The sequence below is a fragment of the Cricetulus griseus genome (genome assembly GCF_003668045.3).
Source record: "Cricetulus griseus strain 17A/GY chromosome 1 unlocalized genomic scaffold, alternate assembly CriGri-PICRH-1.0 chr1_1, whole genome shotgun sequence".
In the NCBI taxonomy this organism is placed as follows: Eukaryota; Metazoa; Chordata; class Mammalia; order Rodentia; family Cricetidae; genus Cricetulus; species Cricetulus griseus.
In genome coordinates this window covers 206,811,686-206,883,150 of record NW_023276807.1, presented here as the reverse complement: position 1 = coordinate 206,883,150, position 71,465 = coordinate 206,811,686, and the positions used below count along the sequence as shown (strand labels likewise).

Below are 71,465 nucleotides of genomic sequence, written 5' to 3'. Positions count from 1 at the left end.
TGGGTGAAGAGGCTGCTTCACATGCAAGTGGATGAAGAGACCACTACACAGGGATGTGTGATAATGGATGAAAAGTCTACATATACAGACTAATGCGTGTGTGTGTGTGTGTGTGTGTGTGTGTGTGTGTGTGTGTATCTGTGTGTGTGTGTGTGTGCGTGCACATGCACACACAGATGAAGAGACACTGCACACATATGTAAAGAAAAGGATGGTTTTCCTTCAGGCAGTCAGACATTTCTTCTAAATACAAGTAGGATTGTTGAAAAAAAAATCAGACTTACATGGTAAAACCTTCCAGGATTGGTGTTTGCGCTTTCTGTGGTTATTCCTACACACACAGACATGAGAGAGAAAGAGAGGGAGGAGGGAGGGAGGGAGGGAGGGAGGGAGGGAGGGGGGAGAGAGAGATTGAGAACTACAAACACTCTGAGATGGAAGGAATCTTGAGGTCTTTTATTTCAGCTCCTTTATTTCGTATCAAATGTCCAGAATCTGGGGTGATGTACCTGCTAACACAGAATGAGACACGAGACTCGCTGATCAGAACGCTGCAAAGCACTCCATGACCACTTTAAACCTAAGGCAGAGATCTCCAGAGTGTGCAGACTCAGAATGGTCTGATGGAGGTGCCTATGAGGAGGGAGGATTGGGCAGGGTGAGTTCCCATGGGCTAGCCCAGTGGAGTGTGTGTGTTTGGGGGAGTGCTGCAAGAGCTCCTTCTGGCCAGCAGAGGGCAGGAGCAGGCTACGCAGTCTGGCTGGCAGAGGGCCTGGCAAAGAGATGGATGCCCTCATTTCCTCCCACAGCACAGAAAACAGAGCTTACACATGGATGCTCTTCCTACTGGAAGCTTCTCTCCTAGACTCTCTCTAGACCAAGACGCTTGAAACTCTCAGTGGACTGCCCAGCCTTCCCAGCCTGTTAGGGTAAGCAGTGAAGGGGGCGCTGCTGGCGTCTCAAATGAGACCTCATTCCAATGCGGTTGTCCTAATACATTCAGCAGCCTTCCCTCTTGATGACACTGCCTGGGGAACAGGACTGCTTGTAACAAATTGTAGTGGAAAGCAGTTAGGAAAAGTCCTGGTGCCCAGGGGGACAGTCATTTAGAGGCTCATGTTGGTCTTGGGGGACCCTCCCATCCTGGCTCTTCCCTAACCTACAGGGCTTTTATTCTCAGTCTCATCCCTAAGAACACGCTCTTCACTTTCATGCTGATGCCTGGAATTCCAGCGCTCTGCAGCCGTGGTTCTGCTCAGTGGACACCACTCCCTTTGTTGGCTTATGCAGTCTGAGGCTGTAGATGCCACCAACTTTCCCACTTCTCCCTGAGTTTAACTTCACTAAACCAAAATTTAAAGGAGGGTCTGAAGAGATGACTCAGTGTTTAAGAGCACTGGCTGTTTTTGCAGAAGACCCAGGTTTGGTTACCAGCCTCCCTATAGCAGCTCACAGCCATCTGTATCTTCAGATTCATGGGATCCAATGTTCTTCCTGGCCTCTGTGAACACAAGGCACACACATGGTGTATATGCACCCATTCAGGCAAACATCTACACACATAAAAATTTCGTAAATCTGCACCGTAATCCCACTCTACTGATTGCCTGGATCCGTGTCTTAGTTAGGTTTGCACAGTGAGTTCTTATTTGGGACCCACACTTCCAGTCTCTGGTGATATGTTGTTTGTACAAATAAAGCCTGTCTGGGAGTCAGAGAATGGAGCTTGCCATTAGCTAACCATAGAGGTCTGGAGGTCTGGAGGTCTGGACAGACAGACAGGAAGTGAGGTAGCTGGGCAGAAACAGGAAATAAGCAGGGGCAAACAGGAAATCGCTCTCTTGTCTGCTGAGACACTAAGAAGGTAATTGGTGCCATGGCTTGCTCCTTCTCTCTGATCTCTCAGCATTTCCCTCTACATCTGACTCTGGCTTTTTATTATCTAGACCAATCAAGAACTCCATTTACACCAGTCATGTTGCCTAATAGTCACATTAGCACAACAGCTGTAGTGGTCTTAGGTCTTTTCAGTCTCTGATGTAGTACACTTCTTCAGTGTACTCCTTCTTAAACTCCCTAAACAAGTTCTCATGAATTCCTATCATTTACACAATTAATTCTGTGTGATGGAGGGCCTGGGAGACCTGTCTTCACAAAACATACACAGATCCCTCTTTGTGTTTAGTAATTTCTGGCTCCTGTCATACTCTGCAGGAAGCTTGACTTCTGAATTTCTTGGTGTTTGAATTCTGCTGGTAATCAAGATAATTTATGATATCTTGAGAGCTCCATCATTAAGTGTTAAATTTGCCATCCTTGATGGTAACTCTAATTATGACCTACAAGGACTGTTAAAGCAAATTTATAACTACACCAGACCTGAAAGATTTCTGTGCAGACAAAACTTGTTTATTATTAGGCCTTAAAAATAGCATTATCTAATCAAAACTCCAAACATACAGAATAAAGAAAGAATATTAAGAGCAGTAAAGGAAAAAGGCCAACTAACATAAAAAAGGCAAACCTATCAGAATTACACCTGACTTCTCCATGGGAACTCTGAAAGCCAGAAGGTCCTGGATAGATATTCTACTGAAGGATCAAAAATTAATAAAAGTTTAAAAATTTAGGGAACCTCTAATGATAAAGGAAAATTTAACTCCTTAAATCAGGAGTGCCATGACTGGAGCCTGATCCCCTGCTCTCAGAGAAGCAGAGGTGACTATCCATCACTCCTGTTAGCCTCCCTTTGCTAATTGCTGGTTGTAAAGGTGCCTTGCTGGTTGTAAAGATTCCCCAGTCTGGGGGATAACTGACAGACTCTGTGACTCTGTAACCCTGCAAGCCCATGCCCTGTCTTATCTCAGTCAAATGTATCTCCCTTAAAATGTGTAGTTTCTGACTTTGTACTTTGTATGACCTTAAGTAACCATGGAAACTCTGTAATTTGTGGCCTTCAACTGAAGGAGCCCAGCCTAAGATGTTTTCTTTGCAGATAAGTAAGAATCTAAACTTATGACCTTAACAGGAAAGGGTGGTTAGGATTGAGCAATTCCACCCTGATAAATGGTTCCCAGAGATAGAGATGTACCACTTGAAATGAGCCAATCAGAACTGTTACCCTTGCTTACCCCAGACCCCATCTATTTGCAGTTTTTGCCTTTAAGAAGCCCCTAGCCACCAGCTCAGAGTCCAGCTCCTCTGCTCCTTTGTGAGTAACAAGTTGGGCCCCAGCTCTGGTTACTGAATAATATAGCCTCTTGCTGTTTGCACCAAGTTCTCAACTCCGCCTGGTGACTGGGGGGTCGCCGCTCCCAAGTGTTCATCCCCGGTCCCACCCCATGGTGGTCTTTTACTACCAACACTAAGAAACTATGGATGCCAGCCCAGACTACTATACCCAGCAAAGCTTTCAATCAGTATAGATGGAGAAAACAAGATATTCAAGATATTCCGTGACAAAACTAGATTTAAACAATATATATCCACTAATTCAGTCCCAGTCCCACAGAAAGTTCTGGAAGGAAAACTCCAACCCAAGGAAGTTAATTACACCCATAAAAACATAGGCAATAGATAATCCCACTTTACCAACAGCCAAAAGAAAAAGGGAGTGGAAATCCACACACAATACCACCAGCACCAACAACAAATACAAAACAAACAATCAATGGTCATTAATATCCCTCAATATTAATGGTATTAACTCACCTATAAAAAGACGCAGGCTAACAGAATGGATATAAAGACAGAATCCATCCTTCTGCTGCATACAACAAACACACCTCAACTTCAAAGACAGACGGTACCTCAGAGTTAAGGGTTGAAAAAAGATTTTCCAGTCAAATGGACCCAAGAAACAAGGGGGTGTAGCAATTCTAATATCTAATAAATTAGTCTTTAAACTAAAAACAAAAGAGATGAAGAGGTCATTTCATATTCATCACAGGAGAAATCCATCAAGATGAAGTCTCAATTCTGAGCATCTATGCCCCAAATACAAAGGCATCCACATTCATAAAAGAAACATTACTAAAACTCAACTCACACATAAAACTTCACACACTTATAGTGGGAGACTTCAACACCCCACTCTCACCACTAGACAGGACCACCAGACAGGAGCTTAACAAAGAAACAAAGGAACTAATAGAAGTTATGAACCAATTGGGTTTAACAGACATCTATAGAACATTCCATCCAAACACAAAAAAATATACCTTCTTCTCAGCACCACATACTTGGCAACATAGCAAACCTCAACAGGTACAAAAAAATTGGAATAACACCCTGTATCTTATCAGACAATCATGCTTTACAGTTAGAATTCAACAACAACACAAATTGCAGAAAACCTACAAACTCATGAAAATTGAGCAATGCACAATTGCACCATTCCTGAGTCAAGAAAGAAATTAAAAAAGAAATTAAAAACTTCCCAGAATTCAATGAGAATGAAGACACAGCATACCCAAACTTATGGGACACTTTGAAAGCAGTGCTAAGAGGAAAGTTCATAGCACTGAGTGCCCACATGTAGAAGCTAGAGAATAGTCACACTAGAGAACTAACAGCACAACTGAAAGCTCTAGAGCAAAAAGAAGCAAACTCATCCCAGAGGAATAGAAGCCAGGAAATAATCAAATTGAGGGCTAAAATCATTAAACTAGAAACTAGGAAAACAATCCCCCCCAAATCAATGTAACAAAGAGTTGGTTCTTCAAGCACATCAACAAGATAGACAAACCTTCATCCAAACTTACCAAATGGCAGAGAGAGAATATGCAAATTAACAAAATCAGAAATGAAAAGGGGGACATAACAACAGACACTGAGGAAATCCAGAGAATCATTAGGTCATACTTTGAAAACATGTACTCCACAAAATTTGAAAATCTAAAGAAAATGGAGAATTTTTTGGGTAGATATCAGTTACCAAAATTAAATCAAGAACAGACAAACAATGTAAATAGACCTATAACCCCTAATAAAATAGAAGCAGACATCAAAAGTCTCCCAACCAAAAACAGCCCAGGGCCAGATGGTTTCAGTGCAGAATTCTACCGGAAATTCAAAGAATAGCTGATACTAGTTCTCAAAGTATTCCACACAATAGAAGCAGAAGGATCATTGCCAAACTCTTTTTACAAGGCTACAATTACCTTGGTACCCAAGCCACACGAGGATATAACTAAGATAGAGAACAACCGACCAATATCCCTCATGAACATTGATGCAAAAATACCAAAATACTGGCAAACCAAATTCAAGAACACATCAGAAAAATCATCCACCATGATCAAGTAGGCTTTATCCCAGGGATGCAGGGATGGTTCAACATATGAAAATCCATCAATGTAATCCAACATATAAATGAACTGAAAAAGAAAAACCACATGATCATCTCACTAAACGCTGAAAAGGCCTTTGACAAAATCCAACACCCCTTCATGATAAAGGTCTTGGAGAGATAAGGGATAACAGGAACATACCTAAACATAATAAAGGCAATATACAGCAAGCTGACAGCCAACATCAAACTAAGTGGAGAGAAACTCAACACGATTCCTCTAAAATCAGGAACAAGACAAGGCCGTCCACTCTCTCCATACCTCTTCAATATTGTACTCGAAGTTCTGACTAGAGCAATAAGACAACAAAAGGAGATCAAGGGGATACGAATTTGTTGTAATAATGGCCAGTGCTACAACACTTTTCACGGGTTCAGGCAAGGGAATCTGAGGATTAAATAAAGACAAGACAGCTGGTCATTCTTGCAAGGAGAATGCCATTTATTTCAAAGGGGAGAAGATTTATATACCTATAGCAGCCACAGTAGAAATTTACTCAGGTCAAGGTTCTCGCCCCCAAGCCCTCAGCAATGGGTGGATAATTTGCCTTATTGCATACAGGCCTAGTCATAAGGAGGGAACGAGGAAGTAACACCTAGTCATGAGACAGTCAATGGACCCTAAGGGCACTGTGGGTCACCGTTAGTTAAGAGAAGAATAGCAGACTCCAAAGGGATCCCCAACACAAATTGGAAAAGAAATCAAACTTTCACTATTTCAGATGATATGATAGTTTACATACATGATTACAGTACCCTAAGAATTCTACCAAGGAATTCTGAAAGGTTCAGGTTTTAATACGGATCAGCTCTACCTCTTTAAGAGACAGACCCCGCCCCCTAACAACAGTCAGGGCATGTACAGGAAAATGTGCTACATCACCACATCACCTGCCACGCATTACGGCCTGCATGAGGACTCTGGGCACGCATGGAACCTCAGAGCACATGCGGAGTCTTCCCTTTAAAAGTTCCAACTTCCCTGCTTTGCCCTCTCTCTGTTTGCTCCTGCTTCTCTTCTCTCTCTCTCTATGGCGACCGGTCATGGCGGTCAGCTATTAATTCTGTTTCTCTTCTCTCTTAGACTCTCTACTCTGCCGGGCCTATAATAAACTGGTTAATATGTCTCATCTTGCACTTCCTCTTTTTCTTTATATCTAATTTAAACAAAAATATAACAAATTCCTACAGCTTCAACAAAGTGGCAAGATACAAGATTAACTGAAAAAAAATCAGTAGCCCTACTATATACAGATGATAAATGGGCTGAGAAAGAAATCAGAGAAACATCACCCCTTACAATTGCCACAAACAACATAAAATACCTTGGGGTAATGCAAACCAAACAAGTGAAAGACCTGCATAACAAGAACTTTGAGTCTTTAAAGAAATTAAAGAAGATACCAGAAAATGGAAAGATTCCCCATGCTCTAGGATAGATAGGATCAACATAGTAAAAATGGCAGTCTTGCCAAAAGCAATCTACAGATTCAATGCAATCTCCATCAAAATCCCAACACAATTCTTCACAGACCTTGAAAGAACAATACTCAACTTTATATGGAAAAACAAAAGACCCAGGATATCCAAAACAACACTGTTCAATAAAGGAACTTCCGGAGGCATCACCATCCCTGACTTCAAGCTCTATTATAGAACTATAGTCTTGAAAACAGCTTGATATTGGCACAAAAATAAACATGTAGACCAATGGAATTGAATTGAACTGATATTACCCCACACACCTACGAACACCTGATTTTTGACACAGAAACTAAAATTATACAATGGAATAAAGAAAGCATCTTCAACAAATGGTGCTGGCATAACTGGATGCTGGCATGTAGAAGACTGTAGATAGACACATATCTATTGCCATGCACAAAACTTAAGTCCAAATGGATCAAAGACCTCAACATAAATCCAGCCACACTGAACCTCTTAGAAGAGAAAGTAGGAGGTACCCTCGAACAAATTGGTACAGGAGACTGCTTCCTCAACATAACACCAGTAGCACAGACACTGAGATTGACAATTAATAAATTGGACCACCTAAAACTAATAAGCTTCTGTAAGGCAAAGGACACAATCAACAAGACAAAACATCATCCCACAGACTGGGAAAGATATTCACCAACCCCATATCTGACAGAGGGCTGATTTCCAAAATATACAAAGAACTCAAGAAGCTAGTCTCCAAAACACCAACTAATCCAATTAAAAAATGGGGTACAGAACTGAATAGACAGTTCTCAACAGAGGAATCTGAAATGGCTGAAAGACACATAAGAAAGTGTTCAGCATCCTTAGCCATCAGGGAAATGCAAATCAGGGAAATGCAAAACTCTGAGATACCATCTTGCTCCTGTCAGAATGACTAAAATAAAAAACACCAATGACAGTTTATGCTGGAGAGGATGTGGAGAAAGGAGAACACTCCTCCACTGCTGGTGGGAGTGCCAACTTGTACAACCACTTTGGAAATCAGTATGCCAATTCCTCAGGAAAATGGGAATCAGTCTACCACAAGATCCAGCAATTCTACTCTTAAAAGATGCACATTCATACAACAAGGACATCTGTTCAATGATGTTCATAGCAGGATTATTTGTAATAGCCAGAACCTGGAAACAACCCAGATGCCCCTCAACTGAAGAATGATAGAAAAAAATGTGGTACATTTACACAATGGAGTACTACTCAGTGGGGAAAAAAACAATGGAATCTTGAAATTCACAGGCCAATGAATGGAACTAGAAGAAACCATCCTGATCGAGGTAACCCAGTCACAAAAAGATAAACATGGTTTCTAATCACTCATATATGGATTTTAGACATAAAGGATTACCAGCCTACAATCCACACCTCCAGAGAAACTAGGAAACAAGGACAGAGGCATACATGGTCACCCAGAAAAGGAGAAAGGGACAAGATCTCCTGAGCTAATTGAGAGCATGGCGGGGGAGGGGAGAGGGAGTTAGGAGAAAGAGAAGGGGAGAAGAGGAGGGGAGAGGAGGACATGAGGGAGCAGAAATAGAGTCAGGGGAAGAATAGAGGAGAGCAAGGAAAGAGATACCATAATAGAGGGAGCTATTATAGGTTTAAAGAGAAATCTGGCACTGGGGAAATGTCCAGAGATCTACAAGGATGACTCCACCTAACAATCTAAGCAATAGTCGAGAGGCTACCTTAAAAGTCCTTCTCCAATAATGAGATTGATGACTACCTTATATGCCATCCTAGAGCCTTCATCCAGTGGCTGATAGAAGTAGAAGCAGACACCCAGAGGTAAACACTGAGCCAAACTCCTGGAATCCAGTTGCAAAGAGGGAGGAGTGATGAGCAAAGGGGTCAAGACCAGGCTGGAGAAACCCACAGAAACAGCTGACCTAAACAAGGGGTTGCTCATGGACCCCAGACTGATAGCTGGGAAACCAGCATAGGACTGATCCAGACCCCTGAACATGGATGTCAGTTTGGAGGTCTGGACAATCTATGGGGCCTCTGGTAGTGGATCAGTATTTATCCCTAATACACAAATGGACTTTGGGAGCCCACTCCACATAGAGGGATACTCTCTCAGCCTAGACACACGGGGGAGGGTCTAGGCCCTGCTCCAAATGATGAGACAAATTTTAAAGATCCCCCGTGGAATGCCTCACCCTCCCTGGGGCGCAGAAAAGAGATGAGATAGGGTGTCTGTGGGGAGCAGGGGAGGAGAGGAGGGAGAGGGAACCTGGATTGACATGTAAAACAAGCTTGTTTCTAATTTAAATTTTAAAAAAGTAAAAAAATATAGCATTATGGGGTGACCTGGGCTTCTGTGAACCATGGATGTCAGCTGGGACCGTAGCACTAGCATGTCTATATGAAGGAAGAGGAAGGTTTTATGAAGATGAGTCCACTGAATAAGGGGGAAAGGGGGGACCATAAATTTGGTATAACAGTTGTATGCCTTCCCAAGGTTCCTGATAGTTATGTGGAGATGTTAGGTAGTTGTAGGGGACAGTGTAAGTCACACCTGCTAGAAGCTGGCTACAGGTGTACCTAACCATGCTCTAACAGGCGTGGTCAAGGTGAGGTCAGGATGACTTGAGATAGGGTTTAAAGGGACAGACAAGGCACATGGGGGCCCCTTCTCTCTGGCCTCCCTGCCTTGCTGCCCCTGGCATGCTCTGGCTTGCATTTGGCTGACGTTTATCTAACAAAGGATATCTTAATATCACAGGTTACAAAGTTCCTTCATTAGGTAGTGGGGGAGCAGTTTCTCTAATAGCATTTATCACTATGGCTTTATTTACAGTAATGGAATTCTCAATGTTTTAAGATAAATGGATCCTGGGTGGTGGTGGCTCACACCTTTAATCCCAGCACTTGGGAGGCAGAGGTAGGAGGACCTCTTTGAGTTAGAGACCAGCCTGGTCTACAAGAGCTATTTCCAGGGCAGGCTCCAAAACTACCTAGGAAACCCTGTCTCAAAACAAAAACAAAAACAAAAACAAAAACAAAAACAAAAACAAAAACAAAAACATGTGGATGAAGTATGAGTATATAGTTGACACGGATTTTTCTAGCAAGTTGAGGATCAACATAGTCGTTACCGTTGCCCTGAGGTGACAGTACATTGGAGCAGATGTGCTGGGTTAGCAGAGACCATGGTTGCATCTGCAGACGATTTAGCAGCAGTGTTTGACATTTCACCACAGCAGAGAGAGTGGCAGGCAGAGGGTGCTGTAGTTGATTCAGAGTAGGCTGCAAGAAGAGCATTCCCTTCAAGATGTGATACTCAAAAGTGCTTTTAAAACAGCACTGCCACCGAGGGAAGATGATTCATCCCCGACTGCAGATACATGCAGAATCCACGGTCATCTTTATGTCAATAAAGTAGCAGGGAATTTTCACATAATGATAGACAGGATAATTCCACATCCTCAAGGGCAGGCACATTTGGTAGCATTTGTCAACCATGATTCTCAAAACTTTTTTTCATGGAATAGATCATTTGTCTTTTGGAGAACTTGTTCCAGGAATTATTAATCCTTTGGACAGAACTGAAAAGATTGCTGTCGATCACAACCAGATGTTCGGACATTTCGTTAACAGTTGTGCCAACACAGCTCCCTGTATAAAAGATTTCGGCAGATACCTATCAGTTCTCTGTGACAGAAAGGGGACACATCATTAACCATGCTGCAGGTAGCTACAGAGTCTCTGGAATATTCATAAAATATGATCCCAGGGGGTTGGAGAGATGGCTCCTAGGTTAAGAGCAGTGACTGCTCTTCCAGAGGTTCTGAGTTAAATTCCCAGCAACCACATGGTGGCTCACAACCATCCGTTATGAGATCTGGTGCCCTCTTCTGGTGTGCAGATATACATGGAAGCAGAATGTTGTATACATAATAAATAAATAAAATCTTTAAAACAAATATGATCTCAGGTCCCTCATGGTGACAGTCACTGAGGGACATGCCTTTCTGGCAGTTTTCCTTAAGACTCTGTGGTATTATGGGAGGAATCTTTTCAACAACAGGCATGTTACATGGAATTAGAAAAATTATAGTGGAAGTAATTTTCTGTCATTTCAGACTTGGATCCTACAAGCCAGTCCGTTCTGTCCCCTTTGAAGATCGCCACACAATCACTTACCTCTGTTAGAAAATAATACACATTCACAACTCCTGGGTGAAGAAAAGCTTTTTGTCTGAATCATAAAACCTTTTCTAATAATAAAATGTTGTGCAACATATTCAAAGAAAAGAAAACATCAGGCCCCAGAAACATACTTATTTTTTAAAAAGGGGGGGAAAAAGCCAAGGAAAAAACCAAACCGAAGTCGTCCCATGTATGTTGTGTCTATCACAAATGTCTTAGAAGAAATTATGCAACTAACTGGAATGTCAGCCCAGCCAGAGTGGCTCTTGAGGACAGACTCTGTTGCTCTCCCAGCAAGCAGAGAGCATGGAGAACAGAGCCTATAGGATGGAAGTGAAACCATCGTCGTAAAGGGAAGGGCATTGATAAATGCAAATGCGTGCATCCTTTTGTTTTTAAAAGATGTCAGAAGCAAATGTGGGAAACTAGACTTTCAAGTTGTAATCAGCCCATGTGATTAATAAAGGGAACAAGGACTGACCCTGTATTACAGCGGTTGTAATGTGAAACTCTATTGACAAGACCATGTTGTCCAGACCCGGGTTCTGATGAAGGTGACTGTTTTCCTTTGCACTCCAGTTCCTGACTTTTCTTTTTACAGTCGAAGGTGAAGTTTCCCAAGGGCAGGTGTGAGTGCTACGATATATATCCGGTATCACTCACAGCTTGTATATAGGAAACTGCAGGGAGAAGAAAGAACAGTTTAGAAAGATAAAGGTTACCGGTGTCTGAAATGTTGAGTGGAAAGTAGAGACACGTGTGCTTGTGAAGAAAATGGAACAGCTAATAGACGTGCAAGATAGTGTTCCCTACAAGACAGTGTCAGGTCTGAAGCAATGTAGGCACAACTGTAAGACTGGACCAGGAACAAAGTGCTGCCCCTCAGGGCTTTGGGCAGAATTGACGAGGTTAAAATAACTTGAGGAAGTCCTGTAGGGTGCTGTTAAAAACGTCCGAATTTGCGTGCCAGCCTTTTTCCTCTTGTGATTCTTCAGGGTAAAAGCAGAGCATCAGTTCATCCCTAGAGTGAGGAGAAGCCTGGGTGGGTTTCAGCCCCTATCAGACACAAGACGCTCACTGGTTGCATTAACAACTGGGAGTTAGAGTGTGGCTTCTCACAAATTAGTGTTTCAAGTGAATTTTTAAAAATAACTTATTTACCTTTATTTAATGTGCATTGGTATTTTGACTGCATATAAGTCTTGGCTCCCGACATGTGTGGATGCTGGGTCGGCTGGAACTGCATTTACAGACAGCTGTGAGCTGCCATGTAGGTGCTGGGAATTGAACTCCAGTCCTCTGGAAGAGCAGTCAGTGCTCTTAACCACTGAGCCATCTCTCCAGCCCCCTCAAGTGAATGTTTTAAAGAGTAGAATAAATGCTTTCTTGAAGGAGGGTAGGCAACCAGGGAGGGCAGAGATGGCAACAAAGCACTCAGCGGTAAAGAGCATGAAAAATGGCATTTCATAGAAAATAAAATTTTGGCGGGGCATTGGTGGTGCACACCTTTAATCCCAGCACTCGGGAGGCAGAGACAGGTGGATCTCTGTGAGTTCCAGGCCAGCCTGGTCTCCAGAGTGAGTGCCAGGACAGGCTCCAAAGCTACACAGAGAAACCCTGTCTTGAAAAAAAAGAAAAAAAAAAGAAAAAGAAAATACAAATTTTGGTTAAAATACGCAATATTAAGAGTTAAGAAGTTAACTGACTAATAATATAATAATGTTTTAAATTTTAAGAATGAATACAGGAAATTTCAAATAATGAATGAGTCTTCTCTGAAAAAAAATAGCAGTATCCACAAAATATAAAAATTACCAACTACAAATGATCTCTGTAAGTTCAAAACCAGTCTGGGTCTACATAGCCAGTTCCAGGACAGTCAGACCTAGACAGTGAGTCCCTGTCTCGAACACAACGAGACTTTAGCTATACTGTCAATGTATATGTAACCCAACTTTAGTTCTGCTAAAAAACTGTTAGAAACACAATGCAACCTTGGGCCATCCTAAGAGGCCAACTCTTGTACATTATATAAACAGGAATGTCCCCCATGGTAAACAGAAGAGGCAGTTTTGAAATCCAAGGGACTCATTTTACTCCACATTCTCCAAATAAATATTTGTCTCTGAGGCTGTGTCATTGCTGGAGCTCACAACACAGGCTCTAGGTTTGGTGAATCCCACTCCATAAATCACAGCACTTAGAGAAGCACTTTAACATCCTATGATATTCAGTTCACCACTAACAATTTAACTTTAAATTTTTTCATTTAATTGATGGTTTTGGGGAAGAATCCAGGCCCTTGCATATACTCTGGGAGTGCTCTAATGCCAAGTTCTACACCTGAGCCCTTGAGATTTTGAGACAGTTACTCTTTAAATATCTGGGGTTCATTTTGTCTCTGAAACCTCTTGTCTCTAAATCTATCTCTAAAGGCCTGGGACAACAGGCTTGTGTCTCCATGGCTGGCTACATTTTAATATTCAATATCAGAAAAGGAAGATCCGAAGTGACCTTACATGATCCCAAAACAGCTAATGACACATGTTCCACTGAGACCATGTGTCTTCTGTGTTTTAGGAACCATGCAGTCTAATGCAGATACTTCTGGGATGACCATAACCCGGCAACTTGATCTTTGAGTTTATTTAATTTAATTATGATTACTTATATTATTATTATTATTATTATTATTATTATTATTATTATTATTATTTAGGAATTTGATCTGTCTGTCTCTGTCTCTGTCAGTTCCCTCCCTGTGGTCTGTAACTTGATGGCCTGCTTCTTATCTAGTGTAGATTTCCTCTACTAGCTTGGGACCTTCTTATTTATGCCCCAGAGTGTTGACATTGTACTGCTCTGAGTAGTCTTCTCCTGACACTTAACAGAATTTAATGCGTTCATTTTTATCCTGGTACTGTGTGGCAGGAGAAGAGAATGAACTTGCTTGAGCTTATCTTTCCCCATCAGTACTTTAGAGCTGTGCTGAGCACACAGTAATTGCTGATCCTGTGATTGTTGGATGATGAAATACACAGGTAGATGGTAGGTGACAACAGGGCATTGAGGATGCACATGGAGAGGGTGGGCAGTAGGTGACCAGTTGTCCCTTCTGTTGTGTGGGAGATGCTGTGTTCCTGATTGGGAAGAGCTGTGCTGTGGGAAAAGGGGAGGGAGACTCACAGCTTTCTCCACAGTCTGTGGCTCCAGTTTTGTGGTACCCCTTCTCCTGTCTATGTTACTCTAAGTTAGTCAGAAGGTGAGATGGCCTCAGGCTGACCCAATTTTACCTAAAGTCAGTGGGTTATGTCAACCCCTGCAATTCCTCAACTCAGCATTCATGTGTGAAGTGCAGACTCCACACACCAACCAGGAAGAGCAGACTCTGTGTTTGCTGCTCCAGAAGAACAGTTTCCCTGCAGCCCCGCAGGGCATTATCCACTGAGAGCCAGAAGTGCTGCCGCTATCCAGTGGTGGGGAGAGTCCAAGGGCAGCATCTGGGGCCCCTGAGAGGAACGGCAGAGTGGGAGCTGGGGATCCAGACAGAAGCAGAGAGGTACAGACCTGACGCATCAACCTCAGCCCCATGGACACCAGACACTGCATGAAGACCCAACTTGACATCAGTTGGTGATGTGTTTCAGTGTCTTTCAAGAGATGGTCCCTTCCCATTATCACTCATTCCCCACACAGTTCTGCACAGGAGTCAGGGCTGGGCCTCTCACTACTCATCTCTTCCCCTGTGGGTTCCAGTTCCCTTATGTTGGCCTCTGTGCCTTCCTGGGCTGTGTGGAATGGTCTCACAGTTCACCACTGAGGACAGCTATGCAGGGGGAGGGGCATGGAATAGCCTCATGGAGAGATTCCTCTTCTCTGGTCCCCTCTTTCAGCCACTTCTTTCCCACAGACAAACTTCAGGGACAATGCCCTGTAGGAACTTTCTGGAAAGATATCTGTCTCTTTTCATACTCAAATTTGTTCCCAGAGCCTGGGTAGATGGCTCTTGTGGTAGAGTGCTTGTTATGTGAGCATGAGGACATGTCTCAACATACAAATACACACAAACATGCATGCACCCACACAGACACACACACACACATTTAACACACACAGAACCACACTCATACACACATGCACAAATATGTACATGCAAACACAGAGACAAACATGCCTACATACACACAGACAGGCACATGCATGTACACATGTAACACTAAGCACAGACACACACAGAGAGAGATATTTGGAGATAAATATGTAAAGGTGTTTATTGAATAGAACAGATCTATTCACCAAAATTTGAAGGGAGGCAGGAACAGGTTTCACAGGACAGATGATGACGGCAGTTCAGGAATTAGCTTTTCACTAGTGCTTGATTGTGTAAGCAGCAGATACAGAGCGAAGGTACAAAGTCCTGGTACTGGAGCTAAAATATCCCATCCAAGTGAACCGGAACCACTGGATAGTTAGGACTGTCCTGTGGCTTTCTATTGTCACAAGCAATTCTGTAGAACTTTGTTGCTGGTGTCGTTTGGTATCGACATTGTGTATAATTGCTTGACCAAGTTGTGAGGTTACAGTAAGTTAAAGATACCGGAGCTGAACTATTATGGCAATTTGTGTGGCCATTGCGGCAAGTAGTATTTTTATTGCCACACACACTAACAACAGCAGCAAAACTTGTATTAAGAAAAGTATTTATGTTCTTGCATCGTCCTGTGTAATTGTTGACTCCCTTCATTGCAGGAGTACATTGGAGGATGGTACTATTATTTACATGTTGGATTTCAAACCACTGGGAAGGGGTTAAATTACGTGGGATCTGGAAAGAGGCAACCATTATGAAAAATCCCAGCAGCAGCAGGAGACAAAGTCGGGACTCAAGCAGCTTCACACCCATGTTTCCTGTGAGAGCAGAAGAGAAGTAACTACTCCCCCTCTTGGCTGTTTTTCCTGTCTCCTCCTGAAGGCCCTCTGCTGGCACTGTGAGCTCACAGTTCCATTTCTCCTGACACTGCCCCATCCCTGCCCCTCCTGTCCCAGTCCCAGAGCTCCGTGTCTTACCCAGTCTATGTTGTGACTCCTGTGAGAACACAGTCCTGGTTGTCCTGGAAATTGGGGATGATGGGTGAGCTGCGCTGCGCTTGGTCCCATACATATAGAGCAGCCCTGTGGGTGGAGCTGGCAGTCAGGTGTAACATGCAGAACCCACAGATTGGCACATTGCCTCATTGTGCAATCAGCCTTCAGTTTCTTCACTTGGTCAAACAACGGACACTCAAAAAGAGCAGTGCTGCCAGCTCTGTTGTAAGGAATCTAATTCCAAGTCATCTTGCATAAGGCAGAGATTGAAGTCTGAATCTGAATTCATTGTATGAAAATCTCTGTATTCCCTGCATAAAAGACTGCAATTTCTGTATAACTGCAGATTTTGTGACTGCACTTTGGTTACAGACAGACCAAGTTCTTAATAGCCTGTCTAGGTACTTAGAGAAAATAGAGCCTTGGAAAGACAGATTCATTAGGGATATTTACATCCTGTCTTTCATGTTCAATTAATATGATGTTTAGGGCTGGAGAAAATCCTCAGTAGTTAAGGGCTCTTGCTGCTCTTCCAGAGGACCCAAGTTTGGTTCCAGCACCTATTTGGGTGGCTTACAACTGTGTGTAACTCTATTTCCAGGCATCTAATATCTTCTAATGACTTTTGTTGGCATGTACATACACATGTTCACAGACTTGTTGTATATTCCTTTATACAACAGAGCTTTATACACCCAGAGCTGTGTTATCTGGCCCCAGGGACACTTATCAATGCAGGAACCTGGGTGGGGGAGACAAAGGAAGGACAGGAGACCCGAAGAATGAGAGCTAGTCGGAAAAGCTGATCAAGCTCTGAATTTAATAAAATGAAGGGCAGAGTTTTTATAGCCGTGTGTGTGTGTGGGGGGGGGGGGTACTTTCCAGGGTAGGGGTGGCCGTAAAGGAATGCTCAGCCAGGCAGGAACTGTTTGTAAGGATATTACTATCTCTAGCCCGCCCGTCTAACAGCCAGTGGTCATTTGAGAAACAGCTCTAAAAAGAGGAAGCAGAGATTTAAGCTTGGAGGTTATCACAATGGCATTGCTCAGGCTCATTACCTGTTAATTAGGTTGGCTCCCGGAAACTGTGTACTATTTATTGATGTGATTGGTTTAATAAAGAAGCTGACTGGCCAATAGCTGAATAGGATGAGGTTAGGCAGGAGGCCAAACTGAGAAAGCTGGGAAGAAGAAGGGCAGAGACAGGAGTCACCACCAGATGCAGTGAGAAGCAAAATGGGCATGCCGTACCGAGAAAATGTTCCAAGCCACATAGCAAATCATAGATTTAAAAAACGAGTTAATTAAAATTTAATATAAACCTCATTGTGTTTCTTTGGGAGCTGCTGGTGGGTCAGAAGCTTCTGGCCTACACAGACCAACAAATATAACTAAAAATAAATCTTAGAGATTGGTGAGATAGCTCAGTGCTTAAGGGCACTTCCTACTCTTCCAGAGACCTTCTTTCTCTTCCAAAAGACTCGTTTGTCACCCAGAGCTCACGACTGCAGAAAATTCCAGCTCTCAGGTAATCTGACACCTTTTTGGTTTTTGTTAGTACCTGCACACATCTGGCACACACACACACATACACACACACACACACACACACACACACACACACACACACACACACACACACACAGAGTTAACAAACTTTAAAAACTATATCCAGAAACAGTAACAAAAAATTGTACTATGAGCATTCTGTATAATATTTATCTGTTTCCTGTATCAGTGTCTTAGCAAGGGTTTCTATTGCTGAGACAAACACCATTATCAAGAAGCAGGTTGGGGAGGAAAGGGTTTATTTGGCTTATACTTCAGCACTGTTGATCAACACTGAAGCAAGTCAGGACAGGAACTCAAACAAGGCAGGATCACAGAGTGTAGTTGTTCTTTTTTACTCTTTGCTCTTTGGGGCCCCCCTCCTAGCTTCCAAATAAATATACAGAGACTTATTCTTACTTAAGAATGCCCAGCCTTAGCCTGGCTTGTTTCTAGCCAGCTTTTCTTAAATTATCCCATCTACCTATAGACTCTGGGCTTTTATCTTTCTCTACTCTATATACCTTTACTTCTTACTCCATGCTGGCTGTGTAGCTGGGCGGCTGGCCCGTGGTGTCCTCTCTCTTGCTTTTTCCTCTTCTCTCATTTATTCTTTCTGCCTGTCATCCTATCTACCCTTTCTCCTCCCTGGCTGTTGGCCATTCAGCTCTTTATTAGACCAATCAGGTGTTTTTGTTTTAGACAGGTGAAGTAACACAGCTTTACAGAGCTAAACAAATGCAACAAAAAAGAATGCAACACATCTTCGCATCATTAAACCAATATTCCACAGCATAAACAAATGTAACACATTTTCAACTAATGTTCCACAACACTGAAGGCAGGAGTTGGTGCAGATGCCATGAATGGGTGTTGCTTTCTGGCTTGTTTCCCACGGCTTGCTTAACCCATCTTCTTGTAGAATCTAGGATACCTGCTCAGGGGTGGTACCACCCACAACAGCCTGGCCTCTCCCCCATTGATCACTAAATGAGAAAATGCCTTACAGCTGGATCTCATTAAGGCATTTTCTCAACTAAGGGTCTTTTCTTGGATGACTCTAGCTTGTGTCAACTGCTACATTTACAACTATCCACATTCCCTCCAGAATTAGTACAAATGGTCTAGTCTTACACTGAGGACCTTCAGTAGGACACCACTTTATCTATGATTCCCTAGTATAAGCCAATGTTAATAAAAAAATACACTAAACTTCAACCTGTATATAGATCTGTTTGTCTTTGCTTTGGGATTTGAACCTTGGGTCTTACGCACTCTGAGCTACACCCCTAGTGCTGCATGGCTAGCAGTTTTGGCTTCAAGAAAATAAAAACCCCTTTAATTATTTTATCATCAAAACCTCCCTTGCATTCCAATCAGTGGCACATTTTCAGATGTGCGTCCAGACTTACACCCTAGAAGTAAGCAGATTTTTTTTAAACTGATGAATGAGGTAAGGTATTAACTCAAGAAATAATTCCACACTTGCCATAAAAATCACAGTATTTTGCTGTCCCACTTGATGGATATCTCTTTGTGCAGATTCCACTGGTGAGAGCGGGTGTTCACCACTTGGAATTTCTTCATCCCTGGGATACAGTTGTGATGACTGCTTTTAACCTGCTGACTGACAGATGCCCAGTGCCAGCATACATCTCTGACAAGTGCAGGAACACAGCATTTATAACATTGTCATAATAACCTGTTTTTAAGGAATTGATCTTTTGGGATTACTTAGGATGTGTTGGGTCTGGGTCTCGATCTGTATCCCAGGTTTGGTTTGAACTTGCTTGGAAGCCCAGATTGGATTCCAATTTGCCATCCTTTTGCCTCACCCTCCCTGAGTGCTGGGGTTAGAGACTTGCAGACCACACCGGCTTAGGAGCTGGATTGTAAGTATCTTTGAAAGACTCATGTAATAAATGCTTGCCCACAGCCTGTGGTGCTGTTGTGGATGGTAACCTTTGGAGGCAGGACTCAGCAGAAAGAAGTTATGACACTGTGGGTGTGTCCTTGAAGGGCACATAGGGACCCCAGGTGCCTTTTCTGCCCTCCTGTCTTCTGCCACTAACTGGGCAGCTTTGCTTTAGCATGAACTTCCCACCATGCTCTCCTCCCTGCCACAGACCCCAAACAAGGGAGCCAACTCTATGTGGATTGATATCTTTGAAACTAGGAATCCAGCTGAATCTTTGCTTCTTTCAAGCCATTTGTCTCAGGTGACTATCAAACAGGGGAAATCTGATTTGCACAATAATGAAAGTTAATTTAACTGTGATCTATTTCCAAAAGTTTAAAGTACATTTGGGGCACGGAGCTCTAAAATTGTCTTCTTCATGTTATGAGGCCTCCTACATATCTCCTCAGAAGGCTGTGGAACAAAAGCAGATCTTGAACCTTTTGATCAGGTTTCTGGAATTACACAGGAACCCAGAGGGACCTCACAGGCAGACAGGGTTCTGGGTTGTTGGTATCTGTGAAGGACCTTGCATCTTCCCTGTGCACTCTAGATTCTGCAGAGTGACTCTGTTAGCATTTCCAGCATCACCTAGTCAGCCGCAAGGGTTCTATGGCCACACATGTGTGGTCAGTATTCAGGCAAATACTTAGTCAACCCAGGGCCCTATGTGTTATTCTTTTGTTTAAAAAGAAGAAAAGAGAAATGCTGAGACATGAGACATATTGACTATAAGTTTATTATAAGGCCCGGCAGAGTAGGGAGACTAAGAGAAGAGGAACAGGGTAATGGCTGACCGCCATGGTTGGTCGCCATAGACAGACAGAGCGAGCGTATAGGTGGGAGACAGAGTAGAGAGAAAGGAAGCTGAGAGGAAACAGAGCGGGAAAACAGAGAGAGGAAACAGAGAGCGTAAATGGGCAGGGACTTGTCTTTTAAAGGGGTCCTCTGCACCTGCGTGCAGACTTAGTTCCCATGGAACCTTGGGCTGACCAGGGTACTGCCTGTTCCACCAGGTAACAGGGGCAGGCCAGCATAATGCCTGATCCTTTCACTACGGCCAGGCCTATGTAGTCTATTCACATGCACTTTGTGATTGTGTAAGTCTCTGTATGCGTGCACAAAGGTCCCTTTAAACAGTGAGTTCTGTCCATTCCTTGATCTCTCTCTGCTCCCTCCCTTTCTGAGGTCAACCTCCATGACTTATCAATAAACTTCCATGTGGATTTGTTATGTATCGTGATTTGTTCTTGCAGCCTTCACCGCTAAACCACAACAGACTCCATGCATGTAACTCTCAAGTGGACCTTGTGGAGCCCTGTCACCTGTCACTGCATACTTGCTGTAGGTGATTGGAGCCACCTTGTTGGCTGTAGTCAGGTACAGCAAGTCGTCATTCTGGCAGCAATGATTGCAGCCACTGAAGATATCCTTGTGGTACTCATTGAGGGTGCCTGTCACACCCGATGCAGTGGTTACAGATAGAATGGATGGTGTGATACTCTGATCCCAGCCTGGTGTCAGCCCCTTTGGTTGGGATTTTAATTGGAATGGCATTGAGTCCGTAGGTCAATCTGCATAAATAAATAAATAAATAAATAAATAAATAAATAATTCATGTATCTAAGCATTGACCCTTCCATTCAACAGAGGCAGAATTGTTGGGGTCTAGATGGTCTGAAGTTCCTTTATCAAGCACTGACACTCATGTGGTCCCTTGAATAAGAAAAAGTACAGGTATAAGACAGATCCTAGGAGGAATGTCCTCCAGGGCAAAACAAGGCCACAAGGACAGGAAGTGCAGAAGGAAATCAGAAAAGGGGGACAAAGAGCTTTGCTCAAGCTCTGCCTATAGTGCAATCTCTAGTAGCTAGGTTAAATCATATATAGAAAGCAGTGGGGAAAAATAAAAATTGTTCATTCTTGAAGAGATTCCAGAGTTTTGTGTCTTTGTCTACCATTATCCCTTCCCAGGTCCTTCAGATGTCCACAGCTGTGCCACTATAATGGTGCACAGACTTATGTTTCTCGCACTTTCCTCTCCTAGGCCTCATGATCCCACCTCACAACTTTAGGGCCCCAGACCTTAGTGGGTCCATAGTCCTTAGCACACATGACTCCATGATGGAAGCACCACCATTCAGGCCATGAAACTCAGCAGGTAGACAACACCACCTGCCAAAAATGAAAAGTAAGGTCTAATCCATCAACATTCATAGTTCTGGAACAGTCTCTAAATGTACTAACCTTGGTTCTTGGCTCCTATAGTTCCCCTTCTGGCTAATTGTTCTTGTTAACTGAAGTATGTCAACTTAGGACATGGTTTTTGTGCTTAAAAGCTCACCCTGAGAAAGGCCCAAGGTTACAGTGGGATCCCGAACACTTAGTATAGTGACCAGCCAGCTAATAAAAACTTTTTTTTGGCTTAAACTCATGACTGAGCAGTCTTCTCTGGTGGATACCCTACACCAAGAGCAAGTCTTTAACTTTTAGTAAAATACAGTCTTTGAACAGCATTAAAAAAATGGTCAGATCTGGTAGTGACCTTTAGGGATAAACATTGAAAGCCCCACAATCTCACGTCATGGTCTCAAGGAGCTGCTCCTCCTCCTCCTCCTCCTCCTCCTCCTCCTCCTCCTCCTCCTCCTCCTCCTCCTCCTCCTCTTCTTTTTCTAGACAGAGTTTCTCTGTGTAGCCAGGGCTGTCCTGAACTCACTCTGGTCTCCAACTCAGAGATCCTTCTGCCTCTGCTGCCCCGGCCCTCGGGGTTCTGGTAATTCGTGGGTCCGAGGTGTACTAAGCCTGAAAATAAATGGGCAAGAAAGAAAAGCGAGACCAAGCAGTGTCCTTGTCAAGGTCTAATTTATTGATTATAAACAAGGGGGTTTTAAAGAGAAAGGAAGAAGTAAAGAAAGAGGAAGTAAGGGAGGGGGAGGAATGGGTGTTAAATGCCCTCAGGCCTGTCCGGGAACTTTCCTGTAGTTATCTCAAACACTAGCCTAAGGGGTGGGGTGCTTGACTAAATTGGCGGTTTAGCTTGGAGGTCGCCAGGCCTCTTGTAAAGTTGACTTTTATATCTGACGAGAGCTGTCTCCTGACACTCTGCCTCCTGAGTGCTGGAATTAAAGACTTGTACAACCACTGCCTGATTTGAGAACATTTCTCTCTATTTGCAGTAAATTCTGCTGTAGAATAATCCTTCTGTACACTGCGAATATATATTACTTTGGTTGGTTTTATAAAGAAGCTGACAGGCCAATAGCTGAACAGGATAGTGTGAGGTGGAAGAGCCAAACTGAGGATGATGGGAAGGATGGTAGAGTCGAGGGAAATGCCAGCTAGCCAGCCAGCTGCTGGCGAAGCAGGATGTGTAGAAAATAAGCTAACAAGCCATGAGCTAAGTGGCAGAGCATAAATAAGAAATGTGGATTAATTTACATATAAAAGTTAGCTAGTAACAAGCCTGAACTATCAGCATTGGCCAAGCATTTATAATTCATATTCAGCCTCTTGAGTGGGTTGTTTGGGGCTGGGTGGTCAGGACAAGAAACATCTGTTTACAAAATACAATGTGGCTAGCTTTGAAATTCATCTCTTATTTTTAAGCCATGAATCCTGGTTTTGCCTGGGTGGAGGGCTCTTAGGAGTCCCCAGGGAGCTGCTGGCTGCTGGCGTAGACCTGTGTTCCTATTGCTGGTAACACATCAGGTAGGCAGAAACAGCAAAATGGAGAAACCTCTACTACAGGTAAATACTATCTGAAGTCATTCTTAGCATCGGGTTAGTGTAAGCCAAGTGTCTGTTCATATATTCCAAAGGATTTACCTAGCAGTTACAAAAATATTAGGTCATACTGAGGTGGGAAACAAATGGCTATAAAGGGACCTAAGGCTGGCCTGAATGGTTTGGCTTTGAACCTACAACATCCTAACTTTCACATCTGAAGTTTTATTCTACCAGTCAGGTTTTGTAGGTGAAATTTCTTTCTAGGGACTTTCATTTACACGTAATTGTAAAAGCAAAAGTTAACCTGTAGGCCCCACCTGCCCAAAGAGGAGGTAACTTCCTGGAATGCTGGGAGTTGTAGTTTTGGGGAAATAACAAGCCACATGTTTCATGCCCCTAAACAAGTTTGTTTGAACCAACTACCCCAGATGTACTTAATCACATGTAGGCAGGAAATACCTCAAGATGTATGCTTGTCCCTGATTGGACCTGATGGGAAATGCAATGAATTATGGTTTTTTTTGAGACAAGGTTTCTCCGTGTAGCCCTGCCTGTCCTGGATCTAGCTCTGTAGACCAGGCTGGCCTCCAACTCAGTGATCTGCTTGCCTCTGCCTCCTGAGTGCTGGGATTAAAGGTGTGTGTGCCACCACCACAGGTGTGTTTTGCCTTTAAAAGGGTAACTCATGGCTACTAGCTGGGATCCCAGAATGGACCTGACCAGAGTCCATCCTGGTCACTATTTAATTAAAGCTTGCTTCAAATTTGGCTTACAGTTGTGGAACTAGTCTTTCTTGAAACCTGGGATTAACAATAATAGTCTGTTTTTTTGTTTTGTTTTTCCCTCCTAGAAATGTTTTATGTTGAATGGGGAAATGCAGGAGTCTTGAACATAACAGGATTATATTGCCTCTGGTGAGCAAACAATAATTTGGGAAGCTAGGATGCTAGACAATCGATGGCCACCAACCCACGCTGAACTAGTGGCTACCAGGTCTCTTGTCACATGAACTTGAAGAATGAATTTAATAGAAGGGAGTGGCAGATAGGAATGCTACTATAGATGAGAACCCGAGAGATAGGAAGAAAGCAGCTCCCGTGTAGCAGGAGAGTGTTCCAAGAAAGGTATAGTGTAGGAGGCCCTGGGCTCAATCTCCAACACTTCAAATAAATAGATAAATATACAAATAGATGTTTTATAGTCAAAAATTATTAGTCAAAGTAATTCACAGACATATCCTCTTAGTTTTTTCAAAATTCATAAGTGTTAAAAATCAAACTAAGTTTGGCCTGAAGGGGCACGATATACAAGTCCCTGCTTGGTGAGCTGAATCATGAGCTAACAGAAAGAAGATTAACATCTTGTTAGACCCCCGAAAACTCAAGTATCCGGGGTCCCATGCCAGTTTCGCGGTCACCCCAATCACCAGGCAGATTCGAGAGCTTGCTGCAAACTGCACGAGGCTTTATTGCAATTTAATGAGCTAACCCCATGTTAGCTCGGGTCTTTCACCCACCCGCCATGGCGGACAGCTAGCAAAGACGGCTCCTTGGGTCTCCCAAAAGATCTTATAGGGCAGCGTAAGGGGAGTGTCTAGGGGTACGCACAGGCTTACGATTGGTGTGCTTCCAGGCTTGGAGGGCTTGCCCTGTGTTGATTGGTCAACTGGTTGTTATGGCCCATAGGCCCTCCCAGGGTGGTTGCTATGCTCTTACGTCATTGCTGTGCGCTTGTCTGTAAAGCACACCCAGGGTCATAAAGCATAGCGCCACCAGCTAACTTCTGATTGTTTCCTTGTCACGAGGTAGGCATCTGACCTCTAAGTGACCAAGGCAGGTTTATGGCAAGCACGTGTTCGGCTGTTATGGCTGCCAAAAGGGAAGCCGGTTCCTTCAATCTGAAAGTGCAAGTGAACAAAAAAGAAAAATTTTAGTGAGTCCCAATAGCCAAACACCAAAGACAGGTAGCCAACTGTTTAAACTATGTTCAAAAAGGCAACCAAAGATTGCTGTCAGCCTTCTGTGTCCTGTTTCTGTTTCCCATACCTCATTTGCTTTCTGCTTTCCGACCACATGGCAGAATGGAGCTCTTTAGTTTATTGTTTCCCCAAGGATTCTGGTTCTAGAATAAGAATACGAGAAAGCCGATTGAGAAGACAAAGCTGTATCTATAATTTTGTCTTTCAGCAGGAGTACATCCATGAGTAATGAGGTGTTGTGGCTTCTCCAGCTTCAACTTTCTTTGTTCAACTTTCTGTCTCCCCACCGCATGTGGTCCAGTGACTTCCTCAGCAGCGTTGAACAGACAATTCATTATCTCCCTACAGTTTGAAACACCGGCATTATTGAAGATGGATAGAAAGTGGAAAAATGATGGGGTGATGGGAGAGAAATCACGAGAAAAGAGGCTTTGATGTTGCAGATAAGAGACTGGCAAGCTCGAGAAGAAGCCGACTGGAAATGAGCTCCATTAGGAGAGGGCATCCTGACCATGGGGCCATGACTGGCCTTGAAGTGAGAGAGGACACAGGAGCAAGAGGACATCTTGGCAGAGACCACAGAGCATGGCTTTCCTGCTGGGTGCTGTAGTGTAACCTGCAATCCAACATTTGGTGGAGGGGGGTGAGGGGCGGGTGAGGGAAAGGTAGGAGGGGGTGTGGAGGCAGGAGAAACAGGAGTTCAAGGATAGTCTCAGCTATATAGCAAGCTTGAGGTCCATCTGAGTTACATGAGATCCTGTCCTGTGACGATATCTTGATTGTACAAATAAAGCCTGTCTAAAGATCAGAGGATGGAACTTGCCACTAGCTAAACCTAAAGGTTGGAGGTCTGTACAGACAGACAGGAAGTGAGATGTCTGGGCAGAGGGAGGAAATGAGATGGCCGGGGCAGAGAGGATTTGAAGGGACCAGCTTCCCATTTCAGCAGCCATAACAGCCTAACATGTGCTTGTCTGACCTTGCCTTGGTCACTAGGAGGTCAGATGCCTGCCTCATGGCAAGGAACCAATCAGAAGTTAGCTGGTAGTGCTATCCTTTACGGCTCTGTGTGTGCTTTATGGACAAGTGCACAGCAATGACGTGCAGAGCACAGCAATCACCCTGGGAGGGGCTATGGGCCATAACAACCAGTTGACCAATCAACACAGAGCAAGTCCTCCAAGCCTGGAGGCACACCAATCCTGAGCCTATGTGTACCCCTAGACACTCCCCTTACACTGCCCTATAAGATCTCTATCCCGTGGCTTCTCAGAATCTTTTCCCAGCCATCTGCCATGGTGGATGGATGAAATGCCCAAGCTAACATGGGGTTAACTCGTTAAACAACTGCAATAAAAGACTCATTGCTTTTGCATCGAAATGGGCCTCTTGGTGATTTGGGGGTTCAGAATTTGGGCGCAACAGGATTTAAGCAGGAAGAAACAGGAACTCGCTCTCTTTACTCCTGGGAAGCTAATGAATTGAAGGTGGCTTTGGCTTGCTCCTTCTTCTCTCTGATCTCTCAGCATTTTCCTCTATATCTGACTCCACCTTTTTATTATTTAGCCCAATTAAGAACTCCAAATCTGACAGTTTCATTAAGAGAGGTAGCAGAGAGAGCAAGGGAGCGAGAGAGCCAGTGCTGCCACAGATCCAGGACAGGGACAAAGCCTCAGAGAAACTTCACAACAAAGTAGGAATCTGACCTTTTAAATTTTGGGAGGCCTTCCTAATTTAAATTGGAAGTTTCACACCTAACTTGATGCAGGCCCACCAAGGAGCCAGGCACTGCAAAAGACCACACATTTCTCTTTGAGATCGCACGGAATCGATTGTACTGCAAGGCCACTGTACATTGTATGGGGTAGGAGTGGGGTGGGATGGGGGGGGTTGGAGAGAGGGGAGAGCACACAGCAAGCAAGCATACAGCTGTGCGCCCTGATGTCTTCAGGCTGCCAGTGTTGTGCCCAGAATTCGGAACCCCAAAAGAACCCACCAATAAGGAGACGACTCACCGAATGCAAGGACAAAGGTTTCTTTAGGATACGAGCTGCAGCAAGGACCCCATTTGTTTGGGGACAAATGGAGTACCCATTTTTGACTGAGCGGTGTTTTTATAAGGGAAAATTGTAGGGCTGGAAGCCCCAAGATTACATACCTTCCGTAGTTACACAGGACAGGGCAATGGTTGTATGCTTCAGGCAAGGTACAATTAAGCAGGATGCTGCAGAGGAAATGAGTTTGTTAATTATCTCCTGGGCTGGGGACTCCTACAATTGATAACTATCTGATCCTCTTTGGATCAGAGAAATGTGGACACCATTCTAGGGTGTGATATATGGTCTAAGGGCTTGAGTCCAGTGGATCTTTGTTTAACCTTCTCTGCTGGACTGCCTTTTGGGAACTCAGAGTTTTCTTTTCTGGCTTTGGAGTCTGGGTTTTAGACTTTTATTAATTTTCCCCTTTCACCAGATCTGGTGTCTAAGAATGGGCAGCATCTTAAACTCTCAGGCTCCCGATTTAACACATCTGGCTTGCCTGTTCCACTGACAAAGTCAGACAACTTCAGGCACCACTGAGGGGTCCAAAACTGAACACGGAGACAGTATGTTTCCCAAAATACAACTTGTCGAGGGACAGTAAATAAACTACTCACTTAGGACTAAAAGGATGTATAGCTCTAAGTTTTTATCACTCTGTCAGGGTGTCCTGAGTTTCGTGAGTTGATCAAAGAAAGAGGTCACTCCAAGATGAATTTGAGGCCTGTGTGGCAGCAGGAAGGTCCAGCCTCTGATGGACTGAACCTCGAACAGCCGTTCAAAGGTGTATTTATTGATGGTTACACAAAGTTGGTTTTTGGGGTAAAGTATTTCCTCATGCCAAGATCCCTATTCTAATTCATATGTTTGTCTAAAGGAAAACACCACGCCCCCTACCATTTTAGTCCTTTTTGTGTACTGTTTGCAGGGCACAGTGATCCAATAGCTCCCGGTGTGCCAGAAGCTCTTGTGGCCAAAGTCATGCAAAGGCTGTAAAGCTGCTTCAAAAAAGAAAACTTTATAAACCACAGAGAACAATCACTGATTCTCACCATGATTTCTTCAAGCCCAAAACACTTTGGAAAACAACTATTCATTTTAATGTTTACCCTAGATACAGTGAAAACAACTATTCATTTTAATGTTTACCTTAGATACAGTAAAAACAACTATTCATTCTAATGTTTACCCTAGATACAGTGAAAACAACTATTCATTCTAATGTTTACCTTAGATATTGTGACTCTGCTAGATTCCTACAACAGCACTCCCCTCTTTTTCCTAACTCTAACTAGAACCCATAATAAGCCCATCTCATTCTTTGACATTTTACCCTGTAAGCTACACTCTTTGGGCAACATCACTGAAAAGGTTAGAGTTTCTTAGCAACTTTCAGTCATGCATGCTGAAAGCCACCAAAATTCTACATGTTCCCATTGTAAAGACACCTCGTCGTGACTCCGTGAGAAGCCCACGCTGTCTAGGTGTGCTGCGCTCTCTGGAAGCACCTGCTAGTTTATACAGCCAACTTTGCTTCACCCGGCCTCTTCCCGGAACCCTTACCAGCACTGAAGCTCCAGACATTAGGCGGGTCTGAGTGGACTTGTAAGGGGAAGAGATCTCTTCAGGCTGCTGTAGGGGGTGGAGTGGTGCTGTGCCTTTGTCCCTGTCCGCTGGTGACTTCATATGAAGTTTAGGAAGACATTGTTAAGTTAGTGGTAGGTGTCCCCCCCCCCAACATTGAGTTTTCTGACAGCGGCTCCACTCAAGCCTCAGAGGAAAAGAGCCATGAGGGGTGATAGCAAAAGAAACCAGCCAATCGACTCACCCACCCACCCAGCTGAGTGAAATCTCCCAGGTGAAGGAAGCAGGAAAGGCTTGCGAAAGTCATCTGGCAACTAGAACAGTCAGTAATGTACTTGTGTGGGGGGGGCGGGGGGGGGAGGTTCCCCTTCAAAAACGGCTGTGTGCCACGTGTGTCGGGCCCATAAAGGACAGAAGAGGGCGATAGATCCACCTGGAACTGGCTGTCGTATGGATGCGGGGAATTAAACCTGGGTCCTGAGGAAGAGCAGCTACGCTGAGCCTTCTCTTCAGCCTGGACAAAAACTTTCTTACAAATTCACCTGCCTCTGCAGACACAAAGACATACATCCCTACAGAAATCTTTCAGCATCTAGCCTGGCACAGCAGGAGAGCCCGGCCACTTCACCTGCATTGGCCAGCAGGGGGCGTTCCGTCACCTGGCTCCAGCCACCATGGAAAAATTGGTGGAAAGAGCCGGAGGTAGGGAGAGGACTGGAGGGGGGGGGGAGGGCATGGCAGAAGGTAATGGGGATGAACTTGGTCGCAGTGTATCATATGCACATATAAAATTGTTAATTTGTAAAGAGTAATAAAAATGAAATGGAAAAACAAAACAATCCACCTGCACCACCCAAAGAAACTTTCCTCCCTTTTTAAAGTAACCTTTAAAAAATTATTGATTTTTTATTTCATGTGTATGAATATTTTTCCTGCATGTACTTATGCATACCTGGTACCCACATAGGCCAGAAGAGGGCATCAGATCCCCTGGAACTGGAGTTAGAGATGGTTGTGTGCTGCCGCAAGGATGGGCCCTCTGTAACAGTAGTCATGGCTCTTAGTTCCTGAGCCGTCTCTCCAGCCTGGGCTTTTACTTCTTTATTTATTTCTTTATTTTTGCTTTTTTAGCTTTTTCATTAATTTCCTTTTTTTCATTCCAATCCCAGTTCCCCTTCCCTCATCTTCTCCCGCTCCCCCCCCCAATTCCCCCACCTCTCACCTGCTCCACAGAGAGGGTAAGGCCTCACCTAGGAAGTCTACTAAGTCTGTCCCATCATCTCGTTGAGGCAGGACCAAGGCACCTCTCCACCCCATACTGCTGTGTGTAGTCTGGGCAAGGTATCTCTCCATATAGAATGGGCTCCACTAAGTCAGTTCATGCATTAGTGTTAGATCTTGGACCCACTGCCAATGGCCTCATAAATTGTCCCAGCTGCACCATTGTCACTTATATTAAGAGAGTCTAGTTTGGTCTCATGCAGATTCCTGGGCCTTTATTTTTTAAACAGCAGTTTTAGATTCAGAGATAAACTCAGAAGAAAGTGCAAATACAGCCTTCCCCATTATCAACACGCCCTACCAGAGTTGGGTGTTTATTACAACGGAAGAGCCTTTGTTGCCTTTGCCCTTTATGGCAGGGCTCACTCTTGATGTCCCATGTGATTTTGGTAAATGTGCGATGCTGTTAAGTTTTGCATTGTTTGAAATCATCTAACGGCTTTAGAAATCCTCCCCTTTGTTTCCTCACTTCTCCACAAAGTAGCCGACAACCACTAATGTATTTAAGATCACTCTAGTTTTGGCTTTTCCCAGAATGTCACTGAGTTGGAATCATATGGCAGTTTGCTTTCTCAGATGAGCTTTCCTCACTCAGTGATGTGTGCCTGAGATGTCTCTGTGCTTTCTATAACCCGATGACTGATCTTCCATAGCTGATTTCTTCAGACTGTCTCAATTTCTTTGCAAACGTTGACAGTTACAAATAAAGTAGTTTGTGATGACTAATCTTGATTGTCAACTTAATAAGACTGAGGAATACCTTAGAGATTAGAAAAAGATACATCTAGGCTGTCTGTGAGGGCATTTCTAGAGACTCTTAGGTACTGAGGCTCTGGCTGACTGCATGGATTAACCCCTTGATGGATTCATAATCTGGTGGAGAAAAGGAGGAGATGGAGCATTCCTACTGAGGTTGTGTCCTTGGGGGCTATAGCTTTCTGGGTCCCTTCTGGTGTGATCTGCTTCCTATTGAAGGGACCAGCTCCCCATTTCATCAGCCATAACAGCCTAGCACGTGCTTGCCTGACCTTGCCTTGGTCACTAGGAGGTCAGATGCCTGCCCATTTCGTCAGCCATGACAGTAACATGTGCTTGCCTGACCTTGCCTTGGTCACTAGGAGGTCAGATGCCTGCCTCGTGGCAAGGAACCAATCAGAAGTTAGCTGGTAGTGCTATGCTTTACGGCTCTGGGTGTGCTTTACGGACAAGCGCACAGCAATGACGCACAGAGCATAGCAATCCCCCTGGGAGGGTCTATGAGCCATAACAACCAGTTGACCAATCAACACAGGGCAAGTCCTTAAGCCTGGAGGCACACCAATCCTGAGCCTGTGTGTACCCCTAGACACTCCCCTTACACTGCCCTATAAGATCTCTATGCCGTGGCTTTGCAGCATCTTTCCCAGCCATCTGCCATGGTGGATGGATGAAAGGCCCGAGCTAACATGGGGTTAACTCATTAAACAACTGCAATAAAGCCTCTTGCTGTTTGCATCAAGCTTTTGCCTCCGCATGGTGATTGTGGTGGCCACGGTCCTGGACCGAGATCCTGGGGGCCTGAGCCTCCGGGGGTCTTTCACTGTTGATCATGAAGCCATAGTTACCTCATCTACCTGCTCCTACCACCGTCCTCTACTGACTGTGGGCCAAGAACCAACAAAGACTGTGAACAGAATCTCTGAAATCATGAGCAAAACAACTCTTCCCCCCTTAGAGTGCTTGCGTGGGCAATTTGATCACTCATATACACGGCTGCAAAAGATTTACGTGCAGGTCCTACGCAGATATAAGTCTGTAGACATGCTTTCCACTTACTTTAGTGAACACCAAAGAGAGCCAAGGCTTGATCACAAGGCAAGATGTGCTGATTTCGTGGGACAGCCTTTATTTTGTTTTTGTGGCAGGTCTTGCTATGAGGCTCAGGCTGGTCAGAAATGTGACATCCTCCTGCTCCTGTTTTCCAAGGGCTGGGATTACAGACATGCACCACTACACCCAGCACTTTTCATTCTCATTAACATACAGTAACGTTACCCGCCACTGCTAGGGTATGCTAATGTAACATGTGAGATCAGCATGCACTGATCACAGTGGGAGGGTAGCATTTTCTGGAGCCTTTAAACTTCCCACTTCTAGTTTGGCATATAATACTTTGTAGGTAATACATGCTATAGGACCAGACTCCTGAGATCAGCTGACACTGGCCTGGAAGAGATGACAGTGGACTTTCTGAGATTTTATCTACTTTCTATTAAAAGGTTTCATTACATGGGTGATTTAATGCTAACTTCTGAGTGTCATATATTTGGAAAGACATCTAAAAATAGTAGTAAAAACAACCGAGTTTAAACAAAGGCATCCAGTATAGGCAAAAAAAAAAAAAAATGCCAAAAGGTCATATCGTTTTTAACTGATGATCTCAGTGCTAGGGGTGCGTTAACTCCTTATTAATTGTTGGCCAGAGATGTCCCAGATAACCCTCAAACGATAAAAGCTATTGCCTCTGCCCTTGGTTGTATGCCAGAACTAGATGGTAAGATCTGATTGCTGAAGATGCCGTATGCTTTGGTTATAGGACATGGAGAAAGAAAAAAATGGGACTGAACTAAAAGTTCCTTCCTTCCTGGCTATTCACAGTGCCAGAGATGCTGTCTACGCAGCCTGCTGTAGGAGAATTGCTGCCAGTAGTCCTACTTGGCTGTGGACCCTGTGTGTCACAGCAGAACATAGCAGGTAAGATGTGCCAGCCGGTGCAATAGTGGCAGGGACTGTTATGGGAACAGCCAATAACTGTTTTAAGAAATAACTTTTTACTTATTCCTTGTGGCTTTTACATCATGCATCCTGATCTTGTTCATCTCCCCATCCTTTTGTATCTGTTGCCCTCTGCCCTTAGAATCTCTGCCACAAAATAAAATAAAATTTAAGAGAAAAAAAAAAGAAAAGAAAAGAAAAGAAAGAAAAAGAACAAACTCACCGTTGAAGCTACAGTGTGACACAATGAGTCACACAGTACACTTTCAGACCATACAGCTTTACTTGCAAGTGTTCATTGTAAAGATTCATTGGTCTGTTTTGAGACTTCTGGTTTCTGCTCTACTATTGATACTGGGACTCTTGGATATCCTGTTGTCGTCCTGTGTCGTGGAGATGCTACAGGTTTGGATCTGTAGGACCTGCCATTTCACATGCTCCAGCAGACTATAGATGGGGTGGATGAACTCATAACCCTGGTTCTAGGCCTGGGTGGTTGCAGAGTTGGTCAGCCTGTCAGCTCTCACCCATCCTCACCACCAGGGTGAGCTCTCCAGGCACTGCCTCAGGCTAGCTCACCCTATGCAGCAAGGAGTAAGGGGCGTGGCTGGCTCACCCATGCTTACACCATCAGGGTCAGCTCTACTGTGCTGCTCTGGCAAGGTGCTGCGGCAGGTGAGGGGCAGGACTAGCTCTCCTGTGCCACCTAGGCGAGGTGCAGGGCCCACTCCCCCAAGTGTTGCCGCTGGGTCAGCACTTGCTGCAGGTGGCTAGGGGCCAGGAGGGTAGGGCATGTTTCCCTCATGCTGGCGGGACCAGCTCCCCCCACTCTCATGCCCTCAGGCCCAGCTCCCCAGCTCTTTTGTGCTGCCTAGGTGAAGTGTATGTAGGACGCGCTCTCCAGAGTCCTGCAGCCAGTGAGGAGTGGTGCCAACTCTGTGCAGCCTTATGCTCTCCACTGACATCAATACAGGCCACACAGCTGCATCAGGGCCATGAACAGAGATTTGGGCCTTGACAGCAGCTCAGGCCCCGACATCACCATGGCCTTGGGTGGGAAGCAGGCCGCTCATCTCATCCTGCTCTTCACCGCCTTAACCTCTTCAGACATGCTAGTCTCCACAGGGCATGAAGCAGTCTGTCTCTCTCTCTGTCCCATAACCCACCATGTATTTGCTCATCATAATAGCGTCCTGGCTGTGCCTGACAGGCTGTTTTCTCCTTGTTGCCTGCAGCAGGCAGCACTGGCTGGTTGTATGAGTCTTTTTCTCCCCTTTAACGGTGCTGTGAAGAGTCGTGTTTCTGGGAACAGCCAATAACTTTATAATTGGACTTCGGGTCCACTCCATAGGAGAGAATTCCTATATACCTGGTGTTGTAAGCCAGGAGGAAAACCTCTGGCTAGGAGGCTCATAAGGACCCACCAGGTAAACAACGGCTACTGTCTTGTTCTGTGGATGTGATCGGCTTGTGAAGTTACCTTCCTAGCATCTGCACTCATGCACACAGATCACTGCTGCTAATACTGTTGCTGCCTGCCTTAGATAGGGAGAAAAACTTAATTGGATGGAGTTTGCTGTTGGAATGACTCAGAAGCAAAGTGACTGCTGAGGTAACATGGTTACCCGGTGCTCAGAAAAAAAAAAGAAAAAAAAAAAAAAAAGCTCACGGACAGCTCACTCTTTTCAAGGCTCTGGAAACAGCGTGGGAGAAGGAAAGACAGAATGTAAGAGCTGGAGGTAGGGAGGTGGAGTACTATATGAATTTTTTTTCTTCTAGACATAACAGAGGTTTTGGGATTGCAGTACTGCCCGGTGTGTATGTAGGTGCCCGGGATCTGAGTAGTGGTCTTCACATTTGTATGGCAAAGGTGTTAATCATGGAGCTGACCCCAGTCACTTGTTACTGGGCAAGAGATCTACCTTTTGGAGTCCCAACAGAATAGGTTGGCTACCTGCCCCCAGTGAGCCAATTAAAGTGGTAAGTAATGGTGAAAAAGGGAGAAAATTTTGAGCACATAGGGTAAAGGAATGAATAAAGGGTCCCATGACCTCAAGTCTGTCTTCTGGGCATTAATATGAGCTTCAGTTTTAAACAGAGGGAGAATCAGAGTAGGGGACAAGAAGTATAAATAATCAAGCATCTTTGGTCCTTCATGGTGGCCCAAAGAAGTTGCTCATGCTGTTATCATTTAAAGGGAGCAATCCGGTTCCCAAAAGATGAGTAGCCAGCTCCAGGGCACAGACTCTCCACTGCAGGTCAAGCCCTTCTGCAGAGAGGAGGCTTTGCTGTTCTGAAGTGGCTGCAGATTGGAGAGAATGACTCCCGCCAGAAAGGGGAAGGAGGTAGTTTGCTATTTCACTTTGTAGACAGGCACTATAGCATTCGTATTTGCAGAGGAGAGTGGTGACCCAGTGAAACGAGAAGTACAAAATGAAGGCGGAAACACCAGGCTCTTGGTTCTGCTTTGAGCTGCCTCTCGAGCCCCTAGAGTGTTTCCTAGGAACGTGTTTCTCATTATGCAGTGTATGCACCTGTGTTCTCTGTGTGGCTCAAAGACTTCTCCTCTTCCTCTGCTGTGGACATCACATTAAGGACACAGGGGCTCCTAGAAACCACTCTACTATTCTCCTTTCCTTTGTCCTGTGATTCAGACGTCATGTTTGGACATGTATGAACAGACTATGCACAGATTAAAAACTTAGAAAATAAGTGTTATAATTTTAAGTAAGATTTGCTATATTTCCTGGAACTTTCTATGTAGATCAGGCTGGTGTCCGAACTCACAGAGATTGCCCAACTCTACCTCTGGAGTGCTGGGATTAAAGGCGTGTACCACCACATCTGGCTTTGATATCTTAAATTGTATTTTTTTATATATTTTCTACTATTTTATATATTTTCATACCTTATACTGACGTGAAGATAAGTGACTGGTCTACTCTGTTTAGATGACCTGGGTTGAATATCAAATACATTACTTTCTAGCATGAGCTATGATGAGTTACTTATCTTTTCTGAATCTGTTTATCTGTCCAGCACACACTACCTCGAATCCATCTCAGGCTTAGAGAGTACTAAATGAAGCAATGTTGCTGCGTAAGAGTATAACCCTCTGCCTCACTTGACTCCTCCCCTTTGCTGCCCTGAACCGGTCCCAGCAAGTTCTAAAGTCTTGGCTTCTTCCACATCTTTGGCTTTCTGCGGCTTTTCATGTCCACTTTGTATTTCACACTGCCATCATTCCTCCCAGATTTCTTACTACAATTGCATCTCCTATAATTCCCCTGCCCTCAGGCTAACCCACACTTACTCCATTCCTTGCCTCATTGGCCAAGTGATCTTTTTTAAAACAACAACAACAACAACAACAAAAAATGACACTGTAACTAAAAACTTTTAATCCTCAAGATTAAACTCAAGTTTATCCCTTCTCCTTGACTTGGTCTCTGCTTCTCTCCCCTGACTCCATTAGTCATCTACTCAGGTCACATGGTCATCTGGGCTCCCTGGCCTGGTGAGCTGCACCTGCTCTCTCTGATGGGTCACTGAAAAAGTGAACTGCTACCCATTTGCTTGGAAAGCTTTCTCTTGATTTTATTTATTTAGCACTCACTCGTCTCTTAGGCTTCCACTCAGCTGGCACTTGCGCTAGAAAATCGTTCTTAATCCCAATATGGTGACAGGCTCCTCATGTCAGGTCACATCTGATCTCTTGCTTTCTGTTTTGTCCCCTCACTGGACTTTGAAGTTCCTGAATGAATGGTTTCGCCTACTCTTGAATACCCAATGTCTAACCGAGTCAGCACTCAAGGCTAAGGAGAGGTACCGCTGGTTAGGTACTCATTAGCACCCAATACTCAGTCTTGAACTTGGGTACTTCAGTTTTCTGTCCCCAAGGGGAAAACATTTAACCCTTAACCCTGTGATAAATGTTAGGATGAAAGCCGTAGGCATACATTGTTCTCCCAAGGAGGAGGAAGAAGTAGCCTCAGATGTACCCATAGCACTTGCTTCCTAGACCTGGGGAAGTTATAGTGGTGCATGGTCCCTGGAGAGACAACGATGACAATAGTTTTAAACCCTGGCTTGGAATGAGTAAGCCTAGAAGTGTTGGGTGTTTAAACCAGTGTGTCTAACCCTGGGGCAGTCTTGTGCTTGGCTCTCCAGGGACAGCTGAGCTGGAGGAATACCTCATCAGGTGCTCTTGAGAGCTCTGGACAGAGGCTACAGAGATGCTTCCTCCCACTGGGGGGGGGGGGGCTCTCCCTCTCTTGTCTCTTCCTTTAGGATTCTTTTCAATTCCTGTGGACTCCCTACTAGGACTGAAATAAATTTGATCCTGATAATCTAAGAAAAATAAGTGATAGGATGTGTTGGTACATGCCTCTAGTCCAGCACTCAGGAAGCAGAGGCAGGTAAATCTCTAAACTCAAGGCCAGCCTGGTCTACAGAGAAAGTTCCAGGACAGCCAAGGCTACACAGAGAAACCTTGAAAAGCAAGCAAACAAACAAAAACAAAAATGCTAGTATCTGGCTGTTTTGACAACAACACCAGCCAATATGAGATGGATGATGGCAGTTCAGCCAAGAGCTAGAAGGACCTATTTTTGCTTGTGTTCCTAAAGAGAAGAAGAGGGTCTTCAAGGAAGCTAGGAGACGTGCTAATGAATCACTTGCTTAAAATCCCACTGGCCTTCTGCCCAGAGTATAGACTCATCCAGATCAGGAACCATTGCTCAGGGATACAACAACTTAACAGGGATATGCCATGGTGACAGAGGGGCTTCTTGTATTAGTAAGATATGTATTTAAAAACCATCAACTGTGATAAAAAAAACAAAAACAAAAACAAAAAAACAACATTGAGGAAAGAGGTGAAAACTGTCCCTTGTCAACAAGCTAGCCAAGGCCTTCAGGACATGTACTAATGTGGACTCCTCTTTCCCTGAAGGCAAACTCTTCTGAGGCAGCAGACACAGCTTTTGAACACTGCCTTATTGGTGTCCAACAGCTGCCACCTGGAGGAAGGCTGAGAGGAGCAGAGCAAAGCAGATAAAGGGGTCAAACCCCTGGTGTCATGACCACATTACAGGACTGAGGACACCTGAGGAGTAGGCTGGCTACTGCAACTCCTGACCCCCAAATCTCACCCAGTGAAGTTTGGGTCTCCTTTATGTCAGAGTAGGAAAACCTATCTGCTTATAGATGCTCAGCCTCTGACCCAAGCCTTACCTTCAGTTTCAGAAATCTTTCCTCTTGATGCAGAAATTCAAGGGGAGATGATGTCACTCCTCCAGTTATCATCAAGCAGTTTGTTTGCTTGTTTGCTTCCTGCTCTGGCCTGGAACTCACGCTGTGGACCAGGCTGGCCTTGAATTTAGAGATCCACCTGCCTCTGCCTCCAGAGTGCTGGGATTAAGGGTGTGTGCCCAGTGGGGAGCAGGTTTTAAATCAAGTGACCTCCAATGGCATTGTCTGTTTTGGGGAAGACGCTTATTGAGCAACATGTGCATATTAAGGTTAAAAGGATGTCCCTGCTGCCTGTTTCCCTTGCACCCCTGTTTCCAGGACTCCCCCTAGAGCTTCTCAAACACAGGACCAAAGGGCTGTCCATCTAGTTCCCTTCAAAGTTAGCCTTGGAATCACCACTGATGCTGTATCTCCTCAGTAGTCTCCTACATCTATCCCATTGACCAAGAGGCCAGATACCTTGGCAAAGGCTATAACTGACATAAAATGACAATTTCTTTGGTAGCAATTGCTTTTCAAAACACAAGGGCATTAGACACGCAGCCCAAGGGGGAATCTGCTTGATGCTCCAAGGGAGATGCTGCTTTGGGATCAGCATATCAGAACAGATTCAAAATGGTTTTAAAATAATATTTAACCAATAGTCTCATCTCCAGAAGCAAGCTACACAATAATGGCTCTTTTGGGGTATACGTCATCATGGCTTTTCGGAGTCTTGCCCTGTCTGGGGCCGTTGGTTGGTGAAATCTTGTTACTCTTGCATGGATCTTGTTTTTTGTTTTGTTTTGTTTTGTTTTGTTTTGTTTGTTTGTTTGTTTTTAAGCCTCCTGGTAGAATTTACAGCTTGACGACTACAGCAATTTTAGACTGAACTCTGACACCAATATCTCAGCCAGTTCTGAACACTGGGGATCCAGATCCTCCTCAACAAACAATCGGCAGAACAGGAGGAGGCATCCCAGGTCCTTCCAATGGAGTAGTCTTAGAAACCCGACTGAATTTTTTTTAGACAGGGTCTCTCATGTAGCCCAAGCTGGCCTTGAAATTTCTTTGCATCAGAGGATAACTTGAACTTTTGATCCCCTGGCTTTACCTCCCAATACTTTGATTACAGGCATGTGCCACCCCGCTCAATTCATGTTGTTCTGGGATTGAACACAGGGTCTGCGCATGCTCCGCAAGCGCTCTACCGCCTGGGTTACATCTCCAGTCCAAGATCCAGGTTAATTAGCAAGGGAAGCAGTAATGCATTGAAGGATTTTTGTCAACTGCTTTGCTCAAGTAGGGATGAAAAATATTCCCTATTTTTCCTAATTTCTCCCTGTCATGCAGGAAACAGGCTTAATCCAGTATGATTGGCACAGAGTCTGTACTGACTACGGTTTATTATCATTTTCATTTCATGTCTAAATAGTCAGTGTTGTGCTGGGATGGAAGCACACACCTTTAACCCCAGAACTCAGGAGGCAGGACAGGAGATCTCTCTGAGTTGCAGGCCACCTGGTCTACAGAATGAGACTCTGTCTCAAACAAACAGGAACAAAACAAAAGTTAGTGTTAGTGCTTACCCTGGGTTTGGTGTGTTGCTCCCACACTTCCATGATTCTCTTTTGTGTTTATTTACTATGGCCTCTGATAGGCAAAGCACCCAGGTATCAATCACACAGTTGTCTTTATGGGCATCAAGATCATCTCAGCCCCTTTGTACTAGACTTTCCTGCTAGCATTCTCATTCCTGTGGAAACTAGATATGGGTCTTCTTAGACATCCTCTACCCAAGTGGAGCATGGTGGCAGTGCCTGTCATCTTAACAGTTGGGATGTGGAGCCTGGATGATCAGAAATTCAAGGTTACCTCACCTTCACAATGAGTTTAAGACCTGCTGGGGCTTCATGAAAGCCTGTCTCAAAGGAAAAATAGTCCTCCATTTACACTCCTCAATTGAGATATTTATAAATAAAAATTTTCTATGTTTGCAAAAAGTTCTAAACTTATATACACATTGTAACTACTAAGAGTTTTCATTTTATTGGGACAATAAAGGTAGAAACCAAATTGCAGACACAATGTCCTCCTATGCACTACTACTATGTATTATATTTAACACAAAAAAAGTCATTCTCTTTGGTGACCATTAGCCATCAAAATCAGGAAATTTAAGAGGGGCGATGATGGAGGACAACCTCTAGGGAATAAGCCAGGGGATGTTGGGTAACAGCTATCAGGTAGGTTGTTGAAGCCTCAGTATCTCTTGTTGTAATAGCCAAGCAATGCAGAGAAATCTGCAAAGCAGAAGAGGAAGTACAGAGTCCATTGCAGAAGGACTGGCTCAATGTGAGGAGCTCCCTGCTCCCAGAAAGGGGACGCCCCAAGACTGTGGGAGCCATAGCTTAAGACAGGCTGGAAAATCTGAACTGAACTTTGAGACGTGAGCATTCTACATGGCAGAGAAGCGGACAGGAGATAGAGGGATGGGGTGGCAGTACAGGCAGAAAAAGGAAAGGGGTCGGGAAAAATCCCCTCTGGTCAGCACATAGTTGATTGAGTGGAGCAGGCTTTCTTGGACTGCCAGCTCCCAAACCATGACACAGAGACATTATTATTTATGGATGCTCAGCCTTACCTTAGGCTTGTTTCTAGCTAGCTTTTTAAACTTAAATGAACCCATTTCTATTACTGTGTTGCTGCCCCAAGGCTCATTCACCTACATACTGTCCATCCTGCTGTCCTGCTTCCCCCCTGTTTGGCTGCTTGAGCCCTGTCTGGCTCCCTTCCCCACCTTCCCCAGCTGACTGGCTCCTTTCTCTCTGCCCACCAGCCCTCCCTTTCCCCCCTCTGCCTAGCTATTAGACATTCAGCTTTTAGGTGACTTAGACAGGCAAGGTGAAACAGCAACACATCTTTACATATATAAACACAGCAGCATAAACAAAAGCAACATACCTTTACATAATTAAACAAATATTCTATTCCACAACACTGGAGCTCTTGTGGAAAACCATTTTAAAAGTCTCCTGTTGAACTGGGGTTAGGTGTGACCTCAGCTTCTCCACAGACAGCACTCTTGGGGAACTCAGGACAAGTGTCACAGTGTCAGACACTGAAGCCTTGCCAACAGAACTCTCAGGGCTGTGAAAAAGAGCCTTTGTGTCAACAATACAGTGAGCAGTCGCATGAAGAAGTCAGCTAGAGTCCAAAGGGGAACTTAAACACCAGTGAAAAGTGGCTCACTAGATGTCTGGAGAGACTGCACAGGGTTTGGGGCCTGTGGTACAACTGACCTGGGATGAGAGGACACACCTCACATGGCACTGCCATAGCGCAGACTTAACACTCAACAATGGTCTACAGAAAGCACTGTCTAGAGTGTGATGATCATTGGTGATTAGATCTCTCAAGAGAACAGACAGATAGCTAAGAACCCAGGAGGGAGCTTCAAGAGACTCCAGACATCTAGCCCCAATAGCATTTGTATTTTCTGTACCCACTCAGCATTCTGCACCCCAACTACCACTCTGCACCCCATCCACCACTCTCTACCCCATGCACCACTCTGTACTCCACCCAGCACTTTCTCCTTTCTCCTTTTACTTTCTGTCCTGTACTAACAATGTCAGCTTAGCAGGACACCTATACAGCTCTGTTCTTGTCCACACCTTCTCCCTTCTCTTTTTCCTTATTCTTTCCTTTTTTATTTTCTGTCCCAAAGAACACAGCTTCTCTGATTTTCAGAGTGTCTGTGTCTCAGTCCCCTGAGAGATGGGATTGTTCTGGGCTATCTAATTGCATTTCTTTTCCTCTTTCTTTTTGTTCTGCCTTTAGCCCAATCTCTTTTATCACTCTCTTCTTTTTATCTCATCCATATCCCCTTCTATTGTCATCTCCCTCCTCTACTTTTTCCTCTGCCAATGCAATACTAATCACTGGTGTTATCTGTTCCCCCCTCTACTCCTATGAGTAACTAATATACTAACACACACAAAATTATCGGGACTCATCTGGGCCTGTCTGATGGCAGGGGCTTGAGGCAGCTAGTCACATTGCATCCACAATCAGGAAACAGAGATGCTGGTGGCCTCCCTTGGTTTCCTCCTTTTTATGCAGTCCAGGACCCCATCCCATGGGATGCTACCACTCTGGTGAGGAGATGAGTATTCTTACCTCAACCCAATATAGAAGCTCCCTCACAGACATGTATGTCCTGCTTTGGCTTGCACAGTTTGGTCCTGGAAACCAGACTGGGGCCGTGAGGGAATGAAGAAAGAACAGGCACACAGACACATGCACGTCAAAGCTGGTATAAAGTGGGTAGTACACACTGACAGAGCCGTACCAGCAACAACCTGGAAACACAGTCATTTATCGTACACAGCTGAAGGAGGGGGCTGGTCATCCAATCTGGGTTGGAGCTCTCTGCAGGGGAGCAGTCATCTTGGAGGAGGAAGCTATGGCTAATAATTTCTGAATACAGTGGTTTTTAGTAAAGACCAATGGTTCCACTATTTCCTTAGGTCTAAGGCTCAGTTTAGTAAACAGATATTCACTTAGGATTTCCTCTGCTCCCAACAATGCCAAGAGCCCTTACTATCCAGTTTTTATCTGGTATTTACTTCCCTCTCACAGTTTGCTTTCTTCCTTTGTCTCATTACTTCAGGCTCTTATGGAGAGACTGCTACCACTGGGGTACAACACTGTGACTGAGTGGAAGAGCTGTAGAAGAAAACATTGGGTCTGGGAGTGTATAGAGACTCACCTAAATATACATCAGGCATCAGACACAAAACAAAACAGAAAACTCCAAACCTAACGGAAAAGTGAGCCAAAACATCTTCTTTTAAAACAATGTTTGAGAGTGATCTTAGAGATCCTTTGTTCGGTTTGTCTCCAGAGACAGACTAGCATGGGGTAGTTTAAGGGTGGCACATTTGCTTGCAGAAGACAATACTCAGGCACAGAGAGAACATGTGACTTGACCACGCCACTACAAGGCCCTCTGACAAAGACTGTGTGTGTGAGCCTGCCTGGTCTATGTGGGATACCCTCTTCTGCTCAGCCCTGCTGAGTTCTGCTTTTCCTCTGTGGGGGATTAGAAATAAGCACAGGAAGAAGATAAGACAGAGGGAAGGAAGGAGGGGTAGAAGGAGGGGTTGTGAAAGAAAAGTCCATTAGTCTTTTCTACCAAACACTATAAAACTTGTATCGATGACAAGAAGTTGAAAAAAAAAAAGTAAATATCTTGTGTCGCCCCCCCCCTCAACCCCAGCAAAGCCCTTGTTTACCCAAAGGCCCAGCTGCAGTCTTAGCACTTAGACAATGAAAATAGTAGGCTCCTTCCCCTTCTTCCCTTCATTTCCTCTGTGTAGATGATGCTTTTAAAACTCGCTAATGCGAGGATAGACTGCAGCTGGCATCTTATTCTAACAGTCACCACCTGGGTTAGAATGAAAACCAAGTGTACTTCCTGCCTGGCCTGCGTGCTCGCTGTTCAGAGTACACCCCCTCAGCAAGAGTAAAGTTCTGCCCATCCAGAAACTTCATTTAGAGTGGTCGTCTCATTTATTGTGACCAAATAGCCTTTTTTGTTTGTTTGTTTGTTTGTTTGTTTGTTTATCGAGACAGGGTTCTCTGTGTAGCTTTGGAGCCTGTCCTAGAACTCCCTCTGTAGAACAGGCCTTGAACTCACAGAGATCTGCCTGACTTTGCCTCCCAAGTGCTGGCATTTAAAGCATGTACCACCACCACCCCAGCTCAAACCTATTTTCTAACAGGGAAGGAGAGAGAGATTTCAAGATTCAACTCAGACAGAAGCAGTAGATCACAGAGCAGTTAAGGACTGACTTTTCTGGAGAGATGAGAATCATCTACAGGGAGGGAAATGAGGCCAACACAGGTCCAACAGTAGGCCAAGATAGAAGTGGTTGATAGAAAGATCCACCATGGGTTGCTGTGAGACCTGTCCTCCAAACTAGACAGGCCGAGCTCTGTGAACCCCCTGATATCATGGCTTTTTCCTTGACAGTGCCCTCCATTCCATTTGTAAGAAAGAAGCACTGTTGTGTTTCCTGTCATCGCCCTAGTGGTGAACTCAAGGAAAGCAGGATGTGGAAGGTATGTAACTGAAGGTTTGCCAATGGTCCTCAAATCTGCCCTCCTTGATGGAACCATCATGAGCAGTCTCTTGGAGGGAAAGCAGTAAGCTCGAAGAAGTTGTCTCCCTAAGGCCTTCCTTCCTTCCTTCCTTCCTTCCTTCCTTCCTTCCTTCCTTCCTTCCTTCCTTCCTTCCTTCCTTCCTTTTCCTCCCTCCCTCCTCTCTCTCTCTCTCTCTCTCTCTCTCTCTCTCTCTCTTCCCTTCTCTCTCAGTTTTGCCTGCATGTATATTTTCTGTAAAAGAGAGAAGCATTTCTGTATCTCCAAAAGACTTGGTGACTCTGAGTGAGGCAGGAGGGACCAGGGGAACTGTATGCTTGTTGGTAGGCAGGTGAGAAGCAAGGAGATGGATCCAGGGGTCCCGAAAGAGGCAGACAACCTACGTCAACATCATGGAGGTGATCATTCCTCTTGACTATTCCCATTTTAAAAGGCTTCCCACTTCTCCCTGCCCTCTCCAACTCCTTCATGGACTATGAGAAAAAAGGTTCAAAGGTCCAAACCCTTGACTGAGGTCAAGCAGGCACACTCTGCTTTCCAGGTGGTTTCCCTCACCTGCCTGTGAGTCCAGCAGGTGCAGACAACAGCCTGGTGTCCAGAACACACAGGACCTTATCTCCTGGCCCCAACTCACAGACTACTGACACCATTAGCTTTCTTCAATCCCAGGGTGGAGGCTCCTAGTGCTGTGAAAGGCTGGTTTCTGCTCTGCTGCCAGGCCCGTGCCTTGGCCTCCAGCCTCTTCTTGGGCACAGTGAGAAGACATTTCATCGCTTGAGTTCAGAGGTCAATGTTTGTCTTCGGCATGCTGCAGCTGTTGCATAAGGGCAGTCAAGACATTTCTACGCTGGTTAAATTGTCCTTTTCATTTGTTATCAGCATCCATCCAGTCACATGCAGAAACCTGATGCTTTTTAAGTGCACCGTGCCAGTATCAGTGCTTCTCCTTTTAACCCCTTCCTGCCCAAAGTCTCCTGTCTTTGTTACTGAAATTTTAGGTGCATGGCTGTCTTTTTCCCTCCTCAACACTTAGCCCAGAGTTCCCCTGCTTCCCTCCCTCTACGTTTGCTTCTTCAGGACTGTCCTGGATCCAGCTCATAGCTTTCACCAAGGTCTAATTGTGCTCTGTTGCACAGAGTTCTCAACCTTAGTGACTCTTGCATTCTGAATTTAATTGCTTCTCAGGAGAACCAGAAGGTGGTTTTCAGGCTGCCAGCACCCTCCCACACCCTGCTTTCTCTTAACAATGGTTTCTTTCACACAGATATCCTGGGCTGGTGGGGGTGGGGTGGGAAGGTGGGGGGCGATGAGCTCAGCTTTGGGGTGGAATCCCTGCTACCTGCTCTGGAGGGAAATGTTGACATAGATGGTAAAAATTCCCCTAAAGTAAGTGAAAGAGACCTGGGAACGGCCAGGTTGGAAGGCAGTTTGGTCAGAGAGTCACACCTTCTTCTTCTGGCATGCTGGGTAATGTGTGCTCCATTTAGGAAGATGAAGGCTGATACAAGTGGGAAAGAGCATACGGTGAGTGACCTTGTCCTTGGGACTGAAGAAAGCTGATGGTGTCAGTGGTGGGTGAGTTGGGGCCAGGAGATAAGGTCCTGTGTGTTCTGGACACCAGGCTGTTGTCTGCACCTGCTGGACTCACAGGCAGGTGAGGGAAACCACCTGGAAAGCAGAGTGTGCCTGCTTGACCTCAGTCAAGGGTTTGGACCTTTGAACCTTTTCTCATAGTCCATGAAGGGGTGGAGAGGGCAGGGAGAAGTGGGAAGCCTTTTAAAACGGGAATAGTCAAGAGGAATGATCACCTCCATGATGTTGACGTAGGCTGTCTGCCTCTTTCGGGACCCCTGGATCCATCTCCTTGCTTCTCACCTACCAACAAGCATACAGTTCCCCTGGTCCCTCCTGCCTCACTCAGAGTCACCAAGTCTCCTCAGAGAGCTTCTGGAGATACAGAAATGCTTCTCTCTCTTTCACAGAAAATGACCCATCTGCACTCTTCTCAGTGAATCAAACTCTTTTCATAGGACGTACATGTTATTATAGGACGTATATGTTATTATACTGTTGGAAGTGAGAGTCAGGGTGAATATTCAAGATGACTGGGCTATAAACCATCTGGGTTTTTAAAAAGAGAGAGAGAGAGGAGAGAGAGAAGGGGTGAGGGGAAGACGTAGGAAGGGCAAGAAACCTGTGCAACTGCGGAGAGATGAGAAAGGGACAAAGCTCAGAGAGGAGAAGTTGAGTCCTCAAGAGAAAGCCAGGCTTTGCTGGAGCTGCTGCCTCACTCCCCACACCCCTGCAATGCCCTTCCTGACTCCTCACACCCCTGCAATGCCCTCCCTCACTCCCCACACCCCTGCAATGCCCTCCCTCACTCCTCACACCCCTGCAATGCCCTCCCTCACTCCCCACACCCCTGCAATGCCCCCCTCACTCCCCACACCCCTGCAATCCCCTTCCTCACTCTCCACACCCCTGCAATGCCCTCCCTCACTCCCCACACCCCTGCAATGCCCTCCCTCACTCCCCACACCCCTGCAATGCCCTCCCTCCCTCCTCACACCCCTGCAATGCCCTCCCTCACTCCTCACACCCCTGCAATGCCCTCCCTCACTCCCCACACCCCTGCAATGCCCTCCCTCACTCCCCACACCCCTGCAATGCCCTCCCTCACTCCCCACACCCCTGCAATGCCCTCCCTCACTCCCCACACCCCTGCAATGCCCTCCCTCACTCCCCACACCCCTGCAATGCCCTTCCCTCACTCTCCACACCCCTGCAATGCCCTCCCTCACTCCCCACACCCCTGCAATGCCCCCCTCACTCCCCACACCCCTGCAATCCCCTTCCTCACTCTCCACACCCCTGCAATGCCCTCCCTCACTCCCCACACCCCTGCAATGCCCTCCCTCACTCCCCACACCCCTGCAATGCCCTCCCTCCCTCCTCACACCCCTGCAATGCCCTCCCTCACTCCTCACACCCCTGCAATGCCCTCCCTCACTCCTCACAGCCCTGCAATGCCCTCCCTCACTCCCCACACCCCTGCAATGCCCTCCCTCACTCCCCACACCCCTGCAATGCCCTCCCTCACTTCTCACACCCCTGCAATGCCCTCCCTCACTCCCCACACCCCTGCAATGCCCTCCCTCACTCCCCACACCCCTGCAATGCCCTCCCTCACTCCTCACACCCCTGCAATGCCCTCCCTCACTCCTCACACCCCTGCAATGCCCTCCCTCACTCCCCACATCCCTGCAATGCCCTCCCTCACTCCTCACACCCCTGCAATGCCCTCCCTCACTTCCCACAGCCCTGCAATGCACCGCTCACTCCTCACACCCCTGCAATGCCCTCCCTGACTCCTCACACCCCTGCAATGCACTCCCTCACTCCCCACACCCCTGCAATGCACTCCCTCACTCCTCATACCCCTGCAATGCACTCCCTCACTCCTCACACCCCTGCAATGCCCTCCCTCACTCCTCACACCCCTGCAATGCCCTCCCTCACTCCTCACACCCCTGCAACGCACTCCCTCACTCCTTATACCCCTGCAATGCACTCCCTCACTCCTCACACCCCTGCAATGCCCTCCCTCACTCCTCACACCCCTGCAATGCCCTCCCTTGCTTCTTATACACCCCTATGTGCCTTTAGACTCATTGGCACTTAACCATAACTGAGAATCAGCTCTTGTATCTGCCCCAAATTCTGTTACTGTTGAGGGCAGTGAGGGACGGAAGTGGTGAATTAGTTCTCAGAGCAGAGGGATGCTAAGATGGAGATGCCAGCTCACCTCCTTCCCTTTGCTCTTCTAGACACCTGGTGTCATTGCTCAGAAATTGTTTGCTCATCTTCATCGTGAACTGTATTGAAAGATCGTCATCTTTCTGTTGTGTCATTATAATCATAAGACTGTTTACACAGAAATATTTGGATTCTGGATAATGACTACTGTGACTCAAACAAGAAAAACCAAGTTGCTCTGAGATGCTTCAGAATCAAAAGCCCCAGCCTCACAGGCCATCATGACCAGCACTAGAGTTACAAATGGATTTTTTTTCAATTTGAGACAAATTATATGTTATATGTTGCCATGGTTGGCTTCAAACTCATGATGTAGCTCAAGTTAGCAAGCCTTCTTCTCCTGCCTCCCAAGGCTAGGACTGTGGATAAGCAATCCTCTACCTGGACAAATAGCTCTTCCTTTAAGGTTTGTTTATTATTCATTTATTTTTATGTGTCTGGGTGTTTTGCCTGGATGTGTGTGTTTGTACACCACATGCATGCAGTGTCCTCAGAGGCCAGAAGAAGATGTTGGATCTTGTGGGGCGGTTGTGAGCTGCCATGGAGGTATAGGGAATAGAACCCTGGCCCTCTTGAGGACCAGGCAGTGTTATTAATTTCTGAGCCATCCCTCTGGTCCTTGTTTGCTTGTTTTTATCTGAGTACCACAAGAAGTATTAACAATGCCAAATACATGGCCTTCCAGCTGTGTGGAATTCTGAATCATTTCTTTGTTGTAAAACATGAATCTAAGGATTGATTCCTTGGGGAACTCACCAATGCATTTGTTCACAATACATCTGATAAAGTTCATTCCAATAACATTCAAGAGTAGTTTTTCTCTGATTTTTCTTCCAGACAAGATCTCCCAGGTTGAACATCATGATGAGGATGTTTAGAATGATGTCATGGCAAAGGTGGCCTTAACTATTAGTGACAGGATGGGTATATTACAAGTGGTATTTTGATATGTCTACATGCAATAAGGTAGATTCCAGTATCAGAAGTGAAAAATCTAATTCTGTGGGTCCAAGGGGGAATAACATGTTGTCTCTAAGCATCACACACACACTCACACACACACACACACACACACACACACACACACACACACACACATACGTGCGCGTGCGCGCACACACACATACACGAGACTGTCTTTGTACAAAGGAGCTCAAGAGTTCCTGCAAACTTTGCTGAGTTTAATCGAGACATCTCTGTTTTTCCAGGAAATTGTGCATGATAAAGACAGTGTAATTTTTGAATGAGAATTATGGTCGTATAGTTCCCTTAAAGTGCTTTGTCCAACCACTTGTTCTAAACGTTGGAATAGCTCAAGTAAAAAGCACAAAATTGAATAGCTTTTCAGGGGCTGTAAAAGTTGTAGCTTTTTGGAAAGAGAATTCTACAAATCATCATGAAATAAACATACCACTCTTAAAACTTATTCTTATCTGGAGGGCAATAGCTGGAGGGGTGTCAAAGGTGTCCAAAGGACTGTTGATGAGTTCTTGGTCATCTTCCTCCTATACAGATTTTCTATGATGAAAAAATGCTTTGCTAGTTTGCACCAATGATGATTTGTGATATCCTATCAGCCCATCTGAATTTCATGGAGACATTTACATAACACAGAGGAGGAAACATTCTTGTTTCTCAGTTACTGCAACAAATGACAGACAAGCCCATGTATATTTATCTAATGTGAGTTTTACACAGCAGAAAGCTTGAGTTGGGTGTTTATGGACCAGATTATTTTTGAGCACAGGGGATGTGAATGAAAGGTCATGCAGTTGTTATCCATCCTTGTTTTTCAAAATCAGGGACTAAATGTAGCTATTTTATAGTGGCTTCTGATTATCTCCGGAGATTGATCCTCTGGAGTGTGCGTACAAAGATCAATCGATAGGTCTCAGGCAGTGCAAGGACAGGGACACTGTGAGAACCAAACAAAGGGCTTTGAACTTGGGCAGCTTCATGGGAAAGGAGATGGGAAGATAAGAGCTGGCTTAACAGGGTTGGGTTTGTAGATTTTTCTTATCCTCAGCTTGAGACTCTGTAAGAATTTCTCCCTCTACCCCAACACAGGGTAATTTCCCTCCTTCTCCTGAGGAAGGTCAAATGCGTCTTTTTACCTGCTGGTTTTCAGGTGCCTTTAGTCCAAACTAATGATGAGCACGACAGAGCAGCTTATGTGAATTGGTGGGTTAGAACTCTTTCAGGAATACCCACTTGATGCTCCTTGATATCTAAGCAGCTGTCTTTTAAGCCCCAAGAGGATGTAAGTACAGGGCCATGCAGACGTCCATCCTTGTTTCTTCAAATCAGGGACTAAATGCGACTATTTTATAGTGGCTTCTGATTACCTTTGGAGGTTGATCCTCTGGAGTGTGCATACACACAAATAAATAAATAAAGATCATTGTTAAATCACAGGCAGTCCATATATCCAGAAATGAGTTCAAGCTAGGCTATAGAAGGATGTCTAGTGGTTAGAGAAAAACCAGCTGTTATGATAAAGCGTGAGGAGAACCTTGGCGGATTTCAAGGCAGGCAGATCTGAGTACTGGCCTGTAATTTTCTAATTTGAAAAATTTATTTTGCTAGTTCAGTCGTGTGTACTTCATTTTAGTCTTGTGATCCCTTGACTTACACAGGCAGTAAACTACTGGATCACAAAAACCAAGTTTGCACCACATCAGGTCTTCATTGCCCCATCTCCACAGCAGCTTCCTAGATCCCAGGGATGTTGACTGTATTTGAACAACACATGAAAAACAAACATAAGTTTCTTCATTGAGGAATTTTTTCTTCTGGGACTGGGGACATAGTTGATAAAAATGCTTGCTTTGCACACATGAAGCCCGGGCTGAAAGCCCTAGCACCACATAAAAAGAGGTGTGGTAGATAGCTCATAGCAGAAGTTCAAGATCAGAATAGTATTCCCACAGACCAGAAGAGGACACCAGACCTAATTACAGGTGGTTGTGAGCCACCATGTAGTTGCTGGGAATTGAACTGAGGACCTCTGGAAGAGCAGCCTATGCTCTTAACCACTGAGCCATCTCTCTAGTCCAGAATAAGCCCTGTTTACAGGGCAGGATATGGGCTCCCTAGAAGAGGAGGTGGGCTGTCAGGATAACCTGACTACTACCCCTAAGCCATTTCATTATGTTTTCTCCAAAACAATTTGTGGCTTTGGTTAGCTTAGTTCTGTTCTGTTCAGTTCCTATCTTGAATACTCCATACCATGCGTGGAAGATGGTGGGAAGTGGCCAGAAGTGCCAGAGCTCACCCTGGAGGTGTCCTCGATGACCAGGCACTCTCCCCTTTCTTTTCCAAACCTCCTATATTCTGGAAGATTTTCTACAGAAAGACCGTTGCACCCCTCTTATCGGCTACCAGACTGTTGAGACAATGGACGCTGTTTCAGTTCCGGTTACTATTGCTGCAATGAAACACTGTGATGAAAGCAAGTTAGGGAAGAAAGGGTTTATTCAGCTTACACTTCCACATCACTGTTCATCATCACAGGAAGTCAGGTCAGGAACTCAAGTAAGGCGGGGACCTGGAGACAGGAGCTGACTCAGAGACCGTGGAGGGGTTCTGCTTACATGGCTTGCTCAGCCTGCTTTTCTTATAGAATCCAGGACCACCAGCTCAGGGATGGCACCACTCACAATGGGCTGGACCCTCCCCATTGGTCACTAACAGAAAATGCCCTTCAGCCAGATCAGGAAGGCATTTCTCAATTGAGGGTTACTCCTTTCAGATAACTTTCAGCTGTGTCAAGTCAACATAAAACTGTCTGGTACACACCCAAACAAATTAGAATTTTCCAAGGTTTCCCTCAGCTTCTGCCAAGGTGTTTGGCTTCGAGGATTCTAAGGCAGCTTTGGGGTGAGGCCCTAATTTCTTCTGGGGACTAGCACCATGCTGGCAGTTTTCACCATTGCTTGCATCCATTCTCATCCTGCACGAGGTGATGGACGTGGGAAGGTAAGATGAATGCCCTCATTAAAGCAGCTGGTGTCAATGCTGAACCATTCTGGCCCAGCTTGTTTGCAAAGGCCCTGGCCAATGTCAACATAGAAAGCCTCACCTGCAGCACAGGGGCTGCTTGGCCCCTTCTACTGTTGCTGCCCCTGCTGAGAAGAAAGGAAGCAGGGGCAGCAACAGTGGAAGGGGCCAAGCAGGAAGCAAAGAAGGAAGAAGAGGAGTGTGGTGGTGGCATGGGCTTTGCTTTTTTTAACTACACCTCTTTTGCTAACATGTTTAATAAAAAGCTGAACGTGTGAAAGCCAACAACAATAAGAAAAATAAATCCCCCAGTAGTCTCTTGCTGGGGAAAGAAACAGCTGGGTGGGGCCTTGTGCTAGCCAGAGGGAGAGCTGTCTCCTGGAAAGACATTTCACAGCTCTGATAACTTGTCAGACTACCTTGCAGGAGAGACTGGAGCCCAGACAGTGACCGGTCAATGATGGGAAGGGCCACATTTTGACCTGGACTGCTTATTCATGAATACCTTTTGTACTCCATTTAAGCCTGAAGTTCGTGTCAGGACCCTGAAGATGGACTTGGGGTCACTGGACTCTATTTGGTCCTTTGCCCAATTCGCCACATTGAATACATTGCCTTTGTCTGCTTTTCCCTATTATTTGTCTCTTTAATTGATCTGTTGAGGATGGGTGGCTTGGTAAGACTGCCACAACCCAGACTTCAGCCCTAACAACTCCATCAATACCAGAACCTTTCCAGTTGAGGACAGGCAGCCCTCTCATCCCCTCTTTCCTCCCCCAAGAAAGGCACTGTTGGGAGCCTGGAATTCTGGCTACCATCAATTTTATTCAATACTGGGGGAGGGGGGAGAGCTCCTTCCCTCTCCCGTGATTCCCAGGATTGCTTTGTGACTTTTTAAACCTCCAGGTTGTAAATGGTGCAAACAACAAGCTCCTAGGTCACGGGGCTTTGTGAAGGAATGTGAGCTGTGTGTGTGTGTGCCTGCTCGCTCAGCTCTGCTGTCCCTTGGAAATCAACATCTGAGGTTCAAATGATATTCTTCTCTCTTTCCTTGGCAGCCCTGAGGCACTTCCCATGCAAGCTTACAATGTTCTTGTTTCTATCATTCAGGTAAAATTGACTAAGATTTACTCCACCCATTTTTCTTGGAAGCCAACCCCTTTGTAATCCATATAAATTCCGCACCACAGGGACTGTGACTGCAGAAACTGGCATCCAATTTGCCCTGGAGTTCAAACTCAAAGTTTAGGTAAGTAGCCTAGAGATGACATCAGAGACTATTTCTGACTGAGAGCTGGAACTGAGAGAGTCAAGGCCAGTCACTCTTGATGGAGCAACTTCAGAAAAGCTGTGCCAGGCAAATGACTGGAGGCAGGGGTGAAGACAGGGGCATAGTGAGGTATAAAGAACTAACTAGAGGGGTGGGAAGGACAGAGCGCCCAGGTTGGGGAAGGGAGCACGTGTCTTTAGAATACAACTCAGTTCTTTTATAATACCAGGGTCAGGCACTGGACCACGTTCCCCTGTATTGTAAGACAATGAGACTATCATCAGCCACAGTCCTGGGTGTCAGTAATGACTAGGGAACATAATCTAGCTCATGGCATATTCAAAATGACTTTCTGATAAGCCATTTGAACACTGTTTACAAATGTGTTCTGTTTTTCAAATGTATTTTATATGAAAGAAACTCCAGTATTCAGTATACCTCCAAGAATTTAGGTGACACAGCCCACCACCTAAAAAAAAAGAATGGCTTCTCTTTAGTAAGTAATGAAGCAAAACACTGTCAGCACTTGCAAGCTCTCTCAGCAGAGGGAAATCTTCCAGGCTTATCCAAAGTACAGAATTGTCCTGGGGATGCTGAGGTGGGAGGGAATGGGCTGGGGAGGCTGAGGTGAGGAGTGGGCTGGGGAGGCTGAGGTGGGGAGTGGGCTGGGGAGGCTGAGGTGGGGAGTGGGCTGGGGAGGCTGAGGTGGGGAGTGGGCTGGGGAGGCTGAGGTGAGGAGGGGGCTGGGGAGGCTGAGGTGAGGAGGGGGTGGGGAGGCTGAGGTGGGGAGTGGGGAGGCTGAGGTGGGGAGTGGGCTGGGGAGGCTGAGGTGAGGAGGGGGCTGGGGAGGCTGAGGTGGGGAGTGGGCTGGGGAGGCTGAGGTGGGTGCTGAAGCTCTTTTGAGGGTGTGTCCTTTTTTCTCTCCCTTTCCCTGTCAGGCTCCTCCTAGCAGCAAAGCCACCATGAGTCTGCAGAAGTCCCTCATTCTGTTTCCATTGCTTGCCCTGCTGCTTGGATGGGTTCAGTCTTCCCTGGGCAAGGAATCTGCTGCCATGAAGTTCGAGCGACAGCACATGGACTCTACTGTTGCCACCAGCAGCAGCCCCACCTACTGCAACCAAATGATGAAGCGCCGGAATATGACACAGGGGTCGTGCAAGCCTGTAAACACCTTTGTGCACGAATCCCTGGCAGACGTCCACGCTGTCTGCTCCCAGGAAAATGTCAAATGCAAGAACGGGAAGTCTAACTGCTACAAGAGCCACTCTGCCCTGCACATCACTGACTGCCGCCTGAAGGGCAACGCCAAGTACCCCAATTGCGACTACCAGACCAGCCAGCATCAGAAGCACATCATTGTGGCCTGTGAGGGGAACCCCTTCGTGCCAGTCCACTTTGATGCTTCTGTGTAGGGCTCCATCTAAACCAAACCGGAGAGATGTCCCTGTCTCCCAATCTCATTATGTCAATACCTGCCTCTCTTCTCTTTCATTATTTCCCAGAAAGAAATAATCCCTGTTAGGGCTTCCGAGTGACAAAACATGCTTTCCTCTTCTGTGCTGTGCTCCTGGATGGAACAAATGAAACAAGACAGTTTCCCTTTAACCCAAGAATTCCTTGATTTCAGAACCAATAAAATTCTGTTCATTATAAATGGCTCAGCCAGGAGGTGTCCTTTTTGTTTTGTTTTGTTTTGGTTTTGGTTTTTTCGAAACAGGGTTTCTCTGTGGCTTTGGAGGCTGTCCTGGAACTAGCTCTTGTAGATCAGGCTGGTCTGGAACTCACAGAGATCTGCCTGCCTCTGCCTCCTGAGTGCTGGGATTAAAGGTGTGCGCCACCACCACCCGCCTCAGGAGGTGTCCTTTTAAGGCAGTTGTCAATGGACTAAGAACAGCAGGCAAGTCGCCTCGTCCAGACCTTCCCCACTGGCAACTTTAACTATATACTGAAACTAGAATTCTCTGCCTCTTCTGACTCACTGGTCATTCATTCTTCTCCTACCTCTGTATGTAGTAAGTCTAACATCTATTTCATCGCTCAGTGGCTGAGTCTATTGGCTCCCCATACCAACACAGACTTGCCACATCTAGTTGACATGAGGCTTTCCGCCAAGAGAGCAAGGGGACACTGCTTTTGCTTCTGCCTTTCTGTGAGCTTCTCCTTCACACTTTCTTTCTCAGTGTGAAGGAAAGGCAGCTCCCAGTCTTGCCTTTCAGGGGCTCCTTCCATTTCTCCTGCCTCTTTAGACTGACTCAGAGGGTGTGGAGCATGTGGGAATGAGTGGGGGCCTTCAGTTTCAACAACCACAGTGGGAATAAGATTCCAATGATGCTTTTGGGAAATAGTCATGACTGTGGCACAGTCTTGCCCATGGATGATCCAGGGTTCATGGTGGGATTCTGAGAAGAAGGAGTGGAGTGAAGGGCTGGCTGCTGGCACACCTGGAACAAGCTACAGCTGCTCTGCAGATCAGTCAATAGTTTTAGATATATTTGAGTAGTTTTCTTTCTTTTTAACCAATGGTGTGTGTGTGTGTGTGTGTGTGTGTGTGTGTGTGTGTGTGTGTGTGTGTGTGTGTTTGGTTTTTCAAGATGGGTTTCTCTATGTATCCCTGCCTATCCTGGAACTCTCTATAAGCCAGGCTGGCCTTGAACTCAGAGATCCCCTGCCACTGCCTCCTGAGTGCTTAGAGATGTGTACCAGTACTGCCTGGTGGCTTTCAATTCTTGTTCCTCCTTCCTCCACCTCTCAAGTACTGTCTTATAGGTGTGTGCCACCTTGCCCCAGCTATTGTGGGAAGGAACTTCTTCCATGATTATCTTCCCATTTCCTTGTCTTCTGAAAGAAAAAACAAAGCAGGACTAGGTAGAGATGGGTCAGCGGTTAAAGGCACTTACTGCTTTTTCAGAGGCCCTAAGTTTGGTTCTCAGCACCCTCATGGCAGCTCACACCTGTAATGCCATTTCCAGCAGTTCTGGGGTCCTCTTCTGGCCTCTGAGGGCATTTGCACATATGTGGTGCACATAAATTCATGCACGCGCATACATATAAATAAAAGCAAGAAATAAAGAGATAGGCTTTATCTTTCAGAACGGCTTTAGATTCATATGCTAATCTAGCTTCATAACTAAGCTGGGAAACTTGCTCCCCTGAGTGGATGAGGCAGGTTATGCTATTGTGATGGCTACGTTTTAAAGTTCATGATACCCACAAGTCAATTTCTAGGTTTTTTCTTTACAAGTTGGGAAGCCAGTTTTCTTCCTTTTGCACCTCCCCTGAGTCTACAGTGTTAGAAAATTTGGCCTGGGCCCCTGACTTAGCCTAAACCAACTAAATCTCCCTGTACTCATTTTCTCCTGTCTGCACCACAGCTTCCTAACACTTGGGGATAGGTTTGTGTGGTGGAGCATAGCAGTGTACACGCAGATATGATCCTGGCTACATCTTTATCAGAAGACAACAGGAAGTGGGCTGTGACACTGAACAAAGCATAAGCAAAAGAGACCTCAAAGCCTGTACAGTGACACACTTCTTTCAACAAGATCCCATCTAATTCAACAGGGCCACACTTCCCAATAGTGCCACTCAAGGGAGTTGAGCTTATGGGGGCCAATTACATTCAAACTACCACACTACCCTTTATTGTGGGCTAAATCATGTTCTCTCAAAACTCATAGGCTGAAACCTTAACTCACAGAACCTCAAAAGAGGACTTAAAAAAAGTGATCAGGTTAAAAATAGGTGATGACAATATGATACAGTCTGACAGTTGGACACACAGACCTGGCACATCCACTCACAGAGGAAAGAGAAGTTGATCATCTGAAAGCCAAAGAGAGATCTCAGAAGAAACTAGCCCTACCAGCACTGTGATCTTGGGCTTCTAGAGTCTAGAATTGTTAGGGAATAACTTTACGTCATTTCAGCTGTCTTGTCTGTGTATTACATTCTGGAAGCCCAATCTACCCTCCAAGCAATCCTCCAGCTTCATTGTATTGAAGTTGTTTGTTGCTTGGGCCAGCGCTGTATGCTATCCCCTTACACCCTAGATCTCAAAATGACTCCCTTCCACACTGATATCACGTCTCTGGGATGAGTATGCTAAAGTTTGGTATTGGTAAGAATGGGAAGAAGGGCTCCATTCTTTACTTCTTCATCCCAAGAATATGCATCACTTTTTCTTTGATGCCATTAAGAATAGAATTGTAGGACTGGAGAGATGGCTCAGTGGTTAAGAGTACTGGGTGTTCTTCCATAGGTCCTGAGTTCAATTCCCAGCACCCACATGGTGGCTCACAGCCCTCTTCTGGCTTGCAGATAGAACACTCATATACCTAAAATACATAAATAAAAATTTTAAAAAGAATTTTAGAAAGCTCCCAAGAAAGCAGGAGTAGGGCATGTGTGTAGAGCAATAAAGGAGTCAGCCTTGTCAGTCAAAGGGCGTTTAATGCTGCCTGTTTTTCGTCTTCCCTTGCCATTCCACTATGTCTTGAAGGGACCAGCTCCCCATTTCGGTAGCCATAACAGCTGAACATGTGCTTGTCTGACCTTGTCTTAGTCACTAAGAGGTCAGATGCCTGCCTTGTGTCAAGGAACCAATCAGAAGTTAGCTGGTGGTGCTATGTTTTACGGCTCTGGGTGTGCTTTATGGACAAGTGCACAGCAATGACGCACAGAGCATAGCAACCACCCTGGGAGGGCCTATGGGCCATAGCAACCAGTTTACCAATCCACACAGAGCAAACCCTCCAAGCCTGGAGCCACACCAATCCTGAGCCTGTGCGTACCCCTAGACACTCCCCTTATGCTGCCCTACAAGATCTCTATGCAGCCGGTTCGAACTGTCTTTTCTAGCCATCCGCCATGGTGGATGGATGAAAGACCCCAGCTAACATGGGATTAGCTCGTTAAACAACTTTAATAAAGCCTCATGCAGTTTGTATCAAGCTTTCAAATCTGCCTGGTGATTGGGGTAACCGAGGTCCTGGGCTTAGATCCTGGAGGCCTGAGCTTTCTGGGGGTCTTACAGTCTAAATGAGTGTTTCTCTCTCCAAGACTTCTAAAGAACTGAAGAAGCCTGTGACCTCCAGAGCTGCCACATGGTGTTGCTCACATTCCTTCACCCCAGAACATTAGCTCACGAGACTAGATCTGATAACTTTTTCTTCCTCTCCCACATCTGCTGGATAAATAGGTGGTAAATCCAGGAATCCTTACATGTCCATGGCAAAAGGAAGGATGGGGGGAAAAAACTCTGTTTCACCTAACAGACTTATTTTTATTTTCTCTAGTTTTTTAAAAATTGAAAATGGAGGGGGCTGGCTAGATGGCTCAGCGGCTGAGAGCACTAGCTGCTCTTCCAGAGGTTCTGAGTTCAATTCCCAGCAATCACATGGTGGCTCATAGCCATCTATAATGAGATCTGGTGCCCTCTTCTGGCCTGCAGACATGCATGCAGGTAGAACACTGTATATATAATAAACAAATAATCTTTAAAAAATAATTGGAAATGGATTCCCCCCCTGTATGTTCTGATCATGGTTTTCCTTCCCTTATGCATTCTCTAGGGGGCAGGGGACAAAAACAAAAACAAATGAAAACAAAAACTAAACCACCTCATATTTCCTAAGTTGGAAAGATCACTGTTGTCAAAATAGAAAAAACAACAACAACAAAAACCATAATCCAAGACACCAAAGAAGATAGTAACAGTCAATATTCATTGTCAGCCTGTCAGGGTGTAGACTCATCTGAGAAGCCCCCGGGTGTGTTTCCAGTTTGTGTTAAGTGAGGTGGAAGAGCCTCCGTGACACACTCTACAGCCTGACCAGATAGGGGAAGGGCAATGGAGCACCAGCCTACTTCGCCTGCTTTCTGACTGCACACTCAGTGTGGCCTCACCCACTTGCCGCCATGCCTTCCCTGACTGTGCCTTCTGAAGCCTTTCCTCCACACAGTGCTTCTTATTAGGTACTTGGTCACAGTCACGAGAAAAGTAAGAAATGCAGTGGCATACCTGTTGGTCACACTTGTAATCTCAGCGCACTCAAATGCTCTTGACAAGTCCTAGCTGTGCTCTTCCCAGAGCTGGGAAGAAAGAACAAGGAAGGGGTGAGGAAGTCAGTGAGGCGCCTGTAATCCCAGCACTTGCCATGTGGAGCCAAGGATCAGAAATTCAAGGCCAGCTTCATCGAAATAGTGCATTCTAGGCCACCCTGAGGCACATGGGATCCTGTCTTAAGAGAGGAGGGCTGGAGGAATGAGATCAAATTTAACCATGAACAAACAGAAGAAATTAATAAAAGTCAGCATCGAAAGCAAGTAAAGAAAACAAAACCATATTTTTTAAATGTATTTTATGTGCATAGGTGTTTTGCCTGCATGTATGCCATATGTCTGTGTACCATGGACATGTCCCGCATTCTTGGAGGCCAGAAAAGGGTGACAGACCCCTTGGAGCTGGAGCTGCCATGTGGGTGCTGGGAATTAAATCTAGGTCCTCTTGAAGAGCAGCCAGGGCTCTCTTAACTACTAAGCCATCTCTCCAGCACCAAACAATAAATTTAATAAAACTAATGGCTCAGGGCTAGGAAGGAAGTGTAGTTGGGGGGCATCTCTGCCCACTGAGGCCCTTTGTTTCAAGCACAAGAGGCCCAATTTCCCTGGAGAGGAATTATTACTTCTCAGGAACCTGGAAGATTTCACCATAGGGTTGCCTGTATTCGGTCCCCCAGGACAGTTCTTTGCTCACAATCTCTGACAATTTCCCAGTACCAGCTCATACCAGATGTGTTCTCCCTACCACACAGTAGTGCTGGTGCTGCCCAGGGTCACCACAGGCACAGATTTCTCACCCCCAGGGCTATAGGGGCCAGTCTATGTTTGGACAACATGAAGCTGATATAGATATCTGGAATAAGACAGCTAAAACAAGGTAGACAATGGGTATCTGGGGGGCTATAAAGCAATACAAAACAGGGTGTCTGGGGAACCTCAAAGTAAACAATGATGTAGTTTGTCATATACTATTTTGATGGTGTGGCCCCTCTGTGTGGTTGCTGTGATAAAACACTATGACCAAAGGAACTTGGGAAGAAGGCTTGTTTTATTTATTGCTTGTAATCAGTTTTCAGGGCAGGGACTCAAGGCGGGGACCTGTGGGCAGAAACTGATATAGAGCTCATGAAAGGTGCTGCTTACCGTGTTTCTCCTCATGGATTCCTCAGCCTGCCCTCTGAGAGCATCCAGGCCATCCAGCCAGGGGTGGCCTTGCCCACAGTGAGCTGGGCCCTTCCACATCAATTATCAATCAAGAAAATGCTTCAAGTCATACACCTTTGATCCCAGCATTTGGAAGGCAGAAGCAGGCAAATCTCTGTAAGTTTGAGGTCAGCCTGTTCTACAGAGAGAGTTCCAGGGCAGACAGGACTACATAGAGACTCTGTCTCAAAAAAAAAAAAAAAAAAAAAAGAAAAAAAAGAAAGAAAGAAAGAAAGAAAAGAAAAAGAAAAGAAAAAAATTAAAGTAAGATAAAATAAAATAAATGGCTCCACAGGCTTCTCATGGACCAATCTTGTGGGAACATTTTCTCAACTGAAGTGGTAGTTTGAGTAAGAATGGCCCCATAGACTCATATATTTGAATGTTAAGTCATCAGGAAGTGACAGTCTTTGAAAAGGATTAGGTGTGGCCTTATGGGAGGAAGTGTGTCACTGGGATTGAGCTCTGAGGTTTCAAAAGGTCATGTTAGACCCCCGAAAACTCAAGTATCCCGGGTCCCAGGCCACGTTCTTGGTCACCCCAATCACCAGGCGGATTCGAGAGCTTGCTGTAAACTGCACGAGGCTTTATTGTAATTTAACGAGCTAACCCCATGTTAGCTCGGGTCTTTCACCCACCCGCCATGGCGGATGGCCAGAAAAGACGGTTCGAAGCCGCTGCTTTCCGCCGCGTACAGATCTTTATAGGACAGCGTAAGGGGAGTGTCTAGGGGTACACACAGGCTCACGATTGGTGTACCTCCAGGCTTGGAGGGCTTGCCCTGTGTTGATTGGTCAACTGGTTGTTATGGCCCATAGGCCCTCCCAGGGTGGTTGCTATGCTCTCTACGTCATTGCTGTGCGCTTGTCCGTAAAGCACCCCCAGGGTCGTAAAGCATAGCGCCACCAGCTAACTTCTGATTGGCTCCTTGTCATGAGACAGGCATCTGACTTTCTAGTGTCTGGGACAAGGTCATAGAAGCACATGTTCAGCCGTTATGGCTGCCAAAAGGGAAGCTGGTTCCTTCAGTCACACCAAGCCCAGGGTCTTTTACTACTGTCTGAAGATCTGGATGTAGAATTCACAGCTCAGCACCATGTGGGCCTGCATGTCATCAGGCTCCCTGCTGTGATGATAATGGACTAAACCTCTGAAACTGTAAGCAAGTTCTCATTAAATGCTTTCTCTTACAAAGATTGTCTGGGAGCTGGAGAGATGGCTCTTCCTAGAGGTCCTGAGTTCAAGTCCCAGACACCACAAGTTGGCTCACAACCAACTATAATGAAATCTGGTGTCTTCTTCTGGTGTGCAGACATGCAGACAGAATACTGTATACATAATAAACATATCTTTAAAAAAGTATTACCGGCTGGGGTTTGGTGGCGCACACTTTTAATCCCAGCGTTCCAGAGGCAGAGACAAGTGTGAGTTCCATGACAGGCTCTGAAGGGACCAGCTCCTCATTTCAGCAGCAACAGCCTAACACAGTGCTTGCCTGACCTTGCCTTGGTCACTAGATCCTTGGTCCCTGTGGCAAGGAACCAATGATGTGAAGAGCATAGCAATTGCCCTGCGAGGGCCTACGGGCCATAACAACCTGTTGGCCAATCAACACAGGGCAAGTCCTCCAAGCCTGGAGGCACACCAATCCTGAGCCTGTGTGTACCGCTTGACACTCCCCTTATGCTGCCCTATAAGATCTCGGTCCTGTGGTTTCTCAGCTCTCTTCCAGAGGTCCTGAGTTCAATTCCCAGAAATCATATAGTGGCTCACAACCATCTGTAATAAGATCTGGTGCCCTCTTCTGGCCTGCAGGCATACATGCAGACAGAATACATAGTAATAATAAATAAATAATACATAATACATAACAAATAAATCTTTTAAAAAAAAGAAAAAGAATTGATAGCCATCCTACTACATAGTGGTGTTGGATCCAACCTGACCAAATCAGACCCTGCCAAACAAACAAACAATGAAACCACCCAAACCACCACCAATGAAACAAACCAGCAAAATTCATACTCATTATACTGAAAAAGTAAATGATTTTATTTCTATGAGCAGAGTACAATAACGTTTGACGGCCCCCCCCCAAAAAAAAAAAATTGCAGAAAAATCGTTCAGCTGCTTGGATCCTCTTCATCTGTTCCCTACATTCCTCTCCTCAACAGAAATAACCCCAGATCAGAAAATAATCCTGTTTCTTCTTTTTTGGGGGTGGGGGCTGTTGATCAAAGCCAGGGACCTTTGTGTGCAGGTACTCAGTTATTGAACTACATCACGCCGGTACACCCTATTTGTTATTTGTCTTAACTCTGTTCCGATAGCTTAGGCTTTCTAATTCTTCCAATGCCTTCCTTTTTCTGTAGGAACCAAAGACAAAGTGGAATAAACGGTAAAAGAACCTGTGTCAAAAAGAAGAAAAGTGCCCTAAGCCTTATACAATCTCATCTAAGTGCACAGGAACCAGATGGTAGGGGGGGTCGTCTTTCTTCGGGCGTTCACAGGCCACAATGAAGAATTTGTATTTCGCTTCGCTGCTGTAGCGACAGTCGGGATAGGTTTCTCCAGTGTGCGCACAGTCAGTCATGCCGACAGGCCTTGCACTCTCGTGGCAGTTCTTGCGACCGTTCTTGCAGGTGATGTTGGGAAAATCACAGGTAGCTGCCACATTCTGGAAGGATTCATGCAGAAAGGTGTTTTTCTGTTTACAGTGCCGGGTGTAATTGTTGACACCACGCATTGCCGGGTTGCACTGCTGAGGACTTATCTGTATGTGCTGAATTTCAAACCAGCGTGCCTTGGTGAGACCCTTAGGCTGAGTGCCAAGTAGACACTCTGGCGTCCACAGCCCCAGCAGCAAGAGGAGAGGAAGGCATCTGAGAAGGTCTACCGACATTTTTTTTTTTCTCTGTATCGGAATAGAAGAAGCAGTGAGAACAATCATATGATTGGTTTGTTGTTTGCCTTTTTTTTTTTCCATCCTTTTAAGATTTCATAGGTCTTAAAAAAAGAAAGCCAGTCTCATAATGCTATGAAAACTCTGAAATCCAGTGAGTAAGACAGGAGATGAGCGTGCTGCCCTGACTGGCCCATCTCGTCGTCTTTGACCTGTGTCAAAGCATTGTGTCATGAACACAATGCTTCCTCCTGTAATCTCTTCAAACATGTTTACCTTCCCTCTCCAGCCAGCATTTCCCAGCCAGTCCCACCACCTGGCAGGGCCTGGAAGCACCTCTCTTACCTGGTGTTTTTGTTGGATCCCTACTGAGAAAGAACTCCTGCCTTTTTTTAAATCAATCTCAGGTTCTGAATGTTTATAAGCTTTTCTTCTTCAAGCCAGTCACAGCTGCCTAATTGGGGCAGGGCAAGAAGTCTTCTTAAGCCCATGAAACAGAAACCTTAGATTTTGCAGAAGTACCATGGTAACTTGGACTCTACCTCCAAGTAAGAGCTTTCAAAGTGAAGAGGAAGCATAACTTCAACTTAAAAAGCAAGAAGGCTCAAAGCTCAGTTTTAAGGACCTGATGTCTTGCTAAGGGGTTAGAACTTCCTCTTTAACTGGAGCTTCAGGGTTTTTGAAGCTCTTTGATTTCAATTTCTTAACAAAAAATACATTTAAATACAAAATATAAATATACAAAAATATACATATGCAAATATGTATATTTGTATAATAGTTACCACCTACTTGGCAATGTGAATTCCTGCAAGTACACATGAATAAATCACTTGTTTGTAATATGTCTATGGGGCCAGATACTGGGCTACTCATATTTAGAAGTTTACAGGTTTACACAGTCAGGTAAATAAGTAAGCATGTTACAAATTGATACCTATGAATAGCATTCACAGTGTGAATCACACTGAATGGGACTGAAAGACACTCCCCCGATGACCCGTCCAGCAGGCCAGGTTATTTGTGGGTCTCGAGGGGGTATCACCTAGGGGGGTCAATGGGGGTGAGAGAGAAAGGAGACCAGGTGGCGCAAGAAGGGACAAGAGTCCGTCTGTGCAATGTCAAGGTCTCGATTTACTGGGGCTTAGAGTGGGCTTAAATAGCCCTGCAACAATAGAATTGGGGGGAATAATAGAAGGAACATCAGGTATTTGCTGGGACTGGAACATTCTTCTTGTCAGCCGGAACATCTAGTGGTCTTTCTTGGAACAGCGAACAGAAAAGCTCCAGACCCTTTCTCGGAACAGAAGCAGTTATCAGTTCCGCTTGGCCAAACCGTATCTAATTACAGGTTACAGGAGGCTCACAGAGCTGGCTTTAAGCCACAAACTTAAAGGTCATTAAAAGTCTTACAAAGGTGGGCTTTAAGCCCATAGTTTTGGGCCCATGGCCCCTTACACCCCAAGGCATAATTAGATGAACAGAGTGGTAAGGACCTTTAAAGGGAGAATTGTGTGTGGAAAGACCCTAGAACACAAAGAAGAGAAAACGTGAGGTACTTGCTTCCGAATCTCTTTTCTGCTCACTACTGGTGTGAAAGGCAGAAGGCTGCACTGCATCAGTTCAAGGAAGGCTTCCCCTGGGCCTCCCTGCCTCTGGCCGTATTTCTCTCTAATCAATTCTGCATATTTTCCCAGATTACTATAGTTCCAATAGTACACTTTTATTCAAAGAGGTGTTTTTGTTTGTGTTTTCAGATAGTGTCATGATGTGTGCCCAGGCTTTCCTGGAGCTCAGTATCCTCCTGCATCCTCCTCCTGAGTGCTGGGAGAGTGGTATATACCGCTCTGCTCACTTTGATTAATCACTACAGAGCAGGGTGTTTAGATGTGATTTAACCACTGTGGTTTGAGCATTTCCCCATAGGCTTGAGTGTGTGAATACTTGGGCCCCAGCTGGTGGGACAGTTTAGGAGAGTTGTGGAGCCTTTAGGAGGTAGAGATTTGTTAGAGGAAATGGGTTGCTGCCAGTGGGGCTTGAGGTTTCACACAGAGTTTCACTTCTTGTTTGCTCTGTGCCTCCTGACAGAAATATTATAACTAGCCTATTCCTGCCATTCTCTCGTGTCCCCCACCCCTGTCCCAGCAAAATGACTTAAGCGGTGACAAACTTAAGCTTCAAGCTAGAGTAAACCCTTCCTCTATTAAATTGATTCTTCCTGAGTTTTTAGTCTCAGAAACAAGGCAAGTAACTAATGATATCTATAGTCATGATAACTCAAAGAAAACTTGTTTTGAAATGCTTTAAAGAGACTGGAGAAATGGCCTAGTGGTCAGGAGTGCATACTGCTTTGCAGAGGACCTGAGTTCAGTTCCCAGGACCTGCCTGTATCAGGTAGCTCACAACCTCTTGTAACTCCATCTCCAGGGAGAACCTGATGTCATGTCTGTGGCCTCTTTGGGCAATAACATTCATGTGTCTCCCTGACCCCCCCCCCACACACCTTTAAAAAGTCTTTAAAAATAGCTTTTAAATCTTTAAAAATAGCTTTTAAGATTAGTTTCTTCTTTGACAATGCCATAAACACACACACACACACACACACACACACACACACACACACACGAACTTGTGCCATGTTGCATTTGTGGAGATCAGAAGCCAATTTGCAAGAGTTAGTTTTCCCCTTCTAGTTTGTTGATCCCCAGAATTCACCCAATTCAGCTTGATGGTAAACTCCTTTGCTTGTGGAGCCATCTCACTGGCCCCTCTTTACTCTCTCTTATTCTCCTCACACTCCCACCATTTCCCCCTTCCCACCACCAGGCACTTTCATGTGTTCCGTTTAAATCTGGTTTTGTTAGTACTTTGTAACCCACTGGTTTCACCAGGCCTGCCTGCTCATGTGGGAGTGGGTATAAAGTTATCTGCTGGAACATGAGTAACTCACAATGGCTACATCACTGAAGACAATGACTTCTCCAGAAAGCCATCAATTATGATCAGCTCCCCTTGCAGGGGACTCATGAGCCTTTCCCCTATCTATGCCTGAATGTTTATGGTCTCAATCTCATGCAGCCCTAGCAAGCAGCCACGGATGCTGTGAGTTCAGGCATGCCATAGCCTAGTTGTGTCTGAAGGACAGCATTACATGGCCATCACCGTCATCATCATCATTGCCGTCATCATCCAGCTGTTACATTCTTTTCTCCCCACTCTTTCTTCATTGTTTCTGAGCCTTACAGAGGATGACATAGGTGGCCCAGCATTTGATAACACCTTGACCAACCTTGAGTCTCTATTAGTTGTCATTAGATGTGATTTTGTCTTTCTCTCTACAGCTTAAAATAAATACACTTTCTTTGTTCTGCATATTCTGTGTATCAACCATGATGTACTGACTCTGTCCTTCTACATCCCTGTATCCTCAGTTTGATTATCCCGTCTAACTTTATCCTGCCTTGCTCTAGGCCAATTAACTTCTTGATTAACCAATGAGAGTGATACATATTCACAATATACAGAAGGATTGTTCTGCAGCAGCCCTCTTCAAGAGGGAAGAGTACTAGAACTGGGAGTCCTCTAACTGGACTCTGAGTTGGATGTTCTATAGGCTGTTTCCCCTATTGGTCCTGTTTTGATACCCGACCCACCCCTTCTCATTATCTCTCCTCATGATACCTTCTGGCAACAGGAAACCATGGTCGCAGGGACCCCGCTCTCACTTTCCCTGTCTACTTGAGGGACTATGAGTTAGATTCCCTGCTAGGCAGACAGAGAAAGAGAGGGGCCATGACCAGATAATAAAGATGGTGAACTTCAAAGAGGCTGGCTCCTTCCTCACCCTGCTGAAGTGAGACAAAGGCCTGACAAGCCTAAAGCAAAGGCCTGGAGGCTTTCTTCCACCAACAGGGCCCCTACCGATGGACTGGCCCTGAGAAAGGCTGGCCTGGACATGCTGACCCCAAAGCTGCATGCCTATCAGCTACCTTGTCTTTATTCAAACTGACAGAAGAAGGAAGGGCCCTCCAGTCCCTGAAAAGCCCTAGTCCTTGAGGAGAGACTGAATTTCCAGATTCCTAAATCCCCTCTCTGCTTTGCAGTGGGTCTTTCCTCTTTGTGCTTGTTGTGAATGCTCACCTGTGTTTCCTCACCCCTAATAAAAGCCTTTCTTGACCCTGTGACTTTGTCTTTTCTATCTGAAACTTTCACTGCTCTTAACTGTTGCATGGGAAAATTTTTCCCCTGCCTTTTAATTCAGAGAAAATGAACCCGATCAGGACAGTGACGTGTCTATGTTCCCCTAGATGTCTTTCATCCCCTAGATGCTTTCTTTGACTTACTTAGTATTTTCTTTTCATAATCATTTCAGCTTGGGTTTTGTTCAGTATTTTTGTCTCTTTACTGAATTATGGTTTTTATATCCCAAATTTGGCTTCTTTGTGCCATTCATGTATCTGTATTCTCTCAGAATTCATTCACGTCCTTGCTGAGTGAAGCCAGTCCTCAGGCAGCCAAGAGGCCTGGATCTGCCTCGTTCTGTTGCTACCTGCTAGGACGGTGTCACTGCTTGGCCAGCAGGCTGACCCGCAGCATGGCACTGTTGCTACTGCTGCCGCAGGATGGCCAGCACCAAGGGCAGAGTGGTGTACAGTAGCCTGGAGCGTGTCAGGTCCTGCTGTTGTTATTTTGTTTAAGTTAAAAAATATAAGAAAGAGGCACAAGATGGATGTGAGATCGAGAGATACATTAACCATAGAGTTTTATTCCAGTGGGGGAGGGGGAGAGAGGGGAAGAGAGGAAGGCAAGAGAGAGAGCAAAGAGAAGAGAAGTTCTACAAGAGAAGAGAGCAAAGAGAATAGGGCGTGAGAGTAGGAGAAGACAGGAGAAAGCGTAAGAGAAGAGAGCGTAATTGGGCAGGGGTCCTTTACACCTGCGTGCAGACTTAGTTCCCGTGGAAGCCTGGGCTGACCAGGGTACTGCCTGAGTGGATTCTGCCAAGTAACAGGACCAGGGCAGTGTAATGCCTGAACCTTTCACCTGCCCCTGGACACACTGCTCTGAGCAGCAACAAGGTATCCAATATGCAGAAAGGTTCATTTTCTGGGTCGGTTCCTCAGAAGACCGCTGTGATCAATGCCACAGTCAGAGGCCATGGTGATGTTCGTTCATGATCTGTGCTGCCACCAGAGAGCACACTGATGTCTTTAATCTGTATTACTTTAGAAATCATGTTAATGTCTGTGATCCATGCTACTGCCGGCTTCTATGGATAGCGGAGGCATCTTTTGCTGTGGGATTGATGACTCGTTACTGAAAATGAGTGATGTTGAAGGCTGCTGTGACAACCCACCCACACACACCAAAAACAGTCCAGACATGAAGCTATTGAAGAGAGTCCTTAAAAATTGTGATAAAGATGCTGAGGTGTTATAGCTCTTCACAGTCAATGGCTTCTGCATGTGTACACACACACACACACACACACACACACACACACACACACACTGGGGGTGGGAGCACAACACTAAACTCTCTGTAAAGGGCTGACTACTGGGAGTTTGATCATGCTCCAATGAATATATGGACAACACAGATTGGACTTGGTTTTTCTTTGGGTGAAGGGCACAAGTGTGGGAGGGTGAACCTGGAAGGAGGCAGTGTGATCAAGGTGAATTGTATGAAATTCCCAAATTATTAATAAAAACATTATGCTGGGGAAGAAAATAATGCACTCAGGAGTTCGTGTCTTCTTTGAGCATATTTTAGTTGTTTTGAATTTTTGGGTCTGGATTTTCATTTAAGTTCTTAGAGGTTCCTGGATGTTAGAAGTTTTTGGAGGATGCCAGGGAGTGGTGGCACATACCTTTAATCCCAGCACTTAGGAGGCAGAGGCAGAGGCGGATCTCAGTGAGTTTGAGGCCAGCCTGGTCTACAAAGTGAGTTCCAGGACAGCCAGGGCAGAAGCCCTGTCTTGAAAACAAAACAAAAGGAAAAAAAAAAAAAAAAGGAAAGAAAGGAGACCCTGTTGTCATGGATTTTCTTTCTTTCTTTTTTTTTTTTTGTTTTTTTGTCATGGATTTTCATGTTAACTTGTGTTTCTCACTGAGCTCTTCCCATCTGGGGTTGGATTGCTGGTTATATTTTTGTTGTTTTAGCTCAGGTAACCTTTCTCCTTTCAGAGAAGGTGTTTTCAAGTCCAGGAGAGTCTAGGTTGCGGGAGTGTTGAGGTGACGGTTTCCTTTTAAGCTGGAGGTTAAGGCTCTTTCCCCAGACTTCCTTGAGAGCTGTTTCCAACAAAAATCATGATGCTGCAGTAAACCCACCTTGAAACCAGGGTGTTTGCTTCCACACAGTCACTCCTTCAGTATCAAGTGTCCTCAGCCTGTAAGGAACATTAAATATTAGACTTTTTGTCAAACACCGTAAAGCTTTTGTTTATGACAAGGCATTTAAATCTTTTGCTATCCCCTACCTGGTAAAACTACTGTTTACACAAAGACCCTGCTGTATTCTTGGCCCTTGAGATGCCTGCCCTTGCTTGCTTCCCTTTGTTTCCTTTGTACCAGCTCTTTTCAAACTAAGCAACCATGGAAGGCTGAGGTTGTAGCTCAGCCAGTGAGGAAGGACACGGTTCTCTTGCATTAAGATAAAAACACTTGCGTTTCTTACTCTGCTGGTTTGTTCTTCGACTTCTGTGAGCAGCTCAGCCTTGTACATCAAGAGACTTTAGTTGGATTGGCGGCTCTTTCTTTGGGACCCTAAACTGACTTCTAACTGTGTGTGCTAATCTCTTTGTTACTGTGGATCTGACTGGGGAAAATAGAGAAAAGCAGTGAGAAACCACATCGGGATCAATAATTAGTATTAGGTTGTTAGATAGGAAGTAGAAAAGGGTATGTTCTTAGAGGAGGGGAAATGGAACAGGCAAAAAGAAGAGAAAAGAGATAGTGAGGAAGTCTTAGTCAAAGATAGAAAGAAAGGGGTGAAGAGACACCTTCAGATACTGTAGATTGCATCATCCCTCAGGAAGTTGAGTCATCAAGGTTGTACTTACCAGGAGAGGGGAAAGCAAAAGAAAGAGTTTGGGGCAAAGCAAAGGAAAAATGACAACAACCAAAAAGAAAGGACAACCAGAAAAGACACAAACCTCATGACAGACTAGGGACTGGACAGAACCTGTCAGACAGACAAGGAAAGGGACCACTGCTAGATAGCAAAGATGGCAAGTGTCCAACTTCTTCCTCACTTCCCTGATCTGAGGCAATGTTCCCCAACAGCCTTTTCTCCCACAAGCTGGGACCCCTTGCAGATGATTGGTCCAGGTGGGTCAGATCCAGTCAAGGTGGGTCCTAAACATATACCTGAGGCTGTGGGCTGCAAAGCTCTCCTTTCTTTGTTTAAACTGATTAATGAAAAAATTAGGGGAAAGTGTGGGACACACACACACACACACACACACACACACACACACACACACACACACACACCAGTTTAAAAAAGTAACAAAAGCCAAATCACACCTGAGAACTGAGAACCCAGTAGTTAGTCAGTCCTTCGGCATTCAGAGTAGTTCGCATGGCTGTCTCTCTCTGAGGATGGGAAAGGGCTAACAACCAGTAATTGCTCAGTCTGCAGTCCCAGACTGGTGCTGGAAGTTCAGAAGGTTCCTGGAGAGCAGCTGGTCCCTAGCCCACTATGGAAGCTTGGAAATTCTGGTTCTTATAGCAGTGAATAAGGGCAAATTAACTCAGCCAGAAGAGGAAGGGACAGTAGAGCTAGCTTGAACGAGAGGTGAGAGCTACTTTCAGCCATTTCCCTTTTATCTGAGCTGCTACCAAAAGATGCCACCCACAATT

General features: G+C 45.3%; 3 protein-coding genes, 1 long non-coding RNA gene and 1 pseudogene across 4 annotated transcripts in view; 2 read left to right on the top strand and 3 right to left on the bottom strand.

The window, feature by feature from the left end:
- The first annotated feature begins 6,394 nt into the window (after nucleotides 1-6,394).
- Nucleotides 6,395-11,058, top strand: LOC100774169 (annotated as a pseudogene).
- A 4,376-nt stretch (nucleotides 11,059-15,434) lies between these two features.
- Ear7 (eosinophil-associated, ribonuclease A family, member 7) lies at nucleotides 15,435-15,908 on the bottom strand. The gene has a single exon (NM_001244518.2). It carries the CDS (start codon nucleotides 15,906-15,908, stop codon nucleotides 15,435-15,437), a length of 474 nt encoding a protein of 157 aa, NP_001231447.2.
- An 11,559-nt stretch (nucleotides 15,909-27,467) lies between these two features.
- LOC118239624 lies at nucleotides 27,468-29,270 on the bottom strand. Its single transcript, XR_004772256.1, has 4 exons — nucleotides 29,166-29,270; nucleotides 28,901-29,017; nucleotides 28,235-28,335; nucleotides 27,468-27,522 (listed from the first exon to the last, which is right to left on the bottom strand). It is a non-coding gene; the product is annotated as an uncharacterized LOC118239624 (long non-coding RNA).
- A 25,034-nt stretch (nucleotides 29,271-54,304) lies between these two features.
- On the top strand, nucleotides 54,305-54,853 carry Rnase1 (ribonuclease A family member 1, pancreatic). The gene has a single exon (XM_035452219.1). The coding sequence runs from the start codon at nucleotides 54,404-54,406 to the stop codon at nucleotides 54,851-54,853; it is 450 nt and encodes a 149-aa protein (XP_035308110.1). The 5' UTR covers nucleotides 54,305-54,403.
- A 7,918-nt stretch (nucleotides 54,854-62,771) lies between these two features.
- Nucleotides 62,772-71,465, bottom strand: part of Rnase6 (ribonuclease A family member k6) — a 44,608-nt gene continuing 35,914 nt past the window's right edge. Inside the window, exons 2-3 of the mRNA XM_027386610.2 lie at nucleotides 69,933-69,991; nucleotides 62,772-63,618 (exon numbers count right to left, since the gene is read on the bottom strand). Of these exons, the coding sequence (XP_027242411.1) occupies nucleotides 63,145-63,606 (462 nt within the window). The 5' untranslated portion in view covers nucleotides 63,607-63,618; nucleotides 69,933-69,991 and the 3' untranslated portion in view covers nucleotides 62,772-63,144. The remainder of the gene's footprint in view (nucleotides 63,619-69,932; nucleotides 69,992-71,465) is intronic.

What these genes read in the sequence shown, in the direction of transcription:
- Rnase1 (XM_035452219.1), top strand. Translation starts at nt 54,404, where the DNA reads ATGAGTCTGCAGAAGTCCCTCATTCTGTTTCCATTGCTTGCCCTGCTG.
- Ear7 (NM_001244518.2), bottom strand. Translation starts at nt 15,908, where the DNA reads ATGGGTGTGAAGCTGCTTGAGTCCCGACTTTGTCTCCTGCTGCTGCTG.